This window comes from Bos indicus x Bos taurus, chromosome 28 (assembly GCF_003369695.1).
Source record: "Bos indicus x Bos taurus breed Angus x Brahman F1 hybrid chromosome 28, Bos_hybrid_MaternalHap_v2.0, whole genome shotgun sequence".
Lineage (NCBI taxonomy): Eukaryota > Metazoa > Chordata > Mammalia > Artiodactyla > Bovidae > Bos > Bos indicus x Bos taurus.
In genome coordinates, this window is record NC_040103.1 from 4,329,196 (window position 1) to 4,400,000 (window position 70,805).

The following is a 70,805-nucleotide window of genomic DNA, read 5'->3' on the forward strand; positions in this document are numbered from 1 at the left end:
CTAGCCTAAGACTTACCAAATGCATTGTCATTATATTCTTTAGGTTTTTACCATGTAAATGAACAAAAGCTCTTGTTGTGTGAGGGCTTCTCCATTCGAGCTTGGCTTTGTAACTGGCTTCTGGATGCCTGCTCGGATTTGGCCCTGTTAGTAGACACAGGGGTAAATGAGAGGCCATGAGAAGGAAGAGTAAGGAAGAATGATTCTTAAAGGCAAGATCATTAAAAAATTTCCAGGCAAAGCAGGAACATCTCCATCAGATATGTGGGGTGGGAGATTGCACTTCTACTTACAAGAAATGCTCAGTGAAGTGTGGAGGAGCCTAAGTTATCCCAATACTCCCCTGTTTTCCCATTTTAGTTATTGGAGTCTTCCATTCTATCTCAGTTAATGCCTTAATTTTGCATGCAGTCTGCTGATGCTGTAAATACAACTGAACTTTGCAATTTTGCAATCCACAGGTTCAAGAGTTTTTTATTTTATTGAGGTACAATGTTGTGTTGGTTTCCGGTGTGCAGCAATGTGATTCAAGTGTATATATATACACATACGTATGTATACACATGCTACCCAGCTGAACCTTGTTGCTTATCCCAGGTGTCGGTCCTTGGTGCAGGTTGGAAAAGAATTTCCAGATGTGAGGCAGAATGAGAGGAGAATGGAGTTTATTAGAGTGGGAGACACTGTTAGAACAGCAGGGTGGCTCAAGAGAGGGCGGACCCCTTTCATAAGCCAGTTTCTATAGCCTCCAGACAAAGAAAACTTCTGCTGGAAGGGTGGCATTAGATGACTGGTTAGGATGCTGAAAGGTGGGCATTTTACCTAACATGGGGTCAGCGAGCTGGCTGGTTTAAGTCGGGGGGGATCAGGGGAACAGTTGCTATGGGAATGAGTCAGTTCTGGAGGTGGCTTTGCTACAGGGCTCCACATCTGTGGCCTTGGTACAAGGCTTTACACCGATGACTTTGGTGTAGGACTCCACAACAGAATCAAATTTGATCCTGATTTTATGCTACCTCAGTACCTAAAAGTTCTCATAGCACAAAGACAGCTCCTGGTTCTCTACTCTTGGTCAAGAATTTTATCTTAGGCCTGTCATCATCTTTCTGTTTGCTCCAAACATTGCAAAATGCATTTATGATGTAAAGTCTATTCTTCATTAACAATTTTCTGAAAGTGTAAAATACTCCTGCTTGATTTGGGCTTTATTAACATTAATTTTTTTCTGTGAAAGTTATCAATGAGATTCTTAATTCTCTGTGTTTATCGACCTGCAGATACCATTTTTTTCATTTTCTGTTATTTTTCCTTTTCCCTGCAGAGTCCTAACCATTGGACCACCAGGGAATTTTTGTCCTCTATTCCACCCAAAGTTTATGATTTCTATTCTTAGGCATCTAGAGAGATTCAACTTCTCAGGAAATTCTTATTTTGAATTTAATTTTTGTGACACTTATAAGACCAGTTCAGTTAAGTCGCTCAGTCGTGTCCGACTCTTTGCGACCCCATGAACCGCAGTATGCCAGGCGTCCCTGTCCATCACCAACTCCTGGAGTCTACCCAAACCCATGTCCATTGAGTTCGTGATGCCATCCAACCATCTCATCCTCTGTCGTCCCCTTCTCCTCCTGCCCTCAAACTTTCCCAGCATCAGGGTCTTATCAAATGAGTCAGCTCTTTGCATCAGGTGGCCAAAGTATTAGAGTTCCAGCTTCAACATCAAACCTTCCAGTGAATATTCAAGACTGATTTCCTTTAGGATAGACTGGTTGGATCTCCTTGCAGTCCAAGGGACTCTCAAGAGCCTTCTCCAACACCACAGTTCAAAAGCATCAATTCTTTGGTGCTCAGCAGCTTTCTTTATAGTCCAACTCTCACATCCAGACATGACTACTGGAAAAACCACAGCGTTGACTAGACAGACCTTTGTTGGCAAAGTAATGTCTCTGCTTTTGAATATGCTATTTAGGTTGGTCATAACTTTCCTTCCAAGAAGTAAGAGTCTTTTAATTTCTTGGCTGCAGTCACCATCTGCAGTGATTTTGGAGCCCCAGAAAATAAAGTCTGACACTGTTTCCACTGTTTCTCCATCTATTTCCCATGAAGTGATGGGACCAGATGCCATGATCTTTGTTTTCTGAAGGTTGAGCTTTAAGCCAACTTTTTCACTCTCCTCTTTCATTTTCATCAAGAGGCTCTTTAGTTCTTCTTCACTTTCTGCCATAGAGTGGTGTCATCTGCATATCTGAGGTTATTGATATTTCTCCCAGCAATCTTGATTCCAACTTGTGCTTCCTCTAGCCCAGTGTTTCTCATGATGTACTCTGCATAAAAGTTAAAAAGCAGGGTGACAATATACAGCCTTGACGTACTCCTTTCCTGATTTGGAGCCAGCCTGTTGTTCCATGTCCAATTCTAACTGTTGCTTCCTGACCTGCATACAGGTTTCTCAAGAAGCAGGTCAGGTGGTCTGGTATTCCCATCTCTTGAAGAATTTTCCACAGTTTATTGTGATCCACACAGTCAAAGGCTTTGACATAGTCAATAAAGCAGAAATAGATGTTTTTCTGGAACTCTCTTGCTTTTTCCATGATCTGGTGGATGTTGGCAATTTGATGTCTGGTTCCTCTGCCTTTTCTAAAACCAGCTTGAACATCTGGAAGTTCATGGTTCACGTATTGCTGAAGCCTGGCTTGGAGAATTTTGAGCATTACTTTACTAGCGTGTGAGATGAGTGCAATTGTGCAGTAGTTTGAGCATTCTTTGGCATTGCCTTTCTTTGGGATTGGAATGAAAACTGACCTTTTCCAGTCCTGTGGCCACTGCTAAGTTTTCAAATTTGCTGGCATATTGAGTGCAGCACTTTCACAGCATCATCTTTTAGGATTTGAAATAGCTCAACTGGAATTCCATCACCGCCACTAGCTTTGTTCGTAGTGATGCTTTCAAAGGCCCACTTGACTTCACATTCCGTGTTTGGAATGTCTCCACTTCACAAGTCTGGCTCTAGGTGAGTGATGACACCATCGTGATTATCTGGGTTGTGAAGATCTTTTTTGTACAGTTCTTCTGTGTATTATTGCCACCTCTTCTTAATATCTTCTGCTTCTGTTAGGTCCATACCATTTCTGTCCTTTACTGAGCCCATCTTTGCATGAAATGTTCCCTTGGTATCTCTAATTTTGTTAGACCAGGGATAAAAAGTATCCCACGTAACACTGTGGGCCACTGCTCTCTAAGTTCAGGGGCCTCCTACAGATCATTTCTACCATAGTGTGTGGTCAGTTTCTTCTCCATACATGTGGGAAAATGGTAAATGCAGTCACCGTTACACTGTAGATGTGATGGCATGGGTAAAGGAAAGGAAAGAAAATATTTTTGATATAATTACAGCAAGCCGGGGGATAGAACCTATAGTTCTTGTTTCTGCTAGTCCTGAGACTGTAACTGGCATTTTCGTCCCCTGACACCGTTACAGGAAGAGTCAACTATGACTCCGTATTGGATCTGTTGTTTTTCACTTTAACCTCCACTTCCTCTTGCTTTTGTTCACTAAAAAATACTGTTTATACATAATGAGCTGCCTTGGGGAACCCTGCCCTTCTACCTAAATATTAAACCAAAATGGCTTTGTTCAGGACCCTGTCCACCTGTGGGTGGCTACAGGAAGGAAGAAATTAACACATCTCCTCCCTGAGGCTAGCCATTTGAGGAGATATTTGCAAAATTAATGGCCTTTTAACTTCATTTCCTTACCTCCCCCTACTCTGTTTTATAAAAGAACCTGGCATCCAGACCCAGCAATAAGATGGTTAATTTGAGACATTGGTCTGCCATCTTCTACGTCAGCTGGTTTTCTGAATAAAGTTGTATTCCTTGCCTTAACCTCTTGTATTCCTTGCCCCAACACCTGGTCTTTCGGATTTATTGGCCTGTTGTATGGCGAGCAGAGTGAGCTTGGACTCGGTCATACCTCTGATTCCATGTTTTTCCTGTCTTTGGCTCACACTATAGTTGGCTTAAGTACTCTGCCAAATGGGGCAACCAAAACCTTAATTTCTGTGGGGCTTAAGTTCCTAGTGGTCCTGCCTATAAATTTAGTCTGCTGATAATTTTGACCCTTGCACACAATATACAATAAAGGACCCCTGGGATCTCCTGTGTTGCAGCTGTACTTTCCCAGCATCTGTTGTGAAAGAGCAACCTTATTTCCTTTTCATAGTCAAGGTCAGTTAGTTAGTGCCCCTCCTAACTTCCCCCTGCACCTGTTTGTTTAGTGCTGAGTTTCTCAACCTCTGTGCTATTGACATTTTAGACCAGATAATTCTTTGTTGTGGGGAGCTGTTCTGTGTATTGGAAAATGTTTAGCTGTATCCCTGGCCTCTACCCACTGCTGCTGCTGCTGCTGCTGCTAAGTCGTTTCAGTCTTGTCTGACTCTGTGTGACCCCATGGACTGCAGCCTACCAGGATCCTCCTTCCATGGGATTTTCCAGGCAAGAGTACTAGAGTGGGTTGCCACTGCCTTCTCCTGTAACTGCATAGTGATACACCAATTCAAATTCCTGCTATGGGGGAAACACACCATTTAATGAGACGTGAAGACAAAGCACAAACCCGACTAAGGGGACACACGCTGTGGACCACAGCACGGCTATGACCAGAGCAAGTGGGGGGACGGGGGAGGGGAGATGGACGGGTAAACTACGATGCCAGTAATAACCCTCCTCCCACCGTCCCAGGTGTGACAACCAAGAATGTCTCCAGACATTGTCAAATGTTTCTTAGGAGGAAAATCATCTTTCATTGAGAACCATTGGTTCAGTTGTTTGAAGAGTCCCCAAGGGACAGGGGAGAGTCTTAGTCTTAATGATGACCAGAGTCTCCCTCTGAGAGTGCTCTTCTCTGGTTACTACCACTGCTGACCAGCAAAATCTATATTTAGAATGTGAAGATCTCCAAACAGCAGCCACACGGGCAGAGCTGGAGGGCCATTTACCACTAGAGTAAAGGGGTAATGTGTGTAAAGTGTGCTGGGCAGAACAAAGGGATAGAAGTTCATTGCATTCATTTTACATTAAGCAATGACCTTGTTACAGAAAATTTTAAATAAACAGAGAGAAGGGGAAAAAAAAAATCTCCATATACCAACATTTGAAGCCAAGTACTATTAATACTTTAGAAATAACATTCTCCCTTACTATAAATACAATGTAGATTTGCCGTAGAGAGTTTGAAAAATGAAAATGAAACTTCCCATAATCATATCATTCAGAGAAAAACTCCACATTTAACACTGAAATATATTTGCTTCAGTCTTTACAACAAAATTTAAAACCTATATTTTTTTTTATAACATCTAAGCATTATAGGACTTTATACTTTACAGAGTGAAAGTTCTCCATATTTCTGACTCCAGATATAACCACTGTTAACATCTGGAATATTCTTTCTCATATTTTTTTTCTATATGGCAACATAAATTACATTTTTAAAAAATTATGAAATAAGATCTCACTCTAAGTACTGTTTTGTAACTTGCCTTTTTTACCAAATGATATATCTTGACTATCTGTTAATGTAAATAACATCTTATTCTTTTAAAAGTCAATATAGTATTCTGTTGTATAAGTGTATACAAATTTAGCTAACGAATGTACTCAGTTCAGTTCAGTTCAGTTCAGTCACTCAGTCACGTCCGACTCTTTGCGACCCCATGAATTGCAGCACGCCAGGCCTCCCCGTCCATCACCAACTCCCGGAGTTCACTCAGACTCGTGTCCATCAAGTCAGTGATGCCATCCAGCCATCTCATCCTCTGTCGTCCCCTTCTCCTCCTGCCCCCAATCCCTCCCAGCATCAGAGTCTTTTCCAATGAGTCAACTCTTCGCATGAGGTGGCCAAAGTATTGAAGTTTCAGCTTCAGCATCAGTCCTTCCAATGAACACCCAGGACTGATCTCCTTTAGAATGGACTGGTTGGATCTCCTTGCAGTCCAAGGGACTCTCAAGAGTCTTCTCCAACACCACCGTTCAAAAGCATCAATTCTTTGGCACTCAGCTTTCTTCACAGTCCAACTCTCACATCCATACATGACCACTGGAAAAACCATAGCCTTGACTAGATGAACCTTTGTTGGCAAAGTAATGTCTCTGCTTTTGAATATGCCATCTAGGTTGGTTATATCTTTCCTTCCAAGGAGTAAGCGTCTTTTAATTTCATGGTTGCAATCACCATCTGCAGTGATTTTGGAACCCCCCAAAATAAAGTCTGACACTGTTTCCACTGTTTCCCCATCTATTTCCTATGAAGTGATGGGACCAGATGCCATGATCTTTGTTTTCTGAAGGTTGAGCTTTAAGCCAACTTTTTCACTCTCCACTTTTACTTTCATCAAGAGGCTTTTTAGTTCCTCTTCACTTTCTGTCATAAGAGTGGTGTCATCTGCATATCTGAGGTTATTGATATTTTTCTCAGCAATCTTGATTCCAGCTTGTGCTTCTTCCTGCCCAGCGTTTCTCATGATGTACTCTGCATAGAAGTTAAATAAGCAGGGTGACAATATACAGCCTTGACGTACTCCTTTTCCTATTTGGAACCAGTCTGTTGTTCCATGTCCAGTTCTAACTGTTGCTTCCTTATGTACTAGTGGACATTAATTTCCAAGTTATTTTATTTTTTACTGAAGTATGAATGAAAGTTGCTCAGTCGTGTCCGGCTCTTTGCTACCCCATGCAGTAGACAGTCCATGGAATTCTCCAGGCCAGAATACTGGAGTGGGTAGCCATTCCCTTCTCTAGGGGATTTTCCCAATCCAGGAATTGAACCCAGGCCTCCCGCATTGCAGGTGGATTCTTTACCACCTGAGCCACAAGGGAAGCCCAAGAATACTGGAGTGGATAGCCTGTCCGTTCTCCAGCAGATCTCCTCACCCAGTAACTGAACTGGGGTCTCCTGCGTTGCAGGTGGATTCTTTACCAACTGAGCTATTTTTTTTTAAATTGAAGTATAGTTGATGTTTAATACTATATGTTACAGATGTATAATATAGTGCTTCACAATTTTTAAAGGTTATACTCCATTTATAGTTTTTAAAATAAATATTGGTTATATTCCTTGTGTTGTACATTATATCTTTATAACTTATTTTATACATAATATACGAAGTTTGTACCTGTTTATGTCCTGCCCCTATATACTCCTTCCCCTTCCTATTTTAACATACTATAAACAGTGATGCCAGGAGCATCTTGCATGTATGCACGTGTACATGTGTACGTGTGCATACACACACAAATATTTGCACAAATCCTGGTGGTTCTTAACTAGCCTTTATAAACATAAAAACATATTACATCAGTCACCTGTTTTTCTGGGTTGTGTTTGCAGTGAGTAAACTTGAGAGATGATGTAACATCTCTAAGAATAAAGCAAGCTTGAAAGTAAGTGAATGTGTTAGTCATGTCCCACTCTTTCGACCCCATGGACTGTAGCCTGGCAGACTCCTCTGTCCATTGAATTCTCCAGGCAAGAATACTGGAGTGGGTAGCCATTCCCTTCTCCAGGGGATCTTCCTGATCCACAGATTGAACCCAGGGATTAAATCTGCAGGCAGGATTCTTTACCGTTTGAGTCATCAGGGAAGGCCCAAACACTTAGTGTGCCAAAACTACTTACTGCTGCTGCTAAGTCACTTCAGTCGTGTCCAACTCTGTGTGACCCCATAGATGGCAGCCCACCAGACTCCCTCGTCCCTGGGATTCTCCAGGCAAGAACACTGGAGTGGGTTGCCATTTCCTTCTCCAATAAACTACTTACTGCTTACTATAAAAGCAGTGGAGCCTCTAGTTCAGTGTCCTTCATCTGTGACAAAAATTTGCTACGTGCACGGAATTCATCTGGGCTCCTTTGCATTTCTCCTGTGAAAATTGGGAAGCAAAGGAAACCAATGCTACATGATACATTGCTTGTTGTGAGTAATTCAGTTTTTTATCTCTGCCCACAATTCTAACCTTCTCTGTTAGCATCTGTGAAATAGTAAAAGGCTAATGTTGTTAAAGTGCTACACTCAATATGCCAGTAAATTTGGAAAACTCAGTTAGTGACCACGGGACTGAAAAAGGTGTTTTCATTCCAATTCCAAAGAAAGGCAATGCCAAAGAATGCTCAAAGTACTGTACAATTGCACTCATTTCACATGCCTAGCAAGGTAATGCTCAAAATCCTCTAAGTTAGGCTTCAACAGCACTAGAACTGAAAACTTTCAGATGTACAAGCTGGATTTAGGAAAGATAGAGGAATAAGAGATCAAATTGCCAACATCTGTTGGATCATACAGAGAAGGCAATGGCACCCCACCCAGTTCTCTTGCCTGGAAAACCCCATGGATGGAGGAGCCTGGTAGGCTGCAGTCCATGGGGTTACTAAGAGTCAGACACGACTGAGCAACTTCACTTTCACTTTTCACTTTTGTGCACTGGAGAAGGAAATGGCAACCCACACCAGCGTTCTTGCCTGGAGAATCCCAGGGACGGGGGATCCTGGTGGGCTGCCGTCTATGGGGTTGCACAGAGTTGGACATGACTGAAGGGACTTAGCAGCACCAGCAGCAGCTGGATCATAGAAAAAGCAAGGGAATTCCAGAAAAACATTTACTTTTGTTTTCTTGACTACATTAAAGCCTTTGTCTGTGTGGATCACAATGAACTGTGGAAAATTCATCAAGACATGAGAGCACCAGACCATATTACCTGTCTCCTGAGAAACCTGTATGCAGGACAAGAAGAAACAGTTAGACCAGACATGGAACAATGGACTGGCTCAAAATCAGGAAAGGAGTGCGTCAAGGCTGTTTATTGTCACCCTGCTTATTTAATTTCTATGCAGAGCACATCATGCGAAATGCCAGGCTGAATGAATCACTAGCCGGAATCAAGATGCTGGGAGAAATATCAACTACCTCAGATATGCAGATGATACCACTCTAATGGCAGAAAATGAAGAGGAATAAAAGAGGCTCTGGAAGAGGGTGAAAGAGGTCAGTGAAAAAGCTGGCCTAAAACTCAGCATTCAAAAAACTAAGATCATGGCATCCAGTCCCATCACTTCATGGCAAGTAGGTGGGGAAAATGTGGAAAACAGTGGCAGCCTATTTTCTTGGGCTCCAAAATCACTGTGGATGATGACTGCAGCCACAAAATTAAAAGATGCTTGCTCCTTGGAAGGAAAGCTATGACAAACCTAAACATGAATTGAAAAGCAGAGACATCACTTTGCTGACAAAGATCCATATAGTCAAGGCTATGGTTCTTCCAGTAGTCAAGTACAATGTGAGAGCTGGGCCAGAAAAAAAGGCTAAAAGCCAAAGAACCGATGCTTTCAAATTGTGGTGTTAGAGAAGACTCTTGAGAGTCCTTTGGACAGCAAGGAGATCAAACCACTGAATCCTAAATGAAATCAACCCTGAATATTCACTGGAAGGACTAATGCTGAAGCTAAAGCTCCAATAATTTGGCCACGTGATGTGAAGAGCCGACTCATTGGAAAAGACCCTGATGCTGGGAAAGATAGAGGGCAAGAGGAGAAGGGGGTGACAGAGGATGAGATGGTTGGATGGCATCACTGACTCAGTGGCCATGAGTTTGAGCAAACTCTGGAAGATAGAAGGGCAGGGAAGCCTGGTATGCTATAGTCCATAGGGTCACAAAGATTCAGACAGGACTTAGCAACTGAACAACAACAACTTATTAGCTTTTGTAAGTAATGTAAAATTTCATAGCTTGACAAAAGTATTATATTATAACTCTGTGATAAAAACACTGAAGTGTTTTTGTCAAACGTGTTTATAATGGTTACATAATTACCATTCCGATGGATACACCATAATTTATACAACTAACCCTTGCTTATTCTTACACAGAAAATTGTTTCCAAATTTAGCTAGTCTCTAGTACGTTGAATCCATATCTAAGTCTTTGTTTACATTTCTGAGTAGCTGCCTAGGATAAATTTTAAAAAGTGTAATTGCTCAGGTCAACTGGTATAAACATTTTTAAAAGTCTCTTTTTTAATTGAAGAATTGTTGATTTACAATATTATAGTGGTTCAGGTGTGCCGCTGGTGCTGCTGCTGCTAAGTCACTTCAGTTGTGTCCGATTCTGTGTGACCCTATAGACGGGCAGCACCCCGTCCCTGGGATTCTCCAGGCAGGAACACTGGAGTGGGTTGCCATTTCCTTCTCCAATGCATGAAAGTGAAAAGTGAAATAACTGAGAAGTTATTTCTGAGAAGTCACTCAGTTACGTCTGACCCTCAGCAACCCCATGGACCGCAGCCTTCCAGGCTCCTCCGTCCATGGAATTTTCCAGACAAGAGAACTGGAGTGGGGTGCCATTGCCTTCTCTGAGTAATTCAGGTGTACAACATAGAAATTCAATATTTATAGATTACATTTCACTTAAAGTTTTACAAATTAATTTCTATCTTTCTTTGTGCCGTACAATATATCCTTGCATCTTATTTATTTTATACATAGTATATTTTAACCCCCTCCCGCATCTTGCCCCTCCTTCTGACTCTCTCCCTATTGGTAACCAATAGTTCTTTTTTAATTGGGGAATAGTGAATTTACAATGTTGTGTTAGTTTCAAGTGTACAGCAAAGTGATTCAGTTAAATATTTTGTTCTTTATATCTGTCTGTTGCTGTTTCATTGTATTGATTTCTCTTTTAGATTCCACATATGCGACAACATACGTTTCTCTGTATGATTTATTTCATTTAGCATAATACCTTCCAAGTCTATCCCTGTTGTTGCAAATAGCAGAAAAAAAAGATGCTGGGAGAAATATCAACTACCTCAGATATGCAGATGATACCACTCTAATGGCAGAAAGTGAAGAGGAATACCTTCATTTCATTATATCACATTTATTTATCTATTCATCTATTTTCTGTGTTGATGGGCATTTGGGTTGCTTCCATATCTAGGCTATTGTAGATAATGCTGCTATGAATGCTGGGGTGCATGTATCTTTTTGAATTGGTGTTTTTTTTTTGTTTTGTTTTCTTTGGGTATATACTGAGGAATGACATTGCTGGATCATAAGCTCATTCTATTTTTGGTTTTTCTGAGGACTGTGTTTACTGTTCTACACAGTGGCTTCTCCAATTTACATTCTCACTAATAGTGTATGCGGGCTTCACATAATTTTAAAAAGTCTTAGTACCAATTGCCAAAGTGCTTTCTAGAAGAGTTGCTCCAAAATGTATTCTCATCAACTTTGTCTCCAACTCATTATACACATGTGAGCAAAACACATTAACATGTTTTTCTGTGTATTTTTTAATACTGCTTGAACTTTTTTTCACTTAACTAATATACACTTCTCTGTGTTACAATACCTTAATATCATTTCCAAATTCCCACTTCAGTCTTTCATTTATTATTAGACACTCGTTTCCCCTCTGTTGTACTGCAGCTATAAATATCTTAAACATCTTAAAAGTGTACCTTTGTGCATAACACTGCCCTCGATACTGCACAAGATAACTACACAGACTTAGTATTCAAGCTTTGCTGACTCAGAATAATGTCTACCTACTAGTCAGATAACCAGTTTAATATAAAAAAAAACCCCACTCATAGCACTTCAAAACTGTAAAGTTCATTAGCTCTGTTGCTCAGTCGTGTCCGACACTTTGCAACCCCATGGACTGCAGCACACCAGGCTTCCCTGTCCATCACCAACTCCTGCAGCTTGCTCAAACTCATGTCCATCCAACCAGCTCATCCTCTGTCGTCCCCTTCTCCTCCTGCCTTCGATCTTTCCCAGCATCAGGTTCTTTCCCAATGAGTCAGTTCTTTGCATCAGGTGGCCTAAGTATTGGAGTTTCAGCTTCAACATCAGTCCTTCCAATGAATATTCAGGGTTGATTTCCTTATGATTGATTGGTTTGATCTCCTTGCAGTCCAAGGGACTCTCAAGAGTCTTCTCCAACACCGCAGTTCAAAAGCATCAATTCTTCGGTACTCAGCCTTCTTTATAGTCCAACTCTCACATCCATACATGACTACTGGAAAAACCATAGCTTTGACTAGATGGACCTTTGTTGGCAAAGTAATGTCTCTGCTTTTTAATATGCTGTCTAAGTTGGTCACAGCTTTTCTTCCAAGGAGCAAGTGTTTTTTAATTTCATGGCTGTAGTCACCATCTGCAGTGATTTTGGAGCTCCATAAAACAAAGTCTCTCACTGTTTTCATTGTTTCCCTATCTATTTGCCATGAAGTGATGGGACCAGATGCCATGATCTTTGTTTCCTGAATGCTGAATTTTAAGCCAACTTTTTCACTCTCCTCTTTCACTTTCAAGAGGTTCTTTAGTTCTTCACTTTCTGCCATAAGGGTGGTGTCATCTGCATATCTGCAGTTATTGATATTTCTACGAGCAATCCAGTTTGTGCTTCATCCAATCCAGCATTTCGCATGATATACTCTGCATATAAGTTAAATAAGTAGGGTGACAATATACAACATTGACATACTCCTTCCCCTATTTGGAACCAGTCTGTTGTTCCATGTCCAGTTCTAACTTTGCTTCTTGACCTGTATACAGATTTCTCAGGAGGCAGATCAAGTGGTCTGGTATTCCCATCTCTTTAAGAATTTTTCACATAGCATAAAGCTAATAAAAATATAATGAACCTAGGAAGCAGATCAGATCAGATCAGTCGCTCAGTCATGTCCGACTCTTTGCGACCCCATGAATCGCAGCATGCCAGGCCTCCCTGTCCATCACCAACCCCTGGAGTTCACTTAGACTCATGTCCATTGAGTCAGTGATGCCATCCAGCCATCTCATCCTCTGTCGTCCCCTTCTCCTCTTGCCCCCAATCCGTCCCAGCATCAGAGTCTTTTCCAACGAGTCAACTCTTCGCATGAGTTGGCCAAAGTACTGGAGTTTCAGCTTCAGCATCATTCCTTCCAAAGAAATCCCAGGGCTCATCTCCTTCAGAATGGACTGGTTGGATCTCCTTGCAGTCCAAGGGACTCTCAAGAGTCTTCTCTGACACCACAGTTCAAAAGCATCAATTCTTCAGCGCTCAGCCTTCTTCACAGTCCAAATCTCACATCCATACATGACCACTGGAAAAACCATAGCCTTGACTAGACGGACCTTTGTTGGCAAAGTAATGTCTCTGCTTTTGAATATGCCATCTAGGTTGGTCATAACTTTCCTTCCAAGGAGTAAGTGTCTTTTACTTTCATGGCTGCAGTCACCATCTGTAGTGATTTTGGAGTCCAGAAAAATAAAGTCTGACACTGTTTCTACTGTTTCCCCATCTATTTCCCATGAAGTGATGGGACTGGATGCCATGATCTTCGTTTTCTGAATGTTGAGCTTTAAGCCAACTTTTTCACTCTCCACTTTCACTTTCATCAAGAGGCTTTTGAGTTCTTCTTCACTTTCTGCCATAAGGGTGGTGTCATCTGCATATCTGAGGTTATTGATATTTCTCCCGGCAATCTTGATTCCAGTTTGTGTTTCTTCCAGTCCAGCGTTTCTCATGATGTACTCTGCACAGAAGTTAAATAAACAGGGTGACAATATACAGCCTTGACGAACTCCTTTTCCTATTTGGACACAGTCTGTTGTTCCATGTCCAGTTCTAACTGTTGCTTCCTGACCTGCATACAAATTTCTCAAGAGGCAGATCAGGTGGTCTGGTACTCCCATCTCTTTCAGAATTTTCCACAGTTTATTGTGATCCACACAGTCAAAGGCTTTGGCAAAGTCAAAAAAGCAGAAATAGATGTTTTTCTGGAACTCTCTTGCTTTTTCCATGATCCAGCGGATGTTGGCAATTTGATCTAGGAATAAATATAATCAAAGTTAAGCAAAACTCAATCAGTGAAGGACTTTAAAAAAAGAAATAAATCAGGAGAAATTACCATAGTTAATAGAGTTAACTCATTGCCATAAATTCTCCCCCAATTACTCTATACACCCAGTGCATTTTAATTAATAGATTGACAAGTTTTTTCATAGACCTTGGAAAGCCAGTTTCAAAGTAAGTAGGAACCATATGATTTAGCAGTTCTATTCCTAGGCCCATACCCAAGAGAAGTGAAAGCGCACGTTCACACACAGACTTGCAGGCAGATGTTCACAGCAGTGGTACTCATAAGAGCCAAAAAGTGGAAACAACCCAAGTATCTATTATCTGATAAACAGATAAAGCACAGCACATATATATATATATATATTACATATACACATCTTTACAAATGAATATTATTCAGCCATGAAAAGATTGAAGTACTGACATATAGTATGAGGTAGATGAATTTGTAGACATTTTGCTGTGTGAAAGAAGCTAGACGCAAAAAGACACCTATTGTACCATTCCATGTGTATGAAATATCCGGAATAGGCAGCTCCACAGAGACAGAAAGTAGATTAGTGCTTTCCAGGCACTGAAGAGGGAGGATGGGAAATGACTGCAAATGTGCCACTGGTATATAGACAGACAGACCAGTGGGACAGAATAAGAAACTCGAGACAGAGCCAAGCATGTACGCAATACTGATGACCTCTGTGTTGCTCTAAATCAGTGGAGAAACGATAAAACATCAATATGTGGTCGTAAGATAATCATTTATCAATATATACACTTATTTCAGGTAGAATAAAAACATAAATGGAAATGCAAGTTTTATACTTTTATAAGAAAATATAGGGTGATATTTTCATAACCTAATGTGAAAAGTGAAAGTGTTAGCCACTCAGTTGTGTCCAGCTCTTTGTGAGCACATGGACTGTAGCCTGCCAGGCTCCTCTGTCCATGGAATTCTCCAGGCAAGAATACCTGGAGTGGGTAGCCATTTCCTTCTCCAGAGGATCTTCTTCACCCAGGGATTGAACCCAAGTCTCCTGTTTTGCTTCTTTACTATCTGAGCCACCAGGGAAGCCCCCAACCTGATACAGGAAAGACTATTAAACAAGGCATCCAATACACAAATACAAAGGAAAAAATTGATAAATTTGACTACATTAAACTTTAAAGCTTCCTTTCAACTAGTTACTATAACAAAACTGTTACCATCACAAAAGATGATCTACAGATGGGGACCATGTAGCTGCATATCATTTGCTCATTCTTTCAACAAATGTTGAATGCGCATGCTGTACCAGACGCTATATGACAGCCAGTTGTCTGGTGGTGGGAATGATGCAGAAGAAAACAAACAAAAAGTATACATAGGAGAGAAAGGGAAGAATTCCTGGCACACAGGGCAGGGCAAATACCCCAGATATTTGCATGGCCCATTTGTTCTGCTCCTTCAGACCTATAGCACATGCCCCCTCCCCAAGAAGGCCTTTTTTGACCATCGTCTCGCAGATGCAACTCTTAACCCCATCCCAGGAAACCTTCATCTCTCTTTTTTTTTTTTTCACTTTTTCTTTATAGCCGTTATCACTTCCTAGTGCCAAATACTTTATTTATTTCGTCCTTCACTCGTCTCCTTTCACTAAAAATAAACTTTATAAGACCAGGGATCACCAGTACTTAGAACAGCATCTAATAGGTTGGTGCAAAGGTAATTGTGGTTTTTGCATTGTTGAAATTTGCCATTTGATATTGGAATACTTTCTGTATAAATTTGGTTTGATATACATCATTTTAATGTGCATTTCTCACTTTATGTTTTTTTCCTAATGACTTATTATTTGCTGTTTATTTTATATTTATTTTAGATTATGGAAATGTTGTTAGACAAAAAGCAAATTCAAGCAATTTTCTGATTTGAGTTCAAAATGGGTCATAAAGCAGCAGAGACAGCTTGCAATACCAACTACGCATTTCACCTAGGAACTGCTAAGGAACATACAGTGCAGTGGTGGCTCAAGTTTTGCAAAGGAGACAAGAGCCTTGAAGTTGAGGAGCACAATGGCAGTGGCTGGCCATTGGAAGTTGACAATAATAATTGAGAGCCATCATCGAAGATGATCCTCTTACAACTACATGAGAAGTTTCGGCAGAATTCAACATCAACCACAGTTGATGTTGTGGTTTACAGTTGTTCAGTATTTGAAGCAAATTGGAAAGTTTAAAAAGTTCCGTAATTGGGTGCCTCATGAGCTGACCAGAAATTTAAAAAAAAAATCATTTTGAAGTGTCATCTTTCCTTATTCAACATAATACAATGAACAATTTCTGGATCAGACTGTGATATGTGACAAAAAGTAGATTGTGTATGACAACCAGAGATGACCAGCTCAGTTGCTGGACTGAGAAGAAGCTCCAAAGCACTTCCCAAAGCCAAACTTACACCAAAAAATCATGGTCACCCTTTGGTGGTCTGCTGCCGAGCCACTGCTGGTGCTCCTCCGCAGCCTGCTGAACCCCAGTAAAACCATCACGTCTGAGAGGTATGTTCAGCAAATTGATGAGATGCACTGAGAACTACAATGCGTGCAGCCGGCACCGGTCAACAGAGGGGCCCGATTCTCCGCAGCAGTGCCCGACTGCACACTGAACCACCACCACTTCAAAAGTGGAACGTTAAGGTTTTCCTTCATCCACTGTATTCACCTGACCTCTGGTCAATTAACTACCACTTCTTCAAGCATATCGACAATGTTTTGCAGGGAAAATGTTTTCATAAAGAGCAGGAGGCAGAAAAATGCTTTCCAAGTGTTTGTTGAATCCTGAATCATGGATTTTTATGCTATAGGGATAAGCAAACTTATTTCTCATTGGCAACAATATGTTGATTGTAATGGTTCCTATTTTGATATAAGATGTGTTTGAGCCTAGTCATAATGATTCAAAATTCATGATCCAAAGCCACAATTATGTTTGCACCAACCTAATATAATATGGTAGGTGCTCAACAAATACTTATTGAATAAATAAGAAAATACTTGTGTCCTTAATGGCACAAATCATATTGCTAGGAATAAGCTATGCACAGAAATATTTGTTGAAGATTACCTGATCCTTAAAGGAAAAATATTTTATATATATTTTATTACAATTATAACTGTGGTGTTGGAGAAGACTCTTGAGAGTCCCTGGACAGCAAGGCAATCAAACCAGCAAGGAAATCAACCCTGAATATTCATTGGAAGGACAGTTGCTGAAGCTGAAGCTCCAATACTTTGGCCACCTGGTGTGAAGAACTGACTCACTGGGAAAGACCCTGATGCTGGGAAAGATTGAAGGTAGGAGGAGAAGGGGACAACAGATGATGAGCTAGTCGGATGGCTTCACTGACTCGATGGATGTGAGTCTGAGCAATCTCTGGGAGTTGGTGATGCACAGGAAAGCCTGGCATGCTACAGTCCATGGGGTTGCAAAGAGTCAGACATGACTGAGAGACTGAAAAACAACTAATAACATTGAAGTATGTCTACATATCTACATGTATATATTTACAGAATTTGAACAGATTGTTTCTCTTCACTTTTCTAAAAAACTTTTCATAGCTTTATTGAAATATAATTCACCTATTTACAGTTCATCCAATACAAATGTTTTTACTATATTCACAGATATGTGAATATATATATATTCACAGATATATTCACAGATATGTGCAAGCATCATTAGTCAATTTTAGAACATTTTCATTACCTCAAAAAGAGATCCAATGCCCTTTAGCTATGATTCTTCTATCCCCTGCTCCCCACTTCTCTCAGTCCTAAGCAATGAATTTTCTGTCCCTATGGATTTGTCTGTTCTAAACATTACAAATGAATGGAATCCTATGTATGGGCTTCTGTGACTGACTTCTTTCACTTAGTATAATGTATCTGTGTAGTAGCATGGATAGTATTTCATTTCTGTTTGTTGCCAAATAATATTCCATTGTATTGCTGTTGTGCAGACACTAAGTCATGTCTGACTCTTTGTGACCTCATGGACTGCAGCACACCAGGCTTTCCTGTCCTTCACTATAACCAAGAGTTTGCTCAAACTCATGTCCATTGAGTCAGTGATGCCATCCAACCATCATATTCTGTTACCCCCTTCTTCTGCCTTCAATCTTTCCCAGTATCAGGGCCTTTTCTAATGAGTTAGCTCTTTGCATCAGGTGGCCATGGTATTGGAGCTTCAGCTTTAGCATCAGTCCTTCCAATTCAGGGTTGATTTCCTTTAGGATTGACTGATTTGATCCACTTGCTGTCCAAGGGACTCTCAAGAGTCTTCTCCAATACCACAATTCAAAAGCTCAATTCTTAGGTGTTCAGCCTTCTTTACAGTCCAATTCTCACATCCCTACATGACTACTGGAAAAACCATAGCTTTGACTACATGGACCTTTATTGGCAAAGTTATGTCTCTGCTTTTTAATACACTGTCTAGGTTTGTCATAGCTTTCCTTCCAAGGAGCAAGTGTCTTTTAATTTCATGGGTACAGTCACAGTATGCAGTGATTTTGGGGCCCAAGAAAATAAAGTCTGTCACTGTTTCCCCTTTTCCCCCATCTATTTGTTATGAACTGATGGGACCAGTTACCATAATCTTAGTTTTCTGAATGTTGAGTTTTAAGCCAGCTTTTTCACTCTCTTCCTTCACCCTCATCAAGAGACTTTAGATCCTCTTCACTTTCTGCCACTGGAGTGCATCTGCATATCTGAGGCTGACATTTCTTCCAGCAATCTTGATTCCAGCTTGTAATTCATCCAGCCCAGCATTTTCATGATGTACTCTGCATATCAGTTAAATAAGCAGGGGACAATATACAGCCTTAATGAACTCCTTTCCCAATTTGGAACCAGTCTGTTGTTTCAGGTCCAGTTCAAACTGTCGCTTCTTGTCCTACATACAGGTTTCTCAGGAGACAAGTAAGCTGGTCTGGTATTCCCATCTCTTGAAGAATTTTCCATAGTTTGTTGTGATCCACACAGTCAAAGGCTTTAGCATAGTCAATGCAGCAGAAGTAGATGTTTTTCAGGAATTCCTTTGCTTTTTTGAAATCCAACAGATGTTGCAATTTGGTCTCTGGTTTCTTTACCTTTTCCAAATCCAGCTTGTACATCTGGAAGTTCTCAGTTCATGTACCGTTGAAGCCTAACTTGTACATTTTGAGCATTACCTTGCTAGGCATGTGAAATGAGTGCAATTGTCCAGTAGTCTGAACATTCTTTGGCATTGCCCTTCTTTGGGACTGGAATGAAAACTGACCTTTTCCAGTTCTGTGGCTACTGCTGCATTTTCCAAGTTTACTGACATCTTGAGTGCAGCACTTTAACAGCATTATCTTTAAGGATTTGAAATAGCTCAGCTGCAAATCTAACGCCTCCACTAGCTTTATTCATAGTAATGCTTCCTAAGCCCCACTTGACTTCACCCTCCAGGATGTCTGGCTGTAGGTGAGTGACCACACCATCACAGTTATCAGGGTCATTAAGACCTTTTTTTGCATATTTCTTCTGTATTCTTACCATTTCTTCTTAATCTCTTCTGCTTCTGTTAGGTCCTTGCTGCTTCTGTCCTTTATTGTGCCCACCTTGTATGAAATTTTCCCTTGGTATCTTCAACTCCATTGTTCTGATATACCATATTTTGTTTCTCCAGTCATGTGCTGATGTAAATGTGGGTAGTTTCCACCTTTTGCTTATTATGAGGAGTGCTGCTATGATCATTTGTGCACAAGGTACACACCTAGAAGTAGAATTATTGGGTCATATGCCAACTCCACGTTTGAGACTGCCAAACTGTGTTCTATAGTGATTGCACCTTTTTACATCCTTTCTACCAACATATGAGACTTCTAATTTCTCTGTATCCCCACTAATACTTGTTATTTTCTGTAATTTTTTTTATTATAGCCATCCTAGTGGGATGTGAAGTGGTATCTCATTGTGGTTTTGCCCATCCCTATTACTCCCTCTAATATCAACTTCCTTCTTCAGTAAAGATCTAGAACATCAATTTCTTATTACTTTCTAGCATTGCTTGAAAAATGTATCTGTGAAATGGTATGTGTACACTTCACGATACCACTTTAGATCCTACAAGTATCTTTTAAATATTGTAGTTATCATTTTCGAAATGGTCACTCAAGTTTCTGGAAGTTTCTCACAGCTCCCTGTCCCACCTCGTTCCCTGGTCCCCCGCCCCCCGTGCTTTATGTAATAATAATGTAAACACACAATAATGTAAACACGGAAGCGCAGACCCTTGTGCTGGCCTGCGTTTCATCTCTTACTTGACTTTGTGCTTTCTTAAGTAACCACAACCAGTTTTTGCATGCAGTACTTTTTCCTGTAAAGGTGACAAAATGTGAGGATTTATGCATTTAAAAGGTGTAGGACTTTATTCAGAGTCAAATATGGCCAGATAGAATGCAATATGAGGAGGAAAGAACACCATTCCAGATGTGGACTCTTACTGAAAATCTTTTACCTTCCTTTCCTCAACTTAGGGTGGTAGCTTTCCCTTAAAAACAAAAGAAAATATGTCCCACTAAGTACCAAAACTATGTTTATGCATTTGAAGCAATAAAACAAGGAGACACGGTGGAGATGCCTTATGCAGGTGCCACACAGGTTGAGAGGCATTTCCTGCCAAAGGAGTAGCTACAGTTGGGACACCTGGGGTAACGACATATGCAAATGAGTACTGGGAAAGTATTCCTGGGATTCACCTCCATTAAGTATTATACTCTGAGGCATCATTATAGGTTATGAAACATTATAGGTTAGAAACTAAGTTTCTATGAGAAAGAAGTGAAAAGCAGTTCAATGAAACCCTGCTGTAGTTGAACAGATGAACAGGAGTGGTGGTTGGAGAAAGAAAAGGATATGATGGATCCAGGTTTTGGAAAGTTGAGGTCTTGTGAGGTGCTATACCAGTGGAGTGGGGAAAAATACCCTTTTCCCACTATGTAGTTCAAGTAAGCACTGACTCTAATAATGTTGTAAATAACTGGCTTCCTTAGATGTAGGAGTCACGTTAAAATGATTACAATTACATGAAAGTTGTCTCTCTCTCCCTCTCTCTTTTTGTCATGGTCAAGTAGAAGACCACTGGCAGGTAAGGGTCAGTAGGATCAGACTTCACACAAACTCGAAATTTTATGACCAACATCATCAGCAAAGCAGTTCAGTACATCAACAAAGCAGTTCATTACATCAGCAAAGCAGTTCAGTCCAGGTCTTCAGGAGCCTACTTTATTCACAAGGAATCTGGCTAATTGATGCTGCTGCTGCTGCTGCTAAGTCGCTTCAGTCGTGTCCGACTCTGTGCGACCCCATAGACGGCAGCCCACCAGGCTCCCTTGTCCCTGGGATTCTCCAGGCAAGAACACTGGAGTGGAGTGGGTTGCCATTTCCTTCTCCAATGCATGAAAGGGAAAAGTGAAAGTGAAGTCGCTCAGTCGTGCCCGACTCTTAGCGACCCCATGGACTGCAGCCTACCAGGCTCCTCCGTCCATGGGATTTTCCAGGCAAGAGTACTGGAGTGGGGTGCCATCGCCTTCTCCGTGGCTAATTGATACATGTATTCAAAGCTGCAGAGACGAAATGAGTGTTTCCCAAGCATCTTGCTCCAGAGCTGAAGAGACCCTAGAGATGAGCTAGAATAGAAAATCTTCGTATGACACAGGTCTGTCAGGTGCTTGAAATCACTGCCAAGTTATTTCATTTCAATCACTGTTCCTTTTGTTAGGTAGGTAGAATAGGGAAAAGGAGTCCAAAATGGCGGTGGCTAAAAGACAAAGGGAAAAGCCCGCGAAAATAGATCAAAAGAAGGTCCGAGGACCTGAGTGAGGACCTCAGGTAAAACAAATAACACTCCTGGCTGGCCCAGTTTACATAGGACAGACCCAGGGAGAGAAAACCATATAAAAAGAGGAGCCAAAGCTAGCTCTCTCTCCCCCACACGCTGGGCGCTCTTCTCTTCGGGTCTTTGGATCTACATGCCTTCACGCCTCAAAGATGGATTTCCTGCTATCTTCTAAAGAGAGCTGTAACACTGAGCTGTAACACTGATTTGTCTAAGAGCTATAACATGGCCCTTTTGAGACCTGAGAGCTATTAATGTCCGTCATTCCAAATCTTTGTTGTGATGAGACAAAGAACCGAGGAACAAACACTCGCGTGACACTTTGTTACTAAATAAACAAGGAGCAAAGACTGTGTATATAAAGTGTCTACAATAAAGAGGTTATTTAGGGAAAACGTACTAAAATATAGTACTTGTGTTTTCCCAATCAGCCCCAGGCCGTCCAGCCTCAGCCTGAGTCCTACCCTAGAGGATGCTGTAGCACATGTTCCTTTTGGAAAGCGACGGTGGGAGAAGGGTATCAAAGCTAATCTTTAACTGAGACTTTACTATGTGAGAAACTCTTCTGCGGTTCTTAGTGGTAACTCATTTAAGGGTCAAATAATCCTACGAGGCGGGTCCAAATTTACCCCTATTTTTCAGATGAAGAAATTGAGCTAGAGATGAATTACTTCCTTAAGGTCACACAGTCCCTCAGCGACGGAGACCACTGCGAAAGCAGGCATTCCGGAGAGGAGCATAACCGAGGCCACAAGAAGAGGGAGGGAAAGGGGGAGAGGAAGGGGCGGGAGGGGGACACACAGGGGAGAAATAATCAGCAACGTCTTGCACTGATTGATATGCATATTTTCATCACTTTAGCTTCTGGCGTCACCTCCCGAAACGGAAAAGACTTCTATCTCTGTAAGGTTCAGCCTCGATAACAAAACCCTTGCAGAGGAGACGCGGGGAAGCTCCTTTCCTCATCCGCAGGTTCCCCGGCGCCGCAGACCGGCCTCCAGCGGCGAACTGCAACCCCCACTATGCACCGCGCGGGGGCCAGGGGCCCATGCGGGTGCGCACGCGAGGGTGTTCCAAAGGCGCCTTGAGAAAAAGAAAAAAAGCATACATCTTCCGTTCGCCTCCAGCCTTCACACTGCTCTCACTCTCAGAGGGATGCAGTCGTCTTTTTTATGATCAGTTAATACGGAAAAGCGTGTAAAGTCGCTTCTGTTTTCAGGCACAACAGAGGGCAGCTGCGACAACAGCACCCGGGAGCGAGGTCCTCGGGCCAAGCGCGGGGCAGAGCCAGCGGAGGCGGGGCGGGAACGCGGCCGGAAGTGTGCGCGGGCGGAGAGAGAAGCCTGAGTGGTTGCTGGCGCGCGCTTCCGGCTAGTGCGTTGACGTCGGCCGGCTGTACAGGGTGCCGCTGAGGGCTCTTCTGCCGCCGCCGCGCGTACCCTGCTCTCCCCCAGGCGCTTAGTCTCCTCTCTTCTCGCCGTAGGCCGTGACGACATGAGCAGCAAAGAAGGTGGCATCCTCAACAGCTTTGGGCGTGATTTATTTATTTAATCCAGGCTTTTTGTCGCGTTTTCCACTTCCCACCCTTGAAAGATGCTTTCTCCCCGCGCAGATTCGGGGGGCGGCGGCCCTGGTGATTTCCCCGGCCACATGGGCCCTATTTACCTCTTTTCCTTAATCCTCGAGCCATTTTTATCTTAGTTCGGTAATTGCCCCACCTTGTTCCAGATCAGGGAACCTATTATGGGAGGTTTGGATGAGCTTAAGGTTTGGGAGGTGGTGGGGGAAGGTAGGGCTGCTTTTCTGTCCGTTTGCTGAGAAAGTCTCTGCGATGACGGCCCAGGGGAGGTCTGGTTTTAAGGAAGCAAGGGGTTTACCTCTATTATGTGTTGTCAAGTCCTGGCGATGGGAGAGCCCTGTCCAACCTTTTTTTCCTTCTCTATGTAAGGATCAGGAGGGTTCAGGAAAAGGAAGCATGACAATTTCCCACATAACCAGAGAAGAGAAGGGAAGGATGTTAATTCATCTTCACCTGTGATGTTGGCCTTCAAATGTAAGTTCTCTATCATGTACACTGGTGAAGGGAAGAGAACTAAAGACGTTGTAAAAAGGATCACTTAACTATGTTATGCTTCAGTCTCAATTTTCCCGGAGGTTTTGCAGTGGTGCTCGGTCTGTCATGAAAAATTGAGATTACAAAAGTCTTGACTTTATTTTTCCCTTTTAAGTTTCACAGGTAAACATTAACATCAGACCTGCCACATAACTGAAAATTACTGTGCACCTGATACAGAAGCATACATATCAACTATATATGTACGGATATTTTAACGTGTATTGGTTTTCTTTTCTCCGCTAGGCTTTTGGAGACTTTCTGGGTTTTTTTTTTTTTAAGATTTTTTTTTTATCTGGAACATTTTTAAAGTTTTTATTGAATTTATTATAATAACTGCTTCTATTTTATGTTTTGATGTTTTGATCATGAGGCATGTGAGATCCCCGACCAGGCATCGACCTCACACCCTCTTCATTGCATGGTGAAGTCTCAACCACTGAACCAGGAGGGAAATGCTGTATTTTTGTTTTCACTATATCTCTTTGCAGAGAGTGGGCACTCAAGTGCATGTAAATTATACATGTATATTTATTCCCAGATTCTCTTTTCTCAGTATATTAACTTGGGAAAATTGTTCCTCATTGCAAAACAAAGTATAAAACAAAATTCACATAGCTCTTGTCTTCTGTCCAGCATCCTATTTTTTTTGGACACATCGTGTGGCAGGCAAGATCTTAGTTCCCCTACCTGGGATTGAATCCATGCTCCTTTGCAGTGAAATCGCAGAGACCTAACCACTGGACCAGCAGAGAATTCTCCCAGCATCCTATTCTTTATAGTTTCTGTAGTTCAGGAATCCAAGACAGGCTTAGTTACCTGTTGGTTCAGATAACTTGGAGTCATCTGAAGACATGACTTGAGTTGGAGGATCCACAACTATCAGTCACTTAGGCCTTCTGCTAGCAGCCAGCTCTGTGTTCCCCCATGTGGACCCCTCCATAGTACTACCTGAGTGTCCTTGTGTTACAGAGTTTGGCTTCCCCAGATAGAGGGAGGGAGAAGACCACAGTGCTCGTATGTCCTAATCTTGGATATCATACATGTCACTTTTGCTATAGTTTATTAGTTAGAAAAGAGGCAGTTTTAAAACTCAGCCTCACGTTTGAGAGAGAGGGAATTAGGTGCCATTTTTTGAAAGCAGGAGTATTAAGTAAATTGTGGACATATTCGAAGATTTTCATAGCACATAACAGTGATCTTAAGTGGTGTAAGACCACTACTTGTGACTGAGGAAAGAGTGTATTGACAGAGCTATATGCACAGTGGAGAAGCTGCACTGGGTCAAGTGCTCCCTGTCATGGGCTCATGCACTCCATTGCTTGTTTCCAAGCATGTTTTGCGGTCTTATGTTTCTTCCTGCCTTTGTAGCTTGTTAGGCCTGGAATAGCTTGTAGGTTGGTGCCCCATTGCCCCGCTGATGTACTGCTCTTCAGGCCTGGAATAGCTTCTAGCTTGGAGAAGGCAATGGCAACCCACTCCAGTACTCTTGCCTGGCATATCCCATGGACAGAAGAGCCTGGTAGGCTGCAGTCCATGGGGTTACTAGGAGTCGGACACAACTGAGTGACTTCACTTTCACACATTGGAGAAGGAAATGGCAACCCACTCCAGTGTTCTTGCCTGGAGGATCCCAGGGACGGGGGAGCTTGGTGGGCTTCCGTCTATGGGGTCGCACAGAGTTGGACACGACTGAAGCGACTTAGCAGCAGCAGCAGCAGCAGCTTCTAGGTTGGTGCTCCATTGCCCTGCTGATGTACTGTAGTTTTTTTAAAGACCCATTCCAAGTAGCTTCTTCCTGCTTTCCTGATTTTTTTCTGATTTTTCTCCCAAGCAAATTTGGTGACAGACATTACATTTATTGAACATCCATCCATTTACTCAAGATGTATTTATTGAACATCTGTGTTCTAGCAAGGGCTTCCCAGGCGGTGCTAGTGGTAAAGAATCTGCCAGCCTAGGCAGGAGATGCAAGAGACATAGGTTTGATCCCTGGGTCGGGAAGATTCCCTGGAGTAGGAAATGGCAACCCTCTCAGGTGTTCTTTCCTGTAAAATCCCATAGACAGAAGATCCTGTGGGGCTACAGTCCATGGGGTCTCAAAGAGTCAGGACTGAGTGACTGAACACTACTAATACTGTGTTTTCACATATGTTGATAGTGAACAAGAAAGACATAATTCCTCCTTTACTGAACCTTTTCTATATATTTATTATAGCATGATCACATTCAATTCTTTCTTTCCATCTGTCTCATACTGGACTGAGCTTGAGGATAGAAACTGCCTTATTTAACTTTTTATTCAGAGTATCTAATTCACAGTGGTCATTAATATAGTCAAAATGTGAATGCATTTGATTGTCTTCAAATATTAGGCAAAATCCTAGCCTAACTATTATCTCAGTAATAAACGACCAGATGTATTTAGGCCTTTGTCAGCTGCTAATTTGGTTAATAGTTCATTCACGTTCTGAATACACTTTTGTATTCAGGTTCAAAGTATGTCTGTGGACTGCCAGACAACTTGCTAGTTCTTTGGAATGATAATTCTTCTAAAATAAAGTGATTTATATTAAGTAAGTGCTTTATGGGTATTTCAACAGCTAGGGCTTGAGAATTCAGAAAGTTGATGTTATGAAGGTTTAAAGCATAATTTGAAAATCCTGGTTAATTTTTTGTGGATATTTACATTGTACATGGTAAGATAATTAAAAATAACTTTACATAATTTAGTGAAGTAGTTGAAAGTATTTTTTGTAAGTAGTTATATGTGATAACAATCTCTTTATTAGAACAGATAATTTGTTACACTATATATACATCTCATTGTGAGGCTCTTGAGTGGTAAAATCTAGTTAAGGCATACCTGTATTTAAAGAAAGAATATCTTGGTTAGTAGCAGAGTTTTTGATTTCCAAGTATTTTAAAAGTAAATAAGTTGATTTTTCTCCTATATACTGACAATATTGTTTCATTATACTTTCCAATGTAGAACAAGCATGCTTATGGTCATAATAATGTGTTTTTAGCATTTCAACAGGAACTTGATGCAAGACATGACAAATACGAGAGACTTGTGAAACTTAGTCGAGATATAACTGTTGAAAGCAAAAGGACGATTTTTCTCCTCCATAGAATTACAAGGTAAGTAAATATCTTTAAATTTGTTACAGTTGGATACAGGTTGATATGTATTTTATATTTATCAGGAAGTCAGTGGGCAGTAACTAGCTGATTTTTTTTGAACACCAGGATCAAGAGGATGTTAGTAGCAGGTGGATTTTATTTTAAGAATAAACATTTTTTAAAAAATAGGAAATTTTTCTTATTTTCAGAACAGCTAAGGATTTGTCTTGTTAAGATCATTCACAGAGATAGAACTATTGTTTATGAACATATTTAAACTTTAATGGTTTATTAGAGCCTATTAACATTAAAGCTTTTCTTGGATGATATGTGCAAAAATTTTAGTATTAGGTAAACATTGCATTCTGCTTATCTTCCCATTCATTTTTCAGTTCATTGGACATTGGGCTTTCTGCCTCACCGAACTGAAATTGAAATTGCCTTTGTTCACTCATATTGATAAATCTAGTATATACTCTTCTAGTGTTTTCTTATTTAATTTTTGCAGCCTGTGATAGTGTTGACTGTGTAATTCTTTGGGGGAATTCTGAAGTTCTTCCACCTTCAGCTCTGTGATATTCTTAAACTACGACTTGACTGTTTTTCTAGGTGAAAGTATTAATTGTTCAGTCCTGTTTGACTCTTTGTGACCTCACGGACTGTAACCCACCGGGCTCCCCAGGCAAGAATACTGGAGTAGGTTGCCGTGTCCTCTTCCAGGGGGTCTTTCCAACTCAGGGATTGAACCCCGTGTCTTCTTCCAGGGGATCTTTCCAACTCAGGGATCAAACCCCGGTCTCCTGCATTGCAGGCAGATTCTTTACCGTCTAAGCCACCAGGGAAGCTTAAATTCTTTGCAAGTTCCCCCACCTTCAGCTCTGTGACATTCTTTCTGTAGGACTTTACTGTTTTTCTAGGGAGCTCTGTATATTTGATAGATTTCTTTGTTGCAAATAAAAGAAGCGAACTTGAACTAGCCTAGATTAAGAGGAGGGAAGTGGAATATTTTATGAATGCAGCTGGGTATCTCCATTTTCTCATCTTGGTTTTTGTATTTCATTTGACTAGCTTTCTTTGCTTTTCTGTTCTTCATTGAGGTAGAAATCATCCATCCTGTAGCTCACAAAGAGAGATTTTTGTTATATTGCCAATTCCAAATGCCTCCAGAAGGCTAGCAAGGATTGGCTCCCCACTGTGTGTCTGACAAAGTATTTAAGCAAGTCCAAGTGTAATTTATGAGCTTTTTATTATTAAAGTAGTATTGAAGTATTCTATTCATGCACAGCTTTTAAGGTAACTCTGAAATACTTGAATTTTTATTCCATTAAGTGGAAACAATTTGCCATATGTAGATTAGTGGAATGTGGCACTATTAACCTTTTCTTTTTTATACTTGGTTCTAAAATTAGTTTTTTGCTTGTTTTTTGAACCAGTTTTCAGATAACTTATACACACTTGAGCTTGTATTATGAAAAAAAGCAACACTGATCTGGTGAATTATGAACACTTTTTTCAATAGAATTTTCAGTTCTAAAACAATTGGCAATATTCAGCAGTTTAAAGAAATAGTAGAGCTGTAACAGGAGAATTTCATATTTTGGAGAAAACCATATTACTGTGTAACGTCATCTTATGGTTGTCTACCAAAAAATAATAAATATTCATTATAGTAAACTTAGAAAATAATAATCTTTAGAAATATTAAAAATGACAGAGAAGTTAAGGTACTGAGTGAAAGAAGTCTGAATGAAATACACTGACAGCCATTATCAGTAAGCAGATTTCGTATGTTATACTTTTTTATCCGAATTGTTTCCGTATTGTCCATAACGTTTTTTGATTAGTAAACTAATAGTAAACTTCAGAAAAATTATAAACTAGAGAAAGTAAAACACTTCATGAAAGAAATCAGAGTACATAAAGATAACTACTCTTAATGAGTACTTTTCATATTTTAACTATACTTTCATTTTCTTTAATAGATAAAGGCTAAAATAAATAGATAAAGGTAGATTCCACTTTCATGCATTGGAGAAGGAAATGGCAACCCACTCCAGTGTTCTTGCCTGGAGAATCCCATGGACGGAGAAGCCTGGTAGGCTGCAGTCCTTGGGGTCGCACAGAGTCGGACACGACTGAAGCGACTTAGTAGTAGTAGTAGAATAAGATTCTCTTTACCAGTGAGCTTTGGTATTTTGATCTTTTAAAAAAAATTTCCATTTTGTTTCATAATGTTCTTTTATTTCTGTAGAATCTGTTATAATATTCTCTCTCATTCCTGAAGTTGTAATTTGTATCCTCTCTTTTTCCTGATCTCTCTGGCTAGAGGTTTATCAATTTTATTGATCTTAAAGGACTACTGTTGATTTCATTGATATTCTGTATGGTTTTCTGACATACTGATTTCTACTATTTCCTTCTTTGTGTGTACTTTGGATTCATTTGCTCCTTTTCTGAAGCATTTCTTAAGGTGGAAGTTGGGATCAAAGAAGAAACTGAGATCATTTCTTATTTTCTAATACAGTGCTGTCCGTTTCCTTTTTACATCTCTAAGTACATTTTAGCCACATTCCACAAATTTTGATAAGTTGTTTTTCATTTTCATTCAGTTCAACATACTTTCTAATTTTCATTTTCATCTTTGATTTCATCTTGGGTTGTTTAGATGTTGTTTTGTTTCCAAATACTTGGGAATTTTCTAAGCGTAAATTTTTATGATTTGAATTCTTTTAAATTTACTGAAACTTGATTTTGACCGAGAATATGGTCTCTCTGGACCTTGTACACTTGAAAAGTATATGTACTCTGCTGCTGTTGGGTGTAGTGTTCTATCGTGTCAGCTAAGTCAAGTTGGTTGATGATATTGTTCAATCATCTATGACGTTTCTGATTTTTATTAACATATACTTGTTCTGTCAATTATTGAGCGATATTGAAATCTCTTGACTAATTGTGAATTTGTCTGTTTCTTTTTGCAGTTCTATCAGTTCTTGCTTGATGTATTTAAGTTCTTTCATTTGATGTATTAAATGACATTTAGGATTGTTCTGCTGGCTTGACGTGATGAATTGACCCATTATTATCATGATTATATCCCTGGAAATATACTTTGTTTTGAAATCTGCTTTGTTATTAATAACTACTCTCATTTTCTTTCGATTACTGTTAACGGGGTATATCTTTATTCATCCTTTTATTTTTAATCTATTTATGTCTGGACTTCCCTGGTGACTCAGACAGTAAAGAATCTGCCTGCAATGCTGGAGACTGGGTTCGATCCCAAGGTCAGGAAGGTCCCTTGGAGAAGGGAATGGCAACCCACTCCAGTATTCTTGCCTGGAGAATTCCATGGACAGAAGAGCCTTGTGGCTTCAGTCCATGGGGTCACAGAATCAGGCATGACTGAGTGGCTAACACTTTAACACTGTATATATTTAAAAAGGCTTTCTTATCTTTCTTGCTTTTTAATCCATTTATCAATTTTATCTAATCTCTACCTTTTACAGAGGTGTTCAGACCATTTATATTTAATGTGATTATTGACATGGTTGGAATTCAACCTGTGATCCGTTTTCCTTTTTTTTTTTTTGCCTTATTTTGGATTGAGTATTTTTTATAATTCCATTTTTTATCTTCTTTGTTGGCTTATTAGTTGTACCTTTTTTTGTTTTTGTAGTGGTTGTTTTATGGTTTATATGACTTGTCACAGCCTGCTGTCCTTACTTTGTACAATACCATGTTAACTGAAACTTGTGCATTTCCGAAAATCATGTCTTTCCTTTGCATGGTTCTGTGGTAATAGTTACTTTGTAAATTGAAGTCACAGTGTTGATATGCACAGACTTCAGTTAACATGATGCTGTGCAGAGTAAGGACGGCTTGCATATCACTTTGCCTGTAATATATGAACCCTATATAATTCTGTTCTTTCTTTTCCATTTCACTTTTACAAGCTTGGCTGGTCTTTGTAATACTTCTGAAATACAGCTACTTCTATCTTATTTATAATCCCTTTGAGTGTATACTCAGTCATGTCTGACTCTTTGTGGCCCTATGGACTGTAGCCCTCTGTGCATGGAATTTTCCAAGCAAGAATACTGGAGCGGGTTGCCATTTCCTACTCAGAGGGATTTTCCCAACCCAGGGGTGGAACCTGCACTCCTGCATTGGCAGGCAGATTCATTACTACAGTGCCACCTGGCTTAGCCTATAATCCCCATAGTATACCAGAAATGGTAAATATCTGGAAAAAGATAACTTTTTAATGAAAAAATCATATTGTTTAAGTAAAAAATAATAATTATTTTGGGAATTATTATTTTTTGGAGAAGGCAGTGGCACCCCACTCCAGTACTCTTGCCTGGAAAACCCCACAGACGGAGGAACCTGGTAGGCTGCAGTCCATGGGGTCGCTAAGAGTTGGACACGACTGAGCGCCTTCACTTTCACTTTTCACTTTCATGCATTGGAGAAGGAAATGGCAACTTACTCCAGTGTTTTTGCCTGGAGAATCCCAGGGACAAGGGAGCCTGGTGGGCTGCTGTCTATGGGGTCACACAGAGTTGGACACGACTGAAGTGACTTAGCAGCAGCATTTTTACTTAAAATTTAAAAATAATATTCTTTAAATAAAAGTACTAATCCCCATAATACATTATTATTTTTAAACAGTGTGATTTTTCAAATTAAAGTTATCTTTTTCTATATATTTACCATTTCTGGTGTCCCTTATTCCTTTATTAATAGAACCATGTTTTCATCTGGCATTATTTTTCTTTTGCCTAAAGAACTTCCTTTAACACGTTTTGTAGTGTCAGTGTGCCAGTGATGAATCAACTATTTCTGGTCTTGTATGGGCTCTTGATTTTATTTTGTGTGTTCACTTAGAGTGGGCCTTTTTTCAGCCTCACAAGTTCGCACTAATCGAAATTCAGCTGAAGACATGAGTAGTCCCCTTCTGTAGATCTCTGAAACTCTCTGCATGTGTGTTCTCCTTTGTTTCTTTGCCTTGCAAGTTTTAGCCATCTTGACCACTGTGAACTCCCATCTCCTCCACCTCCACTGCAGGAGACTCCCAGGGTCACCTAAGTTTCTCATGCCTACACTGTCACTTGGAAACTCTGCAGGCAGTCAGATGCAACAGTCATAGGGCACATGTCCTTTTTTTCACTCATGTCTCATGCTGTCCTATGCTGCTTGTTTCACAATGTCTGAAAACCTTTTTATTTGTTTATTTTTTATATGTTTGTTTCTCTTTAGTTGTTTATGGTGGGATGACAAATCCTGTTCATGTGCCATCTGACTAAAAGTAGACCTCTCTACATGTCTTGTTGGTGAGGATAACTGCTTTACAATGTTGTGTTAGTTTCTGTTGTACAATAGCGTGAATCAGCTGTGAGTATATATACATCCCCTTGCTCTTGAGCCTCACTCCCACCCAACCCCAACCCACCTGTCTAGGTTGTCACAGAGCACCAAGCTGAGCTCCTTGTGCTATACAGTAGCTTCCCATTAGTTATCTCTTTTAAACATAGAAGGAAATCAGTCCTGAATATTCATTGGGAGGACTGATGCTGAAGCTGAAGCTCCGATACTTTGGCCACTTGATGCGAAGAACGGACTTATTGGAAAAGACTGTGATGCTGGGAAAGATCGAAGGCAGGAGGAGAATGGGATGACAGAGAATGAGATGGTTAGCATCACCAACTCAATGGGCATGAGTTTCAGCAAGCTCCGGGAGTTGGTGATGGACAGGGAAGCCTGGCATGCTGTAGTCTGTGTGGTCCCAAAGAGTTGACATGACTGAGCAACTGATCTGAACTGAGTATATATATGTTAATGCTACTCTCTCAGTTTGTCCCACCATCTCCTTCCCCTGCAGCGTCCACAGTCTGTCCTCTACGTCTGCATCTCTATTCCTGCCCTGCAGATAGGTTCAGCGGTACCACTTTTCTGTACTCCATGTATATGCATTAATATACAGTATTTTTCTCTTTCTCACTCACTTTCTCACTCTGTATGACAGACTCTAGGTCCATCCACATCACTGCAAACAACCTTATTTCATTCCTTCTTATGGCTAAGTAATATCCACAACTTCTTTATCCCTTCATCCATATATCATTTTTATGAACATAATTTCTCTTGTAGTTATGGTTATGTTATAAATACAGCTTCTTATACTTCTTTACACTGAATATTGCGGTAAAGCATTTTCCATTTTTTAACCTATTTTTAGTAAATTATAGTTGTACTTTTGAGTTAGAAGTTTCAAGATACATAGGATATTTATTTAGCTGTGCATTTGTTGATATGTATTTTATTTCAGTTTTTCACTATCAAAACATCTGACTGATATTTTAAAAGTTCCCAATATCTTGATTGTAGTGCTCCTGATATGGAAGAAATATTGACTGAATCAGAAGTTAAATTGGATGGTGTCAGACAAAAGATATTGCAGGTAGCCCAAGAGCTCTCAGTAGAAGACATGCATCAATTCCACAGAGCCATTACTACAGGTGAGTCTAGGTTTACTTTAGTGGTAACATTTAAAAGAAAATAGTATGTTCAATGATTTATGTATGCATTGCATGAATTATAATTAACACTTAGTGAAATACTATTGGCTTCAAAAAATTGGGACTTCCGAGTAGTAATATAAAGATAATTTCTTGCTTGGCTTTATTTTCCTATGTAGTGATGATTATTGATAGATTTTGATAAAGTAATTGAGGAGACACTCTTAATAGAGAAACTTTATTCTTGAATGAGTAGAGTGTATTCAGACAGGGTGTATCTCATTCCCCACTGAGTATATTTCACTTGTGGCTCTAAGTTTCAGTCACAAAAGGTTCATGGAAAGAGGATGTATCACCTAGCCAGATGGACCAAAACATCTCATAGTGCGACTCCATATTGGGAATTCTAGGATAATACTGCTGCTGCTGCTGCTGCTGCTGCTAAGTCACCTCAGTCGTGTCCGACTCTGTGCGACCCCATAGAGGGCAGCCCACTAGGCTCTTCTGTCCCTGGGATTCTCCAGGCAAGAATACTGGAGTGGGTTGCCATTTCCTTCTCCAGTGCATGAAAGTGAAAAGTGAAAGTGAAGGCGCTCAGTCGTGCCCGACTCTGGGTTTTATATATTCATTTAAAAAGTTTCATGGAGTATTGGATCTTGGTGATTATCACTATTTATAAATCAGTTGCACAAATGTTTAAAGTACTTGATCTGATCCTCTTCATCCTTTTCTTGTTGTGAGTTCACTGATAGGAGAGAGAACTGTATAATTTAGGCATACCCTAAAATTGGCAGAAAGACAAAGTCAAAGTTTGATTCATATTTACAGAAGTAAATGTTAAGTTGCTTTCTATCAAAGAGCTGATTCCATTGAGCTCAGGTCAGTTCAGTAGTAAGAAATGAGTTCATTTGGTATCTGTTCAATATATGTTCAGGTTTAGTCTGAATATTTATCGTTTCAGCACTTGTTTTTCAGAAATGTCAACCTGTGGTTGTTGAAATGTCTTAATATTAGAGAAAGTGCCTGCATACATCAGTTAAAGTTGAAGATACGTTATTACAAGCTAAAGTGATAAAATAGTTTTATGAAGAGTCATTATGGTATCTTCTGAAAGGAGATACATTTCCATCCTCATAATTTATTATTTACTATCAGGGATTTATTTGATTTTTAAATTAATAGCACACATAATTTAAAAGGCTTTATGAATTCCGTTTATGTTGTCAGGCTGCACATCCTTGCATATGACAAATTTGGAAGGATTGGGAGAGAAGATCAGAGGTCATGATAGGAAGAAAGGTGAAGTGAAAGTTAAACAAGCCTCTAGAAGAAAACATATGAGAATGTCTTTATGACCTTGTAGTAGGAAAGATTTATTTTTTAAATGACAGAAGAAAGTATTAACTACTAAAGGAAATTTGGATCAATTGAATTTTGTTAAAATTAAGAAATTCTCTTTATCAAAAGACATCATTAAGGAAGCAAAAAGGCAAACTGAAGTCTGAGAGATGACGTTTAAATACATACTTTAGATAGAGAACTCATATAGACTATGTGGAGAATTCCTACAAATCAATAAGAAGTCAATTTTAAAAATGGACAAAAAAAGTTGAATAGGGGCCTCAGAATGTGAATATTCAGATGACTATGAATATTCACGAAAAAGTGCTCAGCATCATTATTCACTAGAGTAGTGTAAAGTGAAACCAAATGAGGTACCATTCAATCACCAGCATAACTAAATTGTAAATACTGACCATACCATTTAAAAAAACAGTTTGGCAGCATCCAGCCAAAAACCTGCGTCTACCGTATGATTACTTCTGAGTATGTACCTGAAAAAAGTGAGGGTTATATCACCAAAAAACATGTGCAGGAGACCTCAGAACAGCTATAATCATAATATCCTGAAAGTGAAAGATCAGCAGGTCAGTGGGTACGCTGTGGTGTAGTTGTCCAGTGCAGTACTAGGTAGCATTAGAAACGGTTAAAGGTGTGCAGCATCAAATACGGATTTCTCATTCTGTTGGACAAAATAAGCAGACACAGAAGAGTATCTAACTGTATAATTCCATTTGTGTGAAGTTCAGAGAGGTGTAATGAATCTAGAGATGTTGACTTGCTTCATTTGGCCCAGTAGGTCCTTCATTGATCAATGAGTAAAGTATGAGGAAAGGCTTTAAATAAGAGCAAGGACCACATGGATAGTGACACACAGAATGTTACTTAAGAAGTCATGCTTGGCTTTGAGAACAAAACCGAGGAGTGGGGGGAAAAGGCAAAGGGGACATTTCATTGAATCAGTAGAGTGTTTCTTAAATCAGGAAGGAAGCACTAATTCTTGGAAAAAGTTTAGTTGGGGCATTAGTAAGAATGGAGGAATCTTTCTTCAGATAGTCCCACTTCAGGATCACTGAGGATTATGAATTATTAAATCATAGTCATAGGATTATGAATTTTATGACGATTAGTGCTTATAAGCACTATATTTCATTTAGGGCTTCCCTAGTGGCTGCCCACAATGTGGGAGACCTGGGTTCAGTCCCCGGATTGGGAAGATCCCCTGGAGGAAGGCATGGCAACCTACTCCAGTATTCTTTCCTGGAGAATCCCGTGGATAGAGGAGCCTGGTGGGCTACAGTTCATGGGGTCACAAAGAGTCAGACACGACTGAGTGACTAAGTACATATTCCATTTAAGACCTTTGTTTATGATTTGTACGTTTTGAGATTACCTACTCATGAATTAAATATCTAAGGATTCTCTGTATCTCACTTTTCTTTAGGAAGTCTTTAAAATAAAATGAGGTCCTTTAAATTGATGCAATAAAGATTTATTTCCTTAAAGTTAAGGAATAAAACAGTCAAGAGAAGTGTCTGGGACTTAAAAATTTGCTCATAGATATTTTACTTGATAAAATAAGTTTATTTATAATTAGAGTAGCAGTAACAATGTGATGCTTATGAATAGCTTGCTGCTTGTAATTGTTAAATGCTTGTTTTGGTGTTACTCCAAATAGTTGTTCTTTTGACTTGAAGATAAAACAATTCTGGCATTGAACTAAAGGAGTTCCGTGCTTTTCCTCATTAAGAATAGTGCTAATGGCACGCAGAGCATTTCCCTGAGGGATACTTGTGTGAGCTCAAACATTGAGTATCCTACTAATAACTGAACAACAACAAAAAGTTAGGTCTGTTTTCTACACATTTCTTATCAGAGTACATTACAGATTGTCCCAAGGGATTGTTAAACAAATGACAAATAATTAGTTACTTGAAATAAATCACTTAAAACTTTTTGGTGCCCTGTCATATTTTTAGTTTTTTTTTTTTTCCTCTTGTTGAAAAATTAACAGTTGGGAGAAATGTCCTCCATCTCAAAGAAAAAAACATTTTTTTGGTTTAATTTATATCATTGTGATAATATTAAAAATTGTCATTTAATTTTGAGACATCCTAGTGCAGAAAACTTAAGTTCAGACACTAACTAATATTTCAGTTCTCTTATCCGAGAATGCGAATGATGGGTTTAGTGAGTGTTTTGGGCCAGCTACAGATATTTTTTTAAAACTGTTGTTCTTTATATATTAAATATTTATGTTTATGTGACCTTTACAGTATCCCTGAGTCATATTTTTACCACTTCATAAGTGGGGAAATTGAGACTTATAAGAGTTAAGCAACTTGTTCAAGGTCATAAGCTAGTAAGTGGTACCACTGCTTGCGTATTGTGTGGATTTAATTTACCTGTTGAACTTGAGAACCTTAGCCCAACTAAAGGCTTTATATTGCTTAAATTTCTCTTTGCCCAAATATGAAGGTTTTTCTTAAATAAACCAGGATACATTATAACTCTTGTGTTGCTATTTTTTCCCCCATAGCACTTAACAACTTTGACATACTCTCTAATCTCCTTATTTATTATGTTTCTTTATTGTTTCTCTTCCTCTACTAGAATGTGGACTCTTAGTTTCTACAAAAAGTTTCTTGTTATTGTTAACTGATGTATCCCAGACACTTAATAGCTGTTTGATAAATGTTGACAGAATGAAGAGCAAAAGTATTTTAAAAGGGCTTTTTTGTTCTTGTTGTTCAGCCAAATCTTTTATCTAATGATTTGCTTTTGCAGATTTTTGTTTGACTGTTTTTTGTTGCTTCCAAAAGGAAACATGTTTCCAGGGGCTGTTGCTTAGATATAATACAAAAATAGGATCAATATTAATCTTTGCAGACATTCTAAAGCTTATATCAGTACAGAAAAATTTGATATCGTTTCAGTATATTAGCACAATTGAGACAGCTTAGTGAAAAAGTGAACATGAAGACATGAAGATCTGCAAGCTTTTGGAATAAATAATGGAAGAATTTAGTGAAGGGAAAAAGATATAGCTAAACATTGAATTTTTCTTTTTGTGAGATTTTTGTATGCAGAGATGTTAGTTCAGGTCCTTTACCTGAACTAATGGGAATGAAGCGTCCCATTCATTCACAGGAAACAAATGGATAAACTTACGGTATTTTGGTGGCTTTACAAAATAGGAATCATTTCTTTCTCATATGAAGTCCAGGCTTTGCAATGGTGGTTTGAGTGTGCTCTGCCTACTTAGTCATTCATAGACCCAGGATCTTGGGGCTCTGATATTACCAGTACGTGGTTTCCAAGATGAGCCAGGACATCAACATACAGCTGGCAGGTTGTGGAAAGGATGAGTACAGAGTCATGCCTGAGGTTTTTATGGCCAGCTCTTGAAATGGCATCCATCACTAGTGCCCACATTTTATTGGCCAGTTACATGTCCACACCTAACTTCAAGGAAGAATGGGAAATATGCCCTCTGTGCCAAAGACAATGAAATATGTTTGATGGATAGTTAATTTTTCTTTGCCCAGTTCAATAATTTGATGTCCATTTGGTTTAGTGGGAAATCCAGGCATATGCATGTTGATAGATTTATGTTTTTTTTTTTCATGTATTTTAATTTGGTTTGAAAGCATTCATTTGCCTAATGTGAAAATAATTTTAAAACTGAAAGAGACATTGGAAGACATCTTGTGCTACCATCTCATTTTGTAAATGAGCTTAGAGATGGTATTGGAATTGGCATCTGACTTGTTTATTTACCCTGATAAACTTTTTATACTAACTCACTTTGCTAATTAGTATTTGGTACTTTACACTGTAATTGTTTTCTGCAAAGCCAGCAGCTTTTATTTGATGATCTTAGATCCTATATCTGGTTAAAGAGTCTCACTTCCTTTTGTTTTACATAGATAAAATATTTTAATAAAATATTAATACATTTTATTACATTTATTTAATAAAAAGTTTTAATTACATAAAAATACGTAGTTTAAATTTGCATTAAAATGTGAGATGATTCAGGGTACATTTCTTGTGACTGCTTTGATTGCAATTGTTTATATCATACTACAAACTTTCGCGGTGAGTCCTGTGACCGTGAGAAAATCTCTCATAGGCATTTTCTGGGTCAGAGACTGTTTGTGACCATTCTTTTAAGGTAGATGTTGGATACACACTACTTAGACTGTCCAAGTGTAGGCAGGTCTTTTCACCCAGTTTCTCTTTTCATCTCTGAACATTCTTACTGCTTTTCTGAAATCCTGTTTCATCAAGTTACTCTTGACATCTATCAGTTGGGAAGGCTTGGGGTGGGAATGCTAAGTAGGAAGCATGGATGAGACAACTTCCTACTCAGTTTGAACATGCATGCACCAAGTCAGAGATGTCCTTATTCCAACAATAGTGTCCCTTAAAGTAATTTATTATTACTTCTTAATATGATAGTGCACATTGAGCTAGGGTAACATTTTGAAAGAACAATGGCCTCTAAACTGTGAGCTAATGCATTGGAAGGAAGAAAGAAAAACCCTGAAAACCATTGCTTTGTTTAAGGAAGTTTTAAATATTGTCTTATACAGTCAGGAAAAGCAAGACTTGGAGCTGACTGTGGCTCAGATCATGAGCTCCATATTGCAAAACTCAGGCTTAAATCAAAGAAAGTAGGAAAAATCCCTGGACCATTCAGGAATGACTTAGATGAACTCCCTCATGACTAACAATGGAGGTGACAAATAGATTCAAGGGATTAGATCTGGTCAACAAAGAGCCTGAAGAACTGCAGATGGAGGTTCATGACACTGTGCAGGAGGCAGCGACCAAAACCGTCCCAAAGCCACAGAAATACGAGAAAGCAAAGTGGTGGTCTGGGGAGGCTTTACATAGAACTGAGGAAGGAGGAGAAGCAAAAGGCAAGGGAAAAAGGAAGAAATACACCCAACTGAATGCGGAGGTCCAGAGAATAGCATGGCGAGATAAGGCCTTCTTTTTTAATTTAATTTTATTTTAGTTTTTAAATTACTTTACAATATTGTATTGGTTTTGCCATACATCAACATGAATCCGCCACGGGTGTACACATGTTCCCCCTCCTGACCCCCCTTCCTAACAAGGCCTTCTTAAATGAACAATGCATAGAAATAGAAGAAAACAATAGAATGGAAAAGACTAGAGATCTCTTCAAGAAAATTGGAGATAACAAGGGAATATTTCATGCAAGGATGGGCATGATAAAGGATAGAAACAGTAAGGATCTAACAAAAGCATAAGAGATAAGAAGAGATGGCAAGAATACACAGAACTATACAAAAAAAGTCTTAATGACCCTAATGTGTGGTCACTCATCTAGAGCTGGACATCATGGAGTGTGTGAAGACAAGTGAGCCCTAGGAAGCATTACTATGAGCAAATCTAGTGGAGGTGATAGAACTCCAGCTGAGCTATTTAAATCCTAAAAGATGATGCTGTTAAAGTGCTGCACACCATACACAAAAATAAACTCAAAATGGATTAAAGATCTAAACGTAAGACCAGAAACTATAAAACTCCTAGAGGAGAACATAGGCAAAACACTCTCTGACATACATCACAGCAGGATCCTCTATGACCCACCTCCCAGAATATTGGAAATAAAAGCAAAAATAAACAAATGGGACCTAATTAAACTTAAAAGCTTCTGCACATCAAAGGAAACTATAAGCAAGGTGAAAAGACAGCCTTCAGAATGGGAGAAAATAATAGCAAATGAAGCAACTGACAAACAACTAATCTCAAAAATATACAAGCAACTCCTACAGCTCAATTCCAGAAAAATAAACAACCCAATCAAAAAATGGGCCAAAGAACTAAATAGACATTTCTCCAAAGAAGACGTACAGATGGCTAACAAACACATGAAAAGATGCTCAACATCACTCATTATCAGAGAAATGCAAATCAAAACCACTATGAGGTACCATTTCACACCAGTCAGAATGGCTGCGATCCAAAAGTCTACAAATAATAAATGCTGGAGAGGGTGTGGAGAAAAGGGAACCCTCTTACACTGTTGGTGGGAATGCAAACTAGTACAGCCACTATGGAGAACAGTGTGGAGATTCCTTAAAAAACTGGAAATGGAACTGCCTTATGACCCAGCAATCCCACTACTGGGCATACACACTGAGGAAACCAGAATTGAAAGAGACACGTGTAACCCAGTGTTCATCGCAGCACTGTTTACAATAGCCAGGACATGGAAGCAACCTAGACGTCCATTGGCAGATGAATGGATAAGAAAGCTGTGGTACATATACACAGTGGAGTATTATTCAGCCATTAAAAAGAATGCATTTGAATCAGTTCTAATGAGGTGGATGAAACTGGAGCCTATTATATAGAGTGAAGTAAGCCAGAAAGAAAAACACCAATACAGTATACTAACGCATATATATGGAATTTAGAAAGATGGTAACAATAACCGTGTATACGAGACAGCAAAAGAGACACTGATGTATAGAACAGTCTTTTGGACTCTGTGGGAGAGGGAGAGGGTGGGATGATTTGGGAGAGAGGCATTGAAACATGTATAATATCATATGAAACGAGTCACCAGTCCAGGTTCGATGCACGATACTGGATGCTTGGGGCTGGTGCACTGGGACGACCCAGAGGGATGGTATGGGGAGGGAGGAGGGAGGGAGGTTCAGGATGGGGAAGACGTATATACCTGTGGCACATTCATGTTGATATATGGCAAAACCAATACAATATTGTAAAGTTATAAAATAAATTAAAAGAAAAAATAAAGTGCTGCACTCAAGGTATCAGCAAATTTGGAAAACCCAGAAGTGGCCACAGAATGGAAAAGGTCAGTTTTCATTCCAGTCCCAAAGAAGGGCAACGCCAAGGAATGTTAAAACTACTATAATGTCATTTCATATGCTAGTAAGGTTATGCTCAAAATCCTTCAAGCTAGACTTCAACAGTTCATAAACCAAGAACTCCAGATGTACAAGCTGAGTTTTTGAAGAGGCAGAGGAACCAGAGATCAAATTGCCAACATGCGTTGGATCGTGGAGGAAAAAAGGGAGCTCCAGAAAAACATCTGCTTCATTGACTAAAGCCTTTGACTGTGTGGATCACAACAAACTGTGGAGAATTCTTTAAGAAATGAGAGTACCAGACCACCTTACCTGTCCATTGAGCAACCTGTATGTGGGTCAAGAAGCATCAGTGAGAATCGAACATGGAACAACTGACTGGTTCCAAATTGGGAAAGGAGTGCAATAAGGATGTATATTGTCTCCCTGCTTATTTAACTTCTGTGTACAGAGTGCATCGTGTGAAATGCCAGTCTGGGTGAATTGCAAGCTGGAATCAAGATTGCCAGCAGAAATATCAACAAACTCAGATAATGCAGATGATACCACCCTAATGACAGAAGGTGGCAGAGAGTGAAGAGGAACTAAAGAGCCCCTTGATGAAGGTGAAAGAAAGTGAAAAAGCTGGCTTAAAACAACATTCAAAAGACTAAGATCATGGTATCCAGTCCCATCACTTAATGGCAAATAGATAGGGAAGAAGTAGGAATAGTGACAGATTTTATTTTCTTGAGCTCCAGAATCACTGCAGATGGTGACTACAGCCATGAAATTAAAAGACGCTTGCTCCTTGGAAGGATAGCTATGACAAACCTAGACAGCATATTAAAAAACAGAGACGTCACTTTGCTGGTGGAGGTCCGTATAGTCAAAGGAATGGGTTTTCCACTAGTCATGTATGGATACGAGAGCTGGAGCATGAAGAAGGCTGAGTGCCAAAGAATTGATGCTTTTGAACTGTGGTACTGGAGAAGACTCTTGAGAGTCCCATTGTCAGCAAGAAGATCAAACCAGTCAATCCTAAAGGAAATCTACCCTGAACACTCATTGCAGAAGCTGAAGCTCCAAAAGACCCTGATACTGAGAAAGATTGAAGGAAAAAGGGAGAGGGGACGGTAGAGGATGAAATAGTCAGATAGCATCATCGACTCAGTGGAAATGAATTTGAGCAAACTCGGGGAGATAGTGGAGGAAAGAGGAGCTTGGTGGGCTGTAGTCCATGAGGTCACAGAGTCAGACACGACTTAGAGACTGAACAGTAACGGCAACAACAAAATATTGTTCTAACAAAAGTTAATGCCCAGCATTTTTATTTTAATAATTCCCACTTCAGTTTAATTCAGTAGTTACAGAGGGCTCTTGTACCAGACACTGACATACTATTTTATATAAAACCTACAATGTAGGTAGATGTTTGTATTTTACAAATGAGGAAATTGAAGTGCAGCAACTTAATAGACTTCCATTAGTTTATACACCTAGTAAGAGACCAGTTTGACTTTTGGACCTCAGATATCCTCACTTCAAGTCTGCTTTCCCTTATGATTTTATCATATTTATTTGGGAGGAAGGCTGGAGGCAGGGAGGTGAGTCAGGAGGCTCTGGCAGTCATTCCTGGTGTGGAGTTAGGACGTCTCCATTTTGTCTTAGCAGTGGGGAGGAAGAGGAAAGGGCATGTTCTTAGAATATGGCCTTTTTAAAAAGTACAAAGAAAAGGGAATAAACTAGGAAAACCTTTAGGTTTCTGGTTTGGCCAGCTGGTTAAGCACGGATGTTATTTATTAAGAGATGGAAGACAAATTGGGTTTGGGATGTAGTTAATATGGCACCCAAACAGTTTCCTAATGGGTTTAGAGACTCGGGGTGCAGTCACAGCCATGGAGGTATCAGTTATAAGCTATAGTTGGATTTATAGACAAGGATAAAATGGTCCAAAGTAAGCGTAAAGTCAGAAGAAAGCCAAAGACCTATGGAGTCTTAACTGAAGGAAATAGAATAGAATATTTGATGGACTAGGATCCCAGTAGCAGAAGCCTGTCTCCTCAGGTTGCAGTAACAGGTTGTGAGGTCAGTTCAGGGAACCTTGGTTTGTGTGAGACACACTCCTGGAGGAGAGGGGAGCAGCTGTTTCACACAGAGGAAGGGGTCTGGGGAGGGGACTCTGCCCTGGGTCCTAGCAGACAATCAAAGGACACACACACCCAAATGACATCATGTGCTTCCTTTCTTTTCTCCTCTGCTCTCTTCATCCTCCAGTGGTTAAAAGAGAGTGAATGATGAGAACGGAGCAGAGGTTTGATGACTGATAGGGAGATATAGCGGACATGGAGGCAGGCCTGGAAGTCCCACATGGGCAGGATCCCCAGTCACCTAGTGACCATCATTTTAGTGGAAGAAGTCATGGGAAAAGTTTGATGATATTCCCAATATCAATCATGGCTCATTTAGCTGAAAGACAAATCAAATGAAAGATCACCCTAACAACATCTGAAAATCAAGAAATGACTGAAGAATTATCAGGATGGTTTGATGGATTGTTTATGATGTATCTTAAATCACTTGAGAAGCAGGTTTTATAATACATGTATTTTAATATTGTAAGGGAATAAAAGTATATTTAAAATTCTAGGTTTATATTGATAATAATTTATATTCCTGTTAAAATATTTTGACTATCACTCCAAAGGACAAGTGAGTTCAAAGTGCTGACAAGAATTGTTGCAGGGAGTATTATAGCGATTGCAATAGGAAAAGAGTCTGATCCTCTCCCAGGATCCCAGAGTCCGCTCTAGGGGATTCAGAAGCTCTCAAGATTGCTATTAACTTTTCTGCTCATTCAGATTTGCTTTTAACAGATAAAATTTACGCAGTGAGGTGAAGCAGAGAAAGAGAGTTTGCTGCAAAAGCGACCTGGGCTTCTTTGTTGGGGAACTGTAACAGCTGCATGGACTGCTTTGAAAATTAAATGGTATATGTTTGTGGAAAGCATTTTTTACTCTGGGACATAACTGTTAACAAAAGTTCTCTCTCTTCCCTGTGGAATTTAGCAAAATTAATCTGTAATAGTATACTAAATCCTAAAATTTATTTTCATTTTAGGTAAAAACTCAGTAATACCGATTTGCCCAACATACACTCTTCAGTGCTAAAGTAAAAGCCTTGCTCAGATAGACAAAAATCCCAATTACTGGATTTGCATTTGTTTTACTGTTGGTAGTACATATTTATTATCTGTATACAAGTTACATGTTTGAGAATACATTTTATTAGCAGAGTGGCCTGTGAATCAAACTTAGATGTAATTTTACTTTAATGTTTCAGTGATCTGGTAAAGGTAACTTTTGAAAAAATTCAGGTTGTACTCTTTAAAATAGCTATAAATGCCATTTTAAAGATTGAGATATAATTTGTGTATCATAAAATTAACCTTTTTAAATTGTACAGTTCAGTGATCTTTAGCATAACCACAAGGTTGTGCAGCTATCACCACTAGCTAATACCAGAATATTTTCATCATCCCTAAAGGACACCCCTTACCCATTGGCAGTCATTCCCTATCTACCTTCCCTCATCCCAAGGCAAGCACTAATCTGCTTTCTGTCTACATGGATTTGCCTGTTCTAGACATCTCATAGAAACAGAATCATACAGTGTGTGGCCTTCTGTGTCTGAATTCTTCACTTAGCATAATGTTTCAAGGTTAATCTATGTCATTGCCTCTATCAGCACTTTCTTTTTTATGGCTGAATAGTATTTCATTGGGCATATATACTACATTTTGTTTATCCATTCATTAGTTTTTGGACATTTGGGTTGTTTCTGCTTATGATTATTGTTAATGATACTGTTATGAATGTTCGTATAAGTCTTTGTGTGAACACGTGCTTTCAGTTCTCTTGGGCGTATACCCAAGAGGAATTGCTGGGTCAAATGTCAGTATTCTGTAACACTAGATGCTTGGAAAGAAAGTTGAGACTTGTAGTTTGAGTTATGATGAAAGTACTCTATGATTTTTGATGGAGATTTGGGTGGAATGTATATTGCTTAAATATTATAAGAATAAATAAAAATAATCAGAAGCCTTTCATTGGGTTTCCTTGTACATGTTCTCATAGAAAAAGATGGAAAATAACAAATTACATAAAAGCAACCTACAGACTTCTCTCTTACTGGCAGCTGATTTTGTAAATAATTCTAATTGGATTTCATCCAAGGCAGAAGCAGAAGGGGAAGGCATTGTTTGATAGAATATGGCAGTAGATTGAAAATTTTCACCTTGGGGATTATTCACTGGAAATAGCGGATGTCCTTTTCATCAAGTTGAAACATAACTTGTTTAAATATCCTTTTACCTTGGGGCCAGACGTCCTTGAACTTTCTCTATGGTATATATTGAAATCTAATTTCTGTGGAGTAGAAGTTGGTTCCCTTATCTCTGAGGTGACTTAATCAAACACGTCACAAGGACAACTTAAATAATGACTTTAGATAAACTTGAAAATGTAATATTTGACAGCCACCCACCTTAATAGAGATTAATACCACAGATGAATTTTTAGGGCTCTTATTCCATATCCTTTTTTTCCTGTATGAAAATAAATCAGATAAGCCCTCTAATTCTGAACTTCATGGGTTTAAACTCTATACGTTTGTAAGAATATGTCTTTCTTAGTGGACTTAAATCCAAAGTACTATAGATAAAGGACAATTAGATAGTTCTAAACATTTGAATACCAAATGCCAATATTTTTGTCAAAACACTTGAGTTTCATAAAGCTATTGAGGAGGAACAGTCATTATAAATTGCATTAGAAGCAGTTTACTAAGCATTTGAGTCTGTTCTGTATATGAAGTACTATCGTGGGGAATGGAGGAAGGAGCAGAGTTGTATCAAAGGGAGGATTCTTGTCTTCATAGTTCTAGGGTGTAAAATAGGTGATCATGCAAAGCCTACTGAAGCATTTAATTGAAGTATAAGCTTTATGTAGTAGGTTTGAAGAAATGAGTGCTACCTTGATTAGAATGTATCAGAACATTTAACTCTTTTTACAGGTAAAAAAGATTTGAGAGAGAGCAACATAGGCACAGACTAGCACAGAATCGTGAAAGAATATAGTATCAGAGGCAAGAGAACAGGTAAATGAAGCATGGAGAAAAACTGACCTAGGGGTTTAGTGGGGGAAAATGTGAGAAAAAATGGGTATGTTTTACATGGAGTTGAATAAGGTAAAGTGGGAAGGGCTTGAAGTTACTCCTTAAGTGGTCTGAGTGGATTTCTAGCCACAGTTTGTTCATCCATAAAGTAAGGATAGTAACACAGCCATGTAAAGTTACAGTGAGCTTTGAAAACGTGGATGTGTAGACTACCAGATACATTATCTTATATTGACACTCGACTTAGACACTACCAATGTTTTTTTTATATATTTTAAAAGATTTTTGTTGGAGACTTCTGAGTATATACCCAAAAGAATCGGAAGCAGGAATCAAGCAGATATTTGTACACTCATCATCATAGCACTGTTAGTCACCATACCTGAAAGGCGGAAGCAACTCAGGTGTCCATTGATGGGTAAATAGATAAAATTTGGTATATTTGTGCAGTAGAGTATTGTTTGGCCTTATAAATTGGAAAGGAAGGGCATTCTGACACACGCTACAACACAGCTAAATGCTCAGTGAGAGAAGCCAGTCACAAAGGGACAAATACCATTTGTTGTTTCGCTGCTCCGGTGCGTCCAACGCTTTTGCGACCCCATAAACTGCAGCCTGCCAGGCTCCTCTGTCCATGGGATTTCCCAGGCAAGAATACTAGTGTGGGTAGCCATTTCCTTCTCCAGGGGATCTTCCTGACCCAGGGATCCAATCTACGTCTCCTGCCTTGGCAGGCAGATTCTTTACTACTGAGCCAACAGGAAAGTCCGACAAATACCATATGATTCCATTTATACGAGGTACCCAGAGGAGCTGAATTCATAGAGACAAAGTAGAATACTGGTTGTTAGAGGCTGAAAGAGAGGGAATGAGAAGTCATTTAATGGGCATAGGGATTCAGTATTTTGTTTTTGTTTGTGTGTGTGTTTTGAGGGGCCAAACCATGTGACTTTGTGGGATCTTAATTCACTGACCAGAGGTCGAACCTCAGCCCTCAGCAGTGAAAACATGGAATCCTAACCACTGGACCTCCAGGGAATGCCCAGTGGTGGGAATTGGTTGCAGAGCAAAGTCAGTGCACTTAATGCAGCACACCTGTACACTTAAAAATGGTTGAAATTTTAATTTTATGTTCTTTACCCTGTTTGGTGAATTACATTTTTTTATGTGCATTTATTCATAAAATGGCAAAATTTTAGCAACATCATTCAGGGAAGTGCTTTGTTCTAGAGGCAAATGGCATTCCTGTTCAGTTGCCACATAATTTGGTTTCACTAAGATGAATTTTTTTTGATATTTCAATAGGAAGAATAGTTCATACCAGTCTAAATTTGAGAAGTACCACAAAGATCATGGTGTCTAGTACTTTTGTTTTATAGTTGAGACATAGTCCAGGAAGTTGGTTGTACTTAGTTGATTTTATTAACTACAAGTCATTTTTAAAAATCATTCATTAAAATAAATTTCCATGATTTGAATTGGCTCATGTGAATAAAACAATTCTACAACTAATGAATTCAGCCAGGTATCTTTTTCTATTCATAAAGAAGTGATGTTCTACCAGTATGTTCTCTATACTAACTATGTAGTTAGTATCTTTTTTAAAGTTCATTCAGTATTAGGAATGGTATTAAAAATATTAATTTGCTTTTTCACGCTTGTTTTCTTTTCTTTTTAAAAATTCTTATTCCTTTCCCACTGCTGAACTTTGAAACTTGAAATATTTCTCTTCAGGTATGGAGGCCGTTTCACCTCTGTGGTTCTTGCCCTGAATTGAGCTCCACTTCTCCCCTTGCACATCCAAACATTCCTGAAAGGACATTTACTCTGGGATGCCGTTCTTAAGCATTGTGGTAGATAGGTTCTGGAATTTCAGTCTTTCCTTGAACAGAATCAAATTCCTGGACATAATTTTCCCCCAGTGATTTCTGTAAGCAGACTGTCTCAATGTAACAGTATTTCCTCTAGGATGATTTAAACCCCCTTACTTACAGAGCCAAGATGGTAAGAGTTCTTGTGACGTTAAGTCACAAATTTTTCCTGTTTCCTTCTGTCTTTATAATCATAGTGTATATATTGTGTTTTAATTTTTATTTATTTATTTATTTTGTGCTTTTTTCTGACATGCACATTTTCCTATTTATTAACTGTCCCTGTGAAACATTTTAAATTTTAAATTATGGAGTAGGTTTTCAAAAATGGATCTACCTCATTTAACTATATTTTTGTACCTGTTATATCAGGCACAGAGGGTAAGTAGTGAACAAGGTAGTCATGGTATTGCCCTTCCAGCAAGGGATGGAAGTGGACATTTGTTAGAGATTGTTATGTTATTTAAATATTACAGATTTGACTAATGCCACAAAGGAAGGGCTTATGGCACTAGGAGAACATATAACAAGGCCTTGACTTAGAATGTGGTGGCGTCAGGCAGTTTCTTCAGAGGTGCTCTTTGATGGGACTTTAAAGGATTAGTAATTCATCAGGTTGAAAAAGAGGAGAGAAAGGAATGAAGGCTGAGGGAGCAGCATACAAAATCCCCTGAAGTCAGAGAGGGCACAGTGTGGGTGAGGAACTGAAAAAAATCTAGCACAGAGTCAAGGAGAGAAGACAGAAATATGTGCATAAGTTATGTGCACACTTAGTTATGTGAGCATTCTATCTCACCAGACACACAATTCCCAGAATTCTCCAGGGAAGCAGAATCAATAGGACTCATGAGGTAGGGGCATGGGGCGGGTAGCTAGTAATTTATTTTAAGGGCTTGACTCACATGATTTGGGGGTTAGCAACTATGAAATTAAGAGAAGGCAATGGCAACCCACTCTAGTACTCTTGCCTGGAAAATCCCATGGATGGAGGAGCCTGGTAGGCTGCAGTCCCTGGGGTTGCTAAGGGTCAGACACGACTGAGCGACTTCACTTTCACTTTGATGCATTGGAGAAGAAAATGGCAACCCACTCCAGTGTTCTTGCCTGGAGAATCCCAGGGACAGGGGAGCCTGGTGGGCTGCTGTTTATGGGGTCGCACAGAGTCGGACATGACTGAAATGACTTAGCAGCAGCAACTATGAAATTTGTAGAGCAGGCCAGCAGCCTGGAATTTCTTTAAAGAGTTGATGCTGCAGTCTTGATCTGAAATCGGCAAGCTGGAAACCTAGGCAGCATTTCTCTACCATAGTTTCGGGCAGAATTACTTAGTTGGGAATCCTCATGCTTCAGCAGGTTGGATGGGTGTTCCCTCCACCCCCACCTCACCATCTTGGAGGGGTATCTGCTTCACGCAGAGTCTTGATTTAAATGTTAATCACATCTTGAAAGTACTTTCACACCCACATTTAACAGGTGTTTGGCCTGAGCACCAGATGAACCATCACATAGTGTTACCATGAGAGAGCAGGGAAGAGACTGGCTCAGTGTAAGTGGTAACCTCCCTTCTGACTGATTTCCTCTACCTTGAACTACGCACTGGGATTTGTATCCTGTCTGTCAAATCAGCTTGAGATTATAGGTGTACAGATAAAGTCATCCTTCACCTACAGGCTTACACTGGCTTATACCCATTAAACTGAGATAATGCTTGCTTGATGAAATCATTGAGCCTTAACCATAAAGCCCCAGGGAAGCTTGCTTGCACCACCTTCAACTGATAGAATCTTACATGACAAGAACTTTGCTGCTTGTATTTGCAGCATTTAAAATACTATTTTTGTTCAACATGGCCCTGAAATGTAAGCCAACTTTAGGAATTTGGGGGCAAGGTTATGCCTAGAAATACTGAAGAAGTAGGAAAATTCAGAGAGTGTATTGAAACAATGTACTTTTGTTAAAGGATTTGTATGGATTTACATATCCATCTTTGAAATGTATAACTACATGAGTATAGTTATGTACTATATAAATTTATAACTACCTGCCCATGGCATGAGTTGATGTAAATGGGGGTTGAAATTAAGCAGGTGCTTATAAACCATGTTAATGATTTTCCTCTGTATTCTAAGAGCCATGGAAAGCTATTTAGGCTTTAAGCAGGGTGGTGATGTGGTCATTATTATTAAGCTGTTATTAATTACAGTTATTAAATAGGCAAAAAAGACTATTTACAAGACTGTTAAAAACTCTGTGGTGTGAGAATGGATGAGAAAGGGGGGAAAACAGATGGTGGTAAGGCCAGGATCCTCTTAGAATTGGTAAAACAAAGAGGGCTAGGTTTAGAAGGAATATTGTGAATTCATTGTTGATTATGTTGATTTTTGAGGTCCCTCTGATGGGATTGTCAAATATGCATTTGGATATATGTGATTCTAAACCAGAGATGTAAAGTTGGGAGATGGCGGCATTAATTGAAGCCAAGTATAGGTAATTTGCTGGAGAAGGAAATGGCAGCCCTCTCCAGTGTTCTTGCCTGGAGAATCCCAGGGACGGCAGAGCCTGGTGGGCTGCTGTCTCTGGGGTCGCACAGAGTCAGACACTACTGAAGTGATTTAGCATAGGTGCTTTGAGAGCCCAGGACTGGCACAGACTAAGAAGACATGGCCAGAGAGGTAGAAAGGGGAACTAGGAAAAGATGCCATAAAAAGAACCAATGGGAAGCTTGTTGAAGCAAGGGAAAAAGTGGTCAAAATGCTGAATGCTGCTACATAATTAAGACTGAAAACATGTCCATTAGACTCATTAACTGGCATAATTTTAAGTTAGAGCTGTTTTGGCCTAGAGATGTGCTCAAGCTGGAATGAAGTAGGCTGAGAAGTGTGAGATGTGGTTATTAAGAAATTTAACTGTGGAGGGGAGTAGAGATATCGGGCAATAGTTGCGAGGAAAGGTATGGCTTATGGATGGGAGAGATCTGAGTGAGTGTAAATGTTGACAGCATCCAGTAGAGAACATCAAGTGGAAAACCTCAAATAAGGAAGGGAGCATCTGTGTTAAGGTTCCTGCTAGGATTGCGTCTTGATTCTAAGGACAGGCACCTTGGCCGGCCTTTCACGCTGGAATACCTGTCCATAGGGTACTAGGGGTGAAGGAGATACAGTACCACTGTTTATTTTTCTTAAGTCCCTACGGTAGTTATCAGTGTCCAAACAGGAGATAAACTGCGTTGTTGTTCAGTCGCTAAGTTGTGTCCGACTCTTTGTGACCCCATGGACTGCAGCGCTCCAGGCTTCCCTGGGCTTCACTATCTCCCAGAGTTTGCTCAAACTCACATCCATTGAGTTGGATGAGATGTCCATCCAGCCATCTCATCCTGTCACTCCCTTCTCCTGCCCTCCCTCTTTCCTGGCATCAGGGTCTTTTCCAATGAATAGGGAAGGTTTAATATAAAGAATTGACTGTATAGGGGACTTCTTTATAAGAGGAAACATGAACTCTAAAGAGTACAGGAAATCAGAGGAGGAATCCACATCCATGGAAGGAACACATCTGGTGAAGTCACCCCTGCCCCCAGCTACCCCGTTAGAGTCATGGGCCGTTGGATGGCTGAGATGTTGCGCTGATGCATCAGTCTCTCCACGGGGAGGTGCTGCACCATGACTCCTTGCCCATGGAGGTGGCTCACTGGGAACCGCTCTCTGGGTCACAGAGAGAACCTGCCTCCAAGGAGAGGCCTCGTGCTGCTGCCCGCCTCCAGCCGCTGGCTCCCCACGCTTAGATGGCTGCCGCAGACTGGGCACACCAGGAACCAGAGCTCGTTCCTCCTGTGCTGTCCTTCCAGGGCCCTCTAGCAGCTACGCTTGATGTGTGCCAGCGGGCAAAAGAGAGCCGTTTGGAGGTCCACCTCCATTGTGTGCGTTGATAAAACTGAGACAGTAAGTGGACAAGTGGCACTTCTGTTACTGATCTTGTACATTTTCCCATTTTTGTGTTTATAATGATTGTAATAATGGATATCTTTATACATAAATCTTTGTGCACATATCTTCTTTAGCTTCCATTAGTAAGAGCTAATCATGGTAAAGCTATTTAGTTATGTAATGAGTGATTCTTAAGTTTTGCTGTTTGCTTTTGTATGCCTGAAGTATTTTTGGAAGGAAATGAGAAATATAGGTTGTTGTTAGGAAAGGAAACTGGATTTTATTAACCTATTCCTAAAACTGAAATTTTACGAAAGTATTTTTATTGTAAATGTTAAAAGATGTTATCTGCTGTGTTAAACTCAACTGTATTGCTTCATTTCGCAGCATGTTATGGTTTATTGAACAAAGTGCTCTATTGTGTCTTGCTCTGGCAGCACCTGTTTTCTGACTTTACTTCAGCATCATTTGCTGTTCAGAATGAGTCAGGATATTTTCATTTAGTTATTTCCTTTTATTGCTGTAAGAACCAGGTCATCTATCTCCTTTTTGTCTTTGACACGTGATGTGACGATACGGCAGTGGTCAGCCTTCTGACACTGTTGCCGCCGGGCCTGGTTGTTAGTGTTAGCTACTGGGAGGTCATGTGAGCGCAGGACTCTCAGGAGAAGTGTTAGAAAGAGAACTTAAATACAGATGACCCTACCAGGTTCTGATATTTATCTGAACTTATTTTCCTCTTCCTATTTTTTACAATAAAGCCTTCAAAAAGAAGACCAAGTTTCTTAAACTGGCAGTAATGATAATAATTTTAAGAAACACTTTTTTCCCTGTAAGTACTACCTTATAGATTAAGACATAATAAAATAATGCTGAAAAGTATGGTTATAGAATTTGGTTGTTTTAAATAGCACTATTTTTGACCTTTGCTGCTGCTGCTAAGTCGATTCAGTCGTGTCCGACTCTGTGTGACCCCACAGACGGCAGCCCACCAGGCTCTGCCGTCCCTGGGATTCTCCAGGCAAGAACACTGGAGTGGGTTGCCAATGCCTTCTCCGTTGTGTGAAAGTGAAAAATGAAAGTGAAGTCGCTCAGTCGAGTCCGACTCGTAGCGACCCCATGGACTGCAGCCTACCAGGCTCCTCTATCCATGGGATTTTCTAGGCAAGAGTACTGGAGTGGCTTGCCATTGCCTTCTCCGATTTTTGACCTTTATCGACCTTTAATTCAGAGTGGACTCTGTAGGATTTACATCTGGTGCAACTGGTATTATTACTTGTTAGGTTTTTTTTTTTTTTTAATTCAACTACTGAAGCAGAAAGGATTCAATTTGAAGTATGAGGAAAATGTTATTTTGAATTTTGACACTTTAACCTTCATTATTTACAGTGTTTTGGGTTTTTGACCTAGGAACATTTTAAGGAAGAGCCAAATTATCTTTATCTCATGTGATTGTCTATTTTTGCTGCTTAAGGGAACAAAGGCTAATCTGTATAAGTTCTATTAAAGCCTACCAGAATTTTGGTAATAGCCCTTTCTTAAATCCTTTAAAAAAGTATTTTTCGGAAAATCTTTGCCATTTCTCTGTAGGAGAGAGTAGATTTGTAAGACTAAGTGACTCATGAAATACAAGGAAGACCCTGAACGCATTTCTGTCTGAGCCGCCTTACGTTCAGCCCCAGGAACGTGCGCTGCGTGCAGCGCTAGTCCCCAGCGGCTATCCCCAGTGGTGTGTTCTCAGAACCCAGTCTCGGGCTGATGCAATAGATACCCTTAAGCTTCTGTTGAGCTAGATGATGATTAGTTTGAAGTTCTTTACTATGATATTCTTACTAAGTTAGTGGTTGTTCCTTAGTAATTTTCCTGTTGGTTTTTCAGGACTGCAGGAATATGTGGAGGCTGTCTCTTTTCAACACTTCATCAAAACACGATCACTTATCAGTATGGATGAAATTAATAAACAGTTGATTTTTTCAACAGAAGACAATGGGAAAGAAAATAAGACTGTAAGAATTTAAAATCATATTTCACATTTATTACATAATTTACACAGCAGTGTGATGATTGTAGGAGATTCATTGGCTTATAATGCAAAGAATATTGCATATTGTTCTTTCTAAAGTGTGATTTCATAGATTCCCAGCTAGGGAAATGGTCTTTCTAAATACATTAGTTAGTGGCTCAACGACTGTGGGTAGGTTGGGGGGAACAGTACCCTTTTATGTAAAGCATTACGGAGTGGTTATTGCGTTAAGTTCACTTTTAGTTTTACTGTGTATTTGCTCTGTGCCCTTTATAAACACTGTGTCATTTAATCCTTTTATTAAACTTATGAGGTAAGAATTACTACCCTCATTTCACAAAAGGCTTTTACAGAGTTTAAGTAACTTATCAAGCCCTAGTCAAGCAAGTGTGACAGCTAACTTGGAAACCAGGCGTCTTGAATCCAAAGCCAGGAGTGTCCTTGTCACCCTTCCAGTGTTTCTCACCATGTGCCACGGGGACCCCGTGCCAGGTATCTACCTCAAAGGAGTGTTTTAAAGGATTTGATTTAAAGATTTTAAATTAGGTAGTATACAGCACATGCCACATAGGTGCCCAATAGTTAGTAGTCATTATAAGAGCCAATGTAAAGTTGTTACGATATAGTGAGAGATATTAATCTAATCACTGAGTTCATAATGCTTGTATCTGAAATAGTGTAATTCATCTTTTAAATAAATACTGTTTTTTCCCCCCTGAGTTTCAAGACATAATATTTAGGCCATGAGATAAAATTTTGAGTATTAGATAGTCTCCTAAGATATTAATACATTTAAAGGTACAATTAAACAGTTTTTTTCTTTTCTTTATTTTTCATCAGTTTTTCTTTCATTATTATTTTAAAAAATCTGTCAAATAGGCAGAAAGTGGAAGAAGGTATGGAAATCATATTTTCTTGAATGTTAATAAAATATTAATACTGAAAAGTGAGATAATTTGGCATGACAGGTGTAGCTTACTTCAGGGAAACCATATATTTTCTCAATTTTAAAAATTATGCGAATTTTATTGAGGAAATTCATCTTGAGAAGTAAAATTCTTTCATATTTTTAGTTCATTTAGTAAAGATTGAATTACAAAAAGAAGTAAGGGGAGCCTATGTGACCCTGCTTTTTAAATATATTCTAAGATTAGGATGTCATAATCATACACACGTGTCTTCTCAAAATGTTAAGACCACGTTCATAAATAATATTTCCTTTTAGTGCTAGAGATTCATTTTGGTGCTGAAATTTCTGGAAATCCAATAGGGGAAGGTATTTTGCTCTGACTTACATATTGAGAGTAGTGTCAAACCATTTAATTCTTTAAAACTTCTTATGAAAAATTCAAATGCACAAGAAAAGTGGAGAGAATAGTCATACATGAACACTCATGTACCCACTATCTGGGTTCAATAATTGTTAATATTTTGCCTTATTTGCTTCATCTAAATGTTTTTTGCTCAGTTAGTTTAAGTTATAGGTATCCTGATATTTTTCCCCTAAATACTTCAAGTCTATTGTGAAAAATTGCATTTTAAGTAATTTTATTTTCCCTGGTTTCTAATATATATTATCAGTAAAGCAGAATTTATTTCCTTGACAGTTTGTTGATTTTCTTAACATGCCTTTTTCTTCAAAATCAACTTTTTAATTATATTCAGGGAACTCCTAATGATGGAAACAAAGAACAGTAATGTTTTCTTAAGCAAAAATTATTTGTATAAATGACTTATAAAAACGCCAGCCGCTTCCCCACCCCCCCACCACTCCCACCATAATCTATGCTTTCCAAAAAGATATCAGTTCTCTTAACAGTTAATAGAAATGAAATATAGCAGGTCAGACTATACTTGGGGAGCTGACTTTGGATACTTACCCAGTTCTAACCATTAACTAGTGATATTACCTGCAGTGTTTCTGGGACCTCATTTCTTATACTCCATATTGAGAATATTGGAACATATGGTCTCTGAAAAGTCCAACAGTATTAGGAGTCATGTCCTGGATACAAAGCAACCAGAATCATCTATAAGACCTAAATTTCACTCTGTCATTTGCTCACTTAATTCTCAGTGTCTCTATTACCTGTAGGTAAAGTTCTAATTTCTTATCGTGGCTTTCTCCCCTTGCTCTATCCCTTGTTCTGTCTTTCTAGACTCATCCCATACTACTTCTTACTTTAAATTTTACTCTAAAGAAATACCTCACTTGTTCCTCACGTACACAGCACAGTTCTCATCTGCATGCTATTGCAGTTTCCTCTGCCTGAAATGTCCTTCAGTATAATTGCAACCCACCTAAGTCTCATCAGACTTTTAATAACAGTTCAGACATCGCCTCTTTCAGAAAGAATCCATTAGAGAGAAGTTGATGTGGAGAGAGGAGATTGGTGTGGTGACGGTAATGGTGATAGCAGCTAACATTTATTGAGTATTTACTTTGTGTTGGGCATTATGCCAAGAACTTGGTAAATGTTATCTCATCCTTAAAAATAAACCTCTGAGGTAGGTACTGTTATCCCATTTTACAGATGAGGAAACTGAGGTTTAGAGAGATGAAATAACTTGCCCAAGGGCATACACCTTATGAAGCAAGGTCCTGGAAGAGGTGGGAGGAGATGGGTCAAGGTCATTTGGAAGAGTTAACCTCAAACAAGAGGAGGGACAACTCATCATCTGAGACTGAAGGATAGAAGGTAAAGATGGATGTGGACATAAATAAGTTTTTTTGTTTTGTTTTATTTTGTTTTTAGGGATAAGGTAATTGAGTGAGCTTATGCCAGGGGATCTGGCAGATAACCAGGCCAGTGAAAGTAGGCAAGATTGTTTACTGAGAGTGAAGAGGTTTGGGATTGAGTAAGGGGCTGAGGAGAAAAGTAGTGAAGGTTTGAAATAGTGTTCAAAGAGACGGGCGAGAACCATCTAGGAAATAAGTAAAGGATTGGTGAGTAATTTGTAGTGGTACAAACGCTATACAGTTGTGATCGTTATTATTATTTTTTAGCCTAGTGGTACTCAGTACTTGAATAAAGCACTAACAAGAATAGTTTTTAATACTGATTCAGGGTGTGTTTTTGCTGGGCAGGTGCAGTAGAAAAATAGGAGTCTGAAGAAACTGAGGAGGATATAGCAAGAGAGTGTTAGTGTTAAATCATGATGGTCAGTGCCGAGTGGGGACAGAAGAGAGGTCAGAAAAGGACTAAGTGACTGAGAAAATCATGACTGGATCATAAACCTGGAGGGCTTTATGATTTGCCATTTAAATATGTAAGCCATTGTCATGTGATGAAGTCATTAGGCCTTAAGAATATCTTTATTTTATATGTCAAGTGAAGTTGGAAATGGTTGATTTTATAATGATACAATATTAGATTTCAGAATTATCTTGAAGTCGTAAATTCAACTCCTTGCTGAGGGCATGAGTTCTTCTTGTAACATCTTGAATGGTCATTTAACAAAATGGATCATTTTATTTAGAGAAGATTAGTATGGTTGACTCGCTGTTGATTTTGTGCCTTATATGTATACATAGTCACTCTTTTTCACAGTGTATTTTCTTTGTGTGTGTGTGTGTTTATTTTTTTTTACCAGCCTTCCTCTGATGCACAGGATAAGCAGTGCGGAACTTGGAGACTGAGAATCACGCCTGTTGATTACCTTCTGGGAGTGGCTGATTTAACTGGAGAGTTGATGCGAATGTGTATTAACAGTGTCGGGAACGGGGACATTGACACTCCCTTTGAAGTGAGCCAGTTTTTACGTCAGGTTTACGATGGGTTTTCATTCATTGGCAATACCGGACCTTACGAGGTTTCAAAGAAGCTGTATACTTTGAAACAAAGTCTGGCCAAAGTGGAGAACGCTTGTTATGCCTTGAAAGTCAGAGGTTCAGAAATCCCAAAACACATGCTGGCAGATGTCTTTTCAGTTAAGACAGAAATGATTGATCAAGAGGAGGGCATTTCTTAGGATAACATTACTCAGTTGTTTTTCTCTTAAGAACTCCTAAGAGAGACCAATTTGTAAGACTGTTATTTAGTATATCATTTGACTTTATTGTGGCTTTAGAAATGTTTTCAGTTGTACTTGTTTTAAATTGTATACAGGCTGTACATAAAATTACCAAAATGAATCATTTCTTATATCTTACTCATGAAAATTTGCATACAGATGTGTTTGCATATATGCCTATTTGAATTTTTGTTGGCTAAACTTCGTCATTTATCTTTGTTAAATGTGAACATGCTTCAGAGTGCACTTTCTGCCATACCTGTTTTAATTTACTTTGTGTGAATTTTGGAGTGGTAATATTTAGTGGAAGACATTTATAGTTTAAGTTGGTGATTTTTTTAATATATAGAAAGATTTCTTAGTTACACATCTGGACTTGAGTTTCCTATTTAAATTTCTTGGTAATATTGTGCCAAGCCTCCAAAATAGGCTTATTCCATAGAATAAGAATTAAAATTATTATTAATGTACTTTAATTCTATGAGGTATTGTAGTGAGAATTCATACTATATTCTGGCTAATTTTAGGTCATTTTGAATCCATATGAAACAGCCTTCCAGAAAAATTGACAGGTACCCAGATGTTAGTTTCTACATTTAATTTTTGTCCTTTATCACAGAAAGTCTGATAGAGAATTGGCACTAACATTGTAATATTGCCACTAATGTTTGAATTGAATTATATAATTGCACACACAACTGAAAAGCTAATGATTATTTAGTAATTTTTCTTGTTATTGTATTTCATTAGGCATGTGTGGAGGCTTTCCTATTCTAACATCTATAAGAAATTACATCTAAATATTATAATGAAGTTTTGAAATCTTTGAAATATTAAGTTAACCCAAATCTTTATAGTTGTCCAGTTGTGTTAATTGATACATAAAAAGTTGCCAAAGAAGATTTATCACATACAATTCAGCAATAAGACAATTGTCAACACAGTTGGGAATAACAAGTAGTATCACTAGTAATAGAAGCAGCCTCACTAGTAATATTTAGAATTGGAGTTTGCCTACTAAAGTTAGTTGTAGATTATTCCCTGTGGTGTGAAACTGACTTGAGCATGGCACTGTTGGCTGACAACTAGACATTTTCTTTTGGTTTTGTGAGTTTTGAGAGTCTAGATATTGGATTTTATTTTTGGAAAGATTAGCAGCTCTGTTTGCAAGGGCTTATTCTTGGAAAGTGTAATTTTCCAAAAATTATCACCTAAAGGAAAATAAAATATATACATGCCTAATAGACTAGGTTTGTTTGTTGTTTATTCTGGTGGTAGTATGTATTTTTGGTTTCCCTATTCAAAGATACTGAAATAGTTTTATTACATATTTTTGTTTCTTTTGCCACTTGAAGTTGATGGATATCTTATAGATGTTTAAAACTGAACTCTTTGAATAAAATATTAAAATATAATAGTTTAGCTTATTTTTTGATCCGTTGAGAAATATTTCATCAAACTGTTAAGAAGTTTTAGCCTTAACAGGAAACTTGATACAGACTTGCTTAATATAGAGATTTATGATTTCTTAAAATGGGTCCAGAAGTAGTGAGAGTTTCAGGAAAGACACCCTTTCACCTCTCATTGACCCAAACTGGGTCACTTTCCTATCCCTTTAAACCAGCTGGTGGAAAGGAAGATGAGATCACCTTAATGTATCAAAGTGTCCATTATCTGAGAGAAGAGTGAACACAAGAAACTGAATTAGGGTGTTACCATCATAGGGGAAGGGGAAATGGCCTTTGGGTTCATAGTCAGCACTATCTGCTACAGGTGGATTGGTGCCATGGCTATTGATGCATTTCTGCGTTACATGTTACACTAACACAGTAGGTGTTAGGCCTGGATGGTAGAGGATCTCTAAGTATATCCTGAATGTCTCTCAGTTTTAAAATGGTTGCTCTGATACCATCACCTGTGATAATGTTTTTCATCTTTATTATAAAAAGAAGCTGGTTCTAGGTAACACCGCAAGTTCCTGAAAAATTCTAAAATAAAATTGGGTATTTCTTTCATAAGTAATTGCTGCATGTATTAAATCAGTGTTTTTTCCATAATAAAGATTGCAGAACCCTAGGGCTTTTTGAAGGTGCCTCAAAGAAAGGTGTTATTTAAATGAGAGATTGATGAAATGGATTAAAAAACTTTATCCAAACTCTCTGCTAACTGCAAAACACTCACTTTAGATTGAGACTAACAAATAGATTAAAAGAATGGGAAAAGACATTCCATGCAAACAGTAACCAAGAGAGCTAAACAAATAGACTTCAACACTTTTTTTGGCTAGAGACAAAGAACAACATGGAATGGTAAAAGGCTCAATCCATTGGGAATATATAGCAATCAAAAAAATACATGTATATAAAACAACAGAGTCCCAAAATACATGAAGCAAAATCTGAGATAACTGAAGGGAGAAATAAACAGTTCAGCAGTAATAGTTGGATAATTTAATACCCAGCTTCCTATAATGGATGGGCCGACAAGACAGATGAGTAAGGAAATAGAGGACATGAACAACACTGTAAACCAAACTAGACCCAGCACCATGATTGTGTACCATGACCAACACTGGAATTCCATCTCAGGAATGCAAGGTTGGTTCAACATGAAAATCAGTACATAAACCGTGTTAATAGCATGAAGAGGGAAAAAACATGATGCCTGTCAGTAGAAACAGGAAAACCATTTAACAAAATCCAACACCCTTTCATGACATAAACACTCAACAAATTCACAGTAGAAGGGAAATTTCTCATCCTGGTAAGTGCATGCATGCATGCTCAGTCACATCCAACTCTTTGCAACCCCATGGACCTATGTAGCCTGCCAAACTCCTCTGTCCATGGCATTCTCCAGGCAGGAATACTAGAGTGGGTTGCCATGCCCTTCTCCAGGGGATCTTCCCAGCCCAGGGATCAAACCCAGGTCTCCTACCTTGCAAGCGGACTGTACCATCTGAGCCAGCAGGGAAGCTCCTGGTAAAGGGCATCTGTAAAGCACACACCATTGTAATGGTGAAAGAACTGAAAGTTTTCGCTCTAAGATAAGGAACAAAGCAAGGATGTCCAACGTTGTACTGGAGGTTCTAGCTAAGGCAATTAAGCAAGAAAAAGAAAGGGCAGATTGTAAAGAAAGAGGTAAAACTATCTCAATTTGGAGATAACATGATATATGTAGAAAACCTCTATAAAAAATCCTTGAAACCCCTCAGACCATTAGGACTAATTAACGAATTAAGCAAGGTTGAAGGATACAAGATCAATATTTAAAAATCAGTTGTATTTATATACACTAGCAATTAGAAATCTGAAAATCAAGACAATAATTGCATTTACAATAGTATTTTTGTTGTTGTTTAGTCACTGAGTTGTGTCTGATTCTTTGTGACCCCATGGCATTACAAAGAATAAAATGTATAGAAATAAATTGACCCTAAGTGCAAATTGTACACTGAAAGCTATAAAATGTTGCAGAAGAAAAAGGCACCCTGTGTTCTTGGAATTGTAGATTTAATATTGTTAAGATAGCAATACTCTGCAAATTGATCTGTAGGCTCAGTGCAGTCCTTATCAAAATTGCAACTTCACTTTGCAGAAATAGAGAGTCTGATCCTAAAGTTCATTTGAAAATTCAAAGGACACAGAATAGACAACAAAATCTTTGAAACAAAGGACAAAGTTGAAGGATTCACATTTTTAAAAATTTGAATCTTAAGACAAAGGTACAATAATCAAGATAGTGTAGCATTGGTGTAAGAACAGATACATAGATCAATGCAATAAAATTCAAATTCTAGAAAGATCCATATATCTATGGTGAATTGAATTTTTAATTAAAGATTTTATTTCTCTGGAGCAGTTTTAACTTCAGAGTAAAATTGAGAGGAAGGTACAGATATTTTCCATACATCCCCTGACCCACATGTACCTCTCCTGTCATCCCCCAGCAGAGTGGTTGGTGCATTTGTTACAATGAGTGTGACTACATTGACTTGTCATAATTGCCCAAGGCCCATAGTTTATAATACAGTTCACTTCTGGTGGTGCACGTTCTGTAGGTTTGAATAAGTCAGTAGATTTTGGACAAAGGTGTCAAGACTATTCTATGGGGGAAGAATAGTCTTAAAAAAATGGTGCTGGGACATCTGAGCATCCCTTGAAAAGAATGAAGTTAGATTCTTCAAATTCTACAGAATTTAAGGGCTTTCCTGGTGGCTAAGTGGTAAAGAATCTTCCTGCCAATGCAGGAGACACGGGTTCTATCCCTGGTCTGGGAAGATACCACATGCTTAGGAGCAAGTCAGCCCATGAACCACGAGTATTGAGCCTGTGCTCTAGAGCCTGGGAGCTGCAGCTACCGAAGCCTGCATATTCTACACCTGTGCTCCGCAACAAGAGAAGCTATTGCAATGAGAAGCCCGTACACTGCAACTAGAGAGCCCCACTCGCTGCAACTGGAGAAAAAGCCCTCTCATCAACAAGACCCAGCACAACCAAAATAAATAAAAATTTTTTTAAAATTTAAAATAGAGCAAAGACAAATATAAAAACTAAAACTATGAAATCCTTAGAAACAGGTGTACATTTTCTTGACCATAGATCAGGCAATGGTTTCTTAGGTCTGACATCAAAAGCACAAGCATCAAAAGAAAAAAAGTGAAACATCCATCAAAAGAAAAACTTAAGTGTCAAAGGACACTATCAAGAAAGTGAAAAGGCAGCCCACTGAATGGGAGAAAATGTTTGCCCATCATAATCTGATAATGGTACAATGATAATAGATAAATGCATCTAAAATATATAAGGAACTCAATATAAAGTGACAACCTCATTTAACAGTAGGCAAACCAATTGTAAAGATAGTTTTGTAAAAGTGACATGCAAATGGCCAGTGAGCACAGGAAAAGATGTTAAACATCATTAACCCATTTCATGTGTGTGTACTCAATTGCTTAGTTGTGTCTGACTCTGCGACCCCATGGGCTGTAGCCTGCCAGGCTCCACTGTCCATGGAATTTTCTGGGCAAGAATACTGGAGTGGAGGGAAATGCAAATCAAAATCATAAAGTACCACTGTACATTCACTGCATATATATTTTTTATGTCTTCTATATAATGAAAGAAGGAGAGAGAGAAGGAAAAGAAGGAAGAAGAGGGAGGGAGAGAAGTAAAAGAAAAAAAAAAACAGAAGGAGAGGGAGGCTTGTGTATGAATGTTTCCAACAGTGTTACCTACAGCCAAAAAGTGGGAACAACCCAAATGTCCATCAACTGATCATACTCCTGCCATGAAATACTTATTCAGCCATAAAAAATGAAATGCTAGTACTTGCATCATGGATGAGCCTGGAAAACTGCTAAGTGAAACTAGATATACTTGGACCCAGAAGTCAAGAAAGTACCTCATGGTCAATAATTTGTTCAAGTCAATAGGTGTCACATTTGCAACTCATAATCTTTTTTGCTGTTGAGACTTGGAAGGTTTTAAATGATTTATACTTTAAATTCCAACCCATGAAAAAAAAATAAATTCCAACCCATGGGTTAACAATGGGACAATAGGACTTACTACCTTTTGTCTACAAGTGCATTTATATAAATTCAGTTGATTCTTAGAGCTCTGATGTAGGCAGGACATGGTAATATCTGCTCCTCAATACCCCCTTTATACATAAATAAATATACAACTAGTGTGACTAAGACCTAGAGAGAGGTTAAGTAGCTTGCTCAAGGTTACCTACTACACTAGACAAAGATTTGGAATTAGAAACCATGTTTAATGAAACTTAAGTGACAGCCTTTCTGCAATAGCACACCACTTTCTGAACCTTAGTTTTATTATCAAATAATGCCAGCCTTACTTTTCTCAGGTGTTTTTATGACTGGACGGTATAATCTATGTGAAAATGGTTTTCAGGGCATGAAGAACCCAGGAATGTCACTTCTTGAATAGTCTGTATCTGCAAAATTTTGCATGTAATTTAAGGAGATGCATACGCCTTCAGGAGTCCATCTATGGACACTGTAAAACTAAGTCCCTGAGACCCAGATTAAGAGACCTTGTTTCTGTTTGGTTTGGCTGTGCTGTGTCTTTGTTGCAGCGTGTGGGCTCTCTAGTTGTGGTGTGCGGGCTTAGTTGCCACTAAGCAGGGTCTTAGTTCCCCAACCAGGTATCAAACCCACGTCCCCGGCATTGGAAAGCAGATGGAGGACCACCAGGGAAGTCCCAGGAGACCTTGTTATTGGAGCAATTCAAAAGTGTCTTTCACATTGTACACTTGCATAAGCATGCAATTTCCATTGTGATATTCCAAAAGGGGCAGATACTCAATTTTGTTGTGTGAGTGAAATGCTAATATTATATTAGAGAGTTTCTCTACTGAGAAATGCCTGTGACTTTCATGTCATTCTCAAATGGGTCTTTGACCTTAAAAAGCCAAGAATTACTGGTCTAGATGTTTTCTTGTTACCATGCATCATAAAAGACTATAAATCCAAAGATCCTAAGTAGATGAAGCAATTTCTAGGATTTATGAAGTAGTGGGATTTTCTTTGGTTCTTTTGTTTGTTAAACCATAAGTGAAGTTCTGTTGAAGAATGTTCCAGTTATTGCTTCCCTTGTCCCCTAATGAAAGTTCTTATGGCTGAATAATATTCCATTGTATACAGTCAGCTCTTTTTTATCTTTAGGTTTTGGATCCATGAATTCAACCAACTACAGATCAAAAAATATCAGGGAAAAAAATTCCAGAAAGTTCCAAAAAGTAAAACTTGAATTTGCTGTATACAGGCAACTGTTTACACTATATCTATAACTATTTGCATAACATTTACATTGTATTAGGTATTATAAATAATTTAGAGGTGATTTAAAATATTTGAGAGGATATGTATGGGTTATGTACAAATTCTATGTTGTTTTATTTAAGAGACTTGAATATCCATAAATTCTGGTATCTGCAGGAGAAACCAATTGCCTTTGGATACTGAGAGTGACTATATATGCCACATCTTTATCCATTTATCCATTGATGGACACTTAAGTTGTTTCCATATCTTGGCTATTGTGAATAATGCTGCTGTAAACAGGAAAGTGCAGATATCTTTTTGATATCCTGTTTTCATTTCCTTTGAATGTATACTTAGAAGTGGGATTGCTGGATCATATAATTCTATGTTTAATTTTTTCATGAAACTCCATACTGCTTTCTATTATAATGGCTGCACCAGTTTGCATTCCCACCAACAATGCACTAGGGTTCTGTTTTTTCCCCACCCTTACAACGTTTGTTATCTCTTATCTTTTGATAATAAATAGCATTTTCTAATGGGCATGAGGTAACGTTGTGGTTTTGATTTGCATCTCCCTATTCATTAATGATGTTGAGCATTCTTTCAAGTATCTGTTGCCATTTGTTTGTCTTCTTTGGAAAACTGTCCAATTCCTCAGCTCATTTTTAATGTTTGTTATATCAATAGTTTTCTTGTTATTGAGTTGTTTGAATTCTTTATATATTTTGAATATTAACCCTTTTTGGTTATATGACTTGCAAATATTTTCTCCCATTCAGTAGGTTGCTTTTTCATTTTGTTGATGGTTTGATTGTTTCTTTTGATGAGCAGAAGCTTCTTAGTTTGATGTTGTCCCATTTAATTGTTTTTGCTTTTTAAAATTTTTAATTGGATGATAAATACTTTACAACGTTATGTTGATTTCTGCTGTACAACAGTGCAAATCAGTAAGTGTTTTTGCTTTTGTTGCTGTGCCTTTGCCATCAAAAGTACTTTTTTTACTGGCCTACAATTTGGGAGGAAAATCCTATTTGTAACCCATCTCAATGATCATTTGAATAGTAAGCAATTGCACATGCCAAATCCCAAGTCTTGCTTAAGAAACATGACGAAACAGCATCTAGGAAGTATAAGAACTCAAGACTCAAAGTCCAGAACTTTTTTCTATATTCATAATACAAATAAAAGCCTCCAAACCTCCTTGTCTACCTAATAGTACCCACAAGTGCACATGTGCGCATGCACGCACACACACACCCACAGTACTTTGAACACCTCTTAGTACGTCCCTTCGTGGAGGGAGAATGGATAGAAGGCTTTGGCAACACCAAAGAGGCAGAATCCTAATGGCACCGATCTTTAGCAATCACGATTTGAGGCACCGCAGGTAAAGCATCTCAATTAACTGAGGTTCTGACTGAAGGCATAGGAACCGTAGAAGGAGGTGTAGAAGAAGAAAATTATAAATATCAGCTCTCACCTTGGGAGCAGTTGCAGAAACAAGTCGTATTGAACTAAAAGAGGAACGGAGACCAGAGATGGGTAGAGACTGATGGGACTTCCTAAGGGAAGACAGTGAACCACTTTGGTTGCGTGAAGGATCATTGCCTTACATTAGATGGAAGCATGAAGTGGTTTGAAGGTTCAAAGCTAGCTGGAAGGGTGTGAGTGCCGCAAGCCAGAGGAGTGGACCATGCTGGGCATTGCCTATTGATACTCGGTATGAAGGTCTTCCCAGTTGGTGCAGTGGTACAGAATCCGTCTGCCAGTGCAGGAGATGCAAGAGACATGGGTTCAATTCCTGAGTCAGGAAGCTCCCCTGGAGTAGAAAATGGCAACCCAGTATTCTTGCCTGGAAAACTGCTTGGACAGAGGAGTCTGGTGGGCTGTAGTCCATGGGATTACGAAGAGTTGGACATGATTGAGGGCACACACACTCTTGGTACCAGGGCTGCCTTCTGAATTCTCCCTGTACTGTTGGAGGTGGAAGCTTAGAAGCCACACTTCCTTGATTTCCTTGCTAAGAGGGTTTATTTGCCATCTCCCAGTGAGAGGCACATGTAATATTTGAAGAACAAGAGAAACAGAAGCCATAATTGCTCTGCAGCATCGGAGGCAGAGAGCCGGGCTTGCTCAGAGGGCTTACGTGAGGATTTGCAGGAGCTTCTGCACTCTACTAATCACCTGCTTCAGTGCTGCCAGCAGCTGAGCTCATCAGCCATGGTTTCCTGCAGTTCCTGTGACTTATTGATTTCCTGAATTCACTGGCAGTGTTCCCTGAACTTCCTTTCACCCAGCCCTTCCAAGGTTTTGGAAGCACCTGTGTTAAATCCTGTCCTGTGTGATACTTCGAGTGCTTTCTGTTCCCGACTGAATGCTGACTACCAGGGAACAAGCATGAGAAAGAGGTGCCTGTTATCTCTTGCAAGAGAAATGCAAGTAGAAACTACAAGTTGGCCCTTTTCACCTATCAGCTGGATAGAGTGGACGACTGGTAGCAGTATGTTGAAGTGGGGGAAGTTGGCTTCCACGCTGCTGTAAAAAATGGAAATTGACATTAATCTATGAAACTGGTGATTCCCAGGTGGTGCTAGTGGTAAAGAACCTGCCTGCCAATGCAGGAGTCACAGGAGACATGGATTCAGTTCCTGGGTCAGGAAGATCCCCTGGAGAAGGAAATGGCAACCCACTTCAGTATTCTTGCCTGGAGAATCCCACAGAGAGAGAAGCCTGGAGGGCTATAGTCCGTGGGGCCGCAAAGAGTCGGACACGACTGAAGCAACTTAGCATGCATGCTGTGAAATTGACATTGATCTCTACAAGGGGTATTTTGGTAATATCTATCACGTTTATTCATACATTTGTGAATTACATGTTTAAAACATACTTATTATAGCATTGTTTTGAAATACTGAAATGTTTTAAATGTGAGTGTCCTTTTATGAAGGACAAATTAAATCCGTTATGGTGCAACCATATGATTAGATGCTATAAAGCCATTGAAAACAATGAGGCAGGTCTGCATATTCTGTTATGGAAAGCTATTCATTTTATTTTAACTGAAACTAGAAAAATGTAGATATGCCACTGCCGTGCAAAGGTTAAAATAATATGTTTTTGTTAACATGCAGATTATTTCTAGAAGAATGCACACAAAAGGACAAGGGTGATTGTTCGCTGCCCTCCTTTCACACATGAATGGGTGAGGAGAAAAATTGGTGGCACATTCGTAGGCCTTTTGTGATGTAAAGAGCTTGAAACCAAGGATAATATTGGATTATTGTTTTTTATTTTTATTAACTTTGTCGTCTCTTAGGAAGATTTGAGATTTAAAAAGATGTGATTTGGGGGCAAATAGACCAGAGAAGGGCTTCCCAGGTGGCACTAGTGGTAAAGAACCTGCCTGCCAATGCAGGAGACACAGTGAGACAAGGGTTCGATCCCTGGGTCAGGAAGATCTCCTGGAGGAGGGCATCACAACCCACCCCAGTATTCTCTCCTGGAGAATCCCATGGACACAGGAGTTCTTTAAAACTTTTTAAAACCACATTTGCTCCAGACTTCTTTCCAAAGAATTAAGATGTTACAGAGTTTCACCCCACCTCCACCATCCCCAGAGGCAGTTATCAACCACAAGATTGGAATACATACTCTTTTGATACTTATTTTCTTTTGTTACTGCCTATGTATTAATCCACAAACACTTCTGTTTGGTTTGCATTTTAAAATTTTGTAAATACTGTCATACAAATCTTTTTGCAACTAGATTTTTTTCATTTAGTATTTTTCATTTCATTTAATATTTAAAATTTTGAAATTTACTCACATGGATATATGTAAATTCCAGTCAATTCATGTTAGCTGCTACATAGTATTCTACTTTTAGGGCTTAACCATTTCCCCTAGACTATAGCTGTACCCCAGACCACCCTCCTGGTTTATTAATTTAGGTTTATTAATTTATTTAGCTCCTGGTTTATGCTCATTCTTTCTGTATCAGACCCATTTTAATTCAATGGCAAATTCAAGATACATGAAGATAATTCTTCTAACATACTGGGCTACCAGGGAAGTCCTGTTTACTACCATGTTGAAAGATCAGTTTACCCCTTTCTAGTATCCCAACTCTAGCAGTTCTTAAGACCCCACTGGACCCTTCAATTCATTGACCTTTCCACTACTCATTGACCTCTGAGTAGCCTCTTTCCCTTTATCTCCCAGCTTTAACGTCCTTGCTAATAATTCCCTTTCCTTTGCACACACCTTCAGCTCTCCTGCTTTCTCTTATTCATCATACTCATTGGTGAAACTAAATCCCAGATTAAGTCCATCTCTTTAACTCCTTTACACGTGCCCCTGTGGTGCTGAAGAAAATATAGGAAAAGTAGATGGGTCTCACTTTATGACCATGGATATCATGTTGGTCTCATGCTGCCTGGCAGTCATACTGTTTTTCCTCAGTCCATTCATTCTTCCGCTCTCATCAATGACATTTCACACTGTCTCTTCCTATATCGTCTCCTCCTATATCTCCTCCTCAGCCTCCCATTTGGCCAAGGGCTAGGAAGACTGAAGACGACAGAGGAGAATTTCCACAATCTCATCACACTTATCAGCCAGCATTTGGCTTCACCTCCTCTGCCTCCCTGCCTCCTGCTATCTGTGTTTTCTCTGAGGCCAGCCTCTCCACCTGTGTCCTGGGTCCGCTCTCATCTGTTCAGTGGCTCCAGCAAGTCTCATCTCTCTCCTTCCTGAATGATTGATTTTATTCCCTTTCTACTGGAATTTCCCGCCAACATACAAACATATCTTTAAAAACTTCCTGAAAGAGATATGTATACTTTCTGAATCTAATTCTTCTCCCATTCTCCGGGATCCACTCAGACTTGTCCCCAGCAATTCACCTGAACTTCAGCTCTTTTCCAAATGTTGGGTTTTTTTTTTCTTTCTTTAAAAATTTATTTTTAATTGGAAGATAATTGCTTTGCAATGTTGTGTTGGTGCACAACATATACACTGTGTTGTATGTCTGCTGTACAACAACATGAGTCAGCTCTAAGTGTACACACATCTGCTCCCTCTTGAGCCTCCTCCCATCCCTCCTTGCATATGTCTTTGTTTTGTTTAGTTTAATATATAACTGTCTGTCTTACTCAACCTGCAGCAGCATTTGACAGGTGGTGATGGATCTGTCCAGGACCTTCTCCTTGGATGCTGTTTTCCACTGACTTCCAGACACCCCGTTCTTGGTCTTCCTCC

At 39.2% G+C, this 70,805-nt stretch overlaps 1 protein-coding gene across 3 annotated transcripts; it reads left to right on the forward strand.

Moving 5' to 3' along the window:
- The first annotated feature begins 23,142 nt into the window (after positions 1 to 23,142).
- TSNAX (translin associated factor X) lies at positions 23,143 to 60,168 on the forward strand. 3 transcript variants are annotated; one of them, XR_003509167.1, is made up of 6 exons: positions 23,143 to 23,305; positions 23,744 to 23,848; positions 26,938 to 27,052; positions 33,422 to 33,552; positions 54,595 to 57,438; positions 58,334 to 60,168. XR_003509167.1 is itself a non-coding variant. In XM_027530433.1 (6 exons), the coding sequence occupies exons 1-6, from the start codon at positions 23,290 to 23,292 to the stop codon at positions 58,709 to 58,711; spliced, it is 873 nt and encodes a 290-aa protein (XP_027386234.1). In that variant the 5' UTR covers positions 23,159 to 23,289; the 3' UTR covers positions 58,712 to 60,168. The 3 variants fall into 3 exon arrangements, 2 of the variants coding, with proteins under 2 accessions (XP_027386234.1, XP_027386233.1); XM_027530433.1 differs by having other exon boundaries at positions 23,159 to 23,305; positions 54,595 to 54,722; XM_027530432.1 differs by lacking the exon at positions 23,143 to 23,305 and adding an exon at positions 23,341 to 23,428 and having other exon boundaries at positions 54,595 to 54,722.
- The last annotated feature ends 10,637 nt before the right edge of the window (positions 60,169 to 70,805 follow it).

Bases quoted from the DNA above. Each gene is read 5' to 3' on its own strand.
- TSNAX (XM_027530432.1), top strand. From the start codon at position 23,389: ATGCTTTCTCCCCGCGCAGATTCGGGGGGCGGCGGCCCTG. The intron at 23,849-26,937 runs GTAAGTTCTCTA...ATGTGTTTTTAG, and splicing joins TGTGATGTTGGCCTTCAAAT to CATTTCAACAGGAACTTGAT. The intron at 27,053-33,421 runs GTAAGTAAATAT...TCTTGATTGTAG, and splicing joins CTCCTCCATAGAATTACAAG to TGCTCCTGATATGGAAGAAA.